Source organism: Benincasa hispida, chromosome 10 (genome assembly GCF_027475165.1).
Source record: "Benincasa hispida cultivar pf3 chromosome 10, pf3_genome.v1.1, whole genome shotgun sequence".
NCBI lineage: Eukaryota > Viridiplantae > Streptophyta > Magnoliopsida > Cucurbitales > Cucurbitaceae > Benincasa > Benincasa hispida.
Genome location: NC_143487.1, coordinates 1,480,938 through 1,552,254, shown reverse-complemented (window position 1 = coordinate 1,552,254; position 71,317 = coordinate 1,480,938). Strand labels below are relative to the sequence as shown.

General features: G+C 34.8%; 5 protein-coding genes and 1 non-coding gene across 9 annotated transcripts; 1 reads left to right on the top strand and 5 right to left on the bottom strand.

The window, feature by feature from the left end:
* Window positions 1-20,582: 20,582 nt before the first annotated feature.
* LOC120088456 (uncharacterized) lies at window positions 20,583-28,779 on the bottom strand. 4 transcript variants are annotated; one of them, XM_039045774.2, is made up of 6 exons: window positions 28,563-28,779; window positions 28,323-28,414; window positions 24,166-24,232; window positions 23,883-24,020; window positions 21,769-23,738; window positions 20,583-20,931 (listed from the first exon to the last, which is right to left on the bottom strand). In XM_039045774.2, exons 4-5 carry the CDS (start codon window positions 23,975-23,977, stop codon window positions 21,773-21,775), a joined length of 2,061 nt encoding a protein of 686 aa, XP_038901702.1. In that variant the 5' UTR covers window positions 23,978-24,020; window positions 24,166-24,232; window positions 28,323-28,414; window positions 28,563-28,779; the 3' UTR covers window positions 20,583-20,931; window positions 21,769-21,772. The 4 variants fall into 4 exon arrangements, with proteins under 4 accessions (XP_038901702.1, XP_038901698.1, XP_090162303.1 ...); XM_039045770.2 differs by having other exon boundaries at window positions 23,883-24,232; window positions 28,563-28,757; XM_090306177.1 differs by lacking the exon at window positions 28,323-28,414 and having other exon boundaries at window positions 28,563-28,695.
* Window positions 28,780-30,180: 1,401 nt separating this feature from the next.
* LOC120088336 (DDT domain-containing protein PTM-like) lies at window positions 30,181-40,526 on the top strand. Its single transcript, XM_090306176.1, has 9 exons — window positions 30,181-31,411; window positions 32,087-32,797; window positions 32,963-34,196; window positions 36,629-36,911; window positions 37,038-37,162; window positions 37,322-37,788; window positions 37,878-37,906; window positions 38,413-38,952; window positions 39,066-40,526. The coding sequence occupies exons 1-9, from the start codon at window positions 30,582-30,584 to the stop codon at window positions 39,998-40,000; spliced, it is 5,154 nt and encodes a 1,717-aa protein (XP_090162302.1). The 5' UTR covers window positions 30,181-30,581; the 3' UTR covers window positions 40,001-40,526.
* Window positions 40,527-40,647: 121 nt separating this feature from the next.
* LOC120088337 (AP-2 complex subunit alpha-1-like) lies at window positions 40,648-55,920 on the bottom strand. Its single transcript, XM_039045561.2, has 27 exons — window positions 55,427-55,920; window positions 52,826-52,957; window positions 52,066-52,191; window positions 51,276-51,338; window positions 51,101-51,198; window positions 50,796-51,003; window positions 49,388-49,459; window positions 49,212-49,304; window positions 48,770-48,871; window positions 48,594-48,691; window positions 46,455-46,536; window positions 46,221-46,309; window positions 45,738-45,843; window positions 45,577-45,642; window positions 45,220-45,326; window positions 45,027-45,131; window positions 44,814-44,934; window positions 44,505-44,687; window positions 44,132-44,362; window positions 43,681-43,761; window positions 43,231-43,395; window positions 43,049-43,135; window positions 42,833-42,958; window positions 42,317-42,397; window positions 42,116-42,187; window positions 41,385-41,464; window positions 40,648-41,308 (listed from the first exon to the last, which is right to left on the bottom strand). Exons 1-27 carry the CDS (start codon window positions 55,556-55,558, stop codon window positions 41,158-41,160), a joined length of 3,057 nt encoding a protein of 1,018 aa, XP_038901489.1. The 5' UTR covers window positions 55,559-55,920; the 3' UTR covers window positions 40,648-41,157.
* Window positions 55,921-60,051: 4,131 nt separating this feature from the next.
* LOC120087687 (protein RETICULATA-RELATED 1, chloroplastic) lies at window positions 60,052-64,135 on the bottom strand. The gene is made up of 7 exons (XM_039044547.2): window positions 63,400-64,135; window positions 62,792-62,890; window positions 62,296-62,516; window positions 61,908-61,977; window positions 61,619-61,698; window positions 60,960-61,024; window positions 60,052-60,547 (listed from the first exon to the last, which is right to left on the bottom strand). Exons 1-7 carry the CDS (start codon window positions 63,916-63,918, stop codon window positions 60,354-60,356), a joined length of 1,248 nt encoding a protein of 415 aa, XP_038900475.1. The 5' UTR covers window positions 63,919-64,135; the 3' UTR covers window positions 60,052-60,353.
* Window positions 64,136-64,144: 9 nt separating this feature from the next.
* On the bottom strand, window positions 64,145-64,226 carry TRNAS-GCU (transfer RNA serine (anticodon GCU)). Its single transcript has one exon. It is a non-coding gene; the product is annotated as a tRNA-Ser (tRNA).
* Window positions 64,227-65,596: 1,370 nt separating this feature from the next.
* LOC120089477 (UDP-D-apiose/UDP-D-xylose synthase 2) lies at window positions 65,597-68,941 on the bottom strand. Its single transcript, XM_039046962.2, has 9 exons — window positions 68,337-68,941; window positions 68,029-68,121; window positions 67,768-67,875; window positions 66,953-67,067; window positions 66,722-66,855; window positions 66,522-66,623; window positions 66,342-66,434; window positions 66,114-66,249; window positions 65,597-66,024 (listed from the first exon to the last, which is right to left on the bottom strand). The coding sequence occupies exons 1-9, from the start codon at window positions 68,607-68,609 to the stop codon at window positions 65,909-65,911; spliced, it is 1,170 nt and encodes a 389-aa protein (XP_038902890.1). The 5' UTR covers window positions 68,610-68,941; the 3' UTR covers window positions 65,597-65,908.
* Window positions 68,942-71,317: the final 2,376 nt, after the last annotated feature.

The window sequence follows — 71,317 nt, the reverse complement described above, 5'->3', positions numbered from 1 at the left end:
TATTTCTAGAGTTCACCTTGATCTTGATCAACGGCACATAACCTATCCAAAAGAGGACGCTGAAAGGCGATACGAAGGAGTACAGAATGATCTCACGGTGTGAACCAATGACAGAGACCATAGGACGTGTTGACACACACCCTTTACCCACTTACTATAAGCACTCTTTCTGTTTACTTGATATTGACTCATGCAAACACCATCCGAAGGGGGATGCTCTCAGGGCACCATGAGGCCAAGCATGAATCTCACGGTGTGAACATACAGGGAGAAACGTGAGTGGGATCATAGACATATCAGATACATCTTTTCCTCTCACTAAGTATTTTATAACCTAGGGTTTAGCTTACTTAGAAAAAACACGGCTAAAGATTTTATCTAAGTGACTTTTAGGTTTTCCCAAGAGTAACTTTTACCTTGGATAGTTAAACAACTTTTGATCATCCTCCATTAAACTCTTTAACGGAGTCTTTGACCAAATCGTCGCATGAATCATCGCATGCTTGTTGAAAATCTATCTAATTCACCTTTTCAGGTAGGTTCCCTGGTAGGGGTGTTACGTTTCTGTCAACTTAAGAACCCCAGCCTCGCCAGAACCCGTCTTAGACAAAAGGTCCCTTATAGATAGATTTAAAACAAATTTAATCTTTTATGCCAACCAATTTAATCCTATTAAACCGATTTGAAAAGATTAATCTAGATTACTAAACTCTTTAGAACCACTTGAACTTAGGTCTATCTAAATCGAATTTGAAACCCTTTTAAAAAGCTTGAGTTCACCCTAAGTCTGCATGCCACTCTTTCTTATTGATTTTAGGTCTAATTTCCTTTATAACACTTATAAACGGAAACCAAAACCACAATGCTAAGCTAACACATGCAAGACATTTATAACAATTATAAACAGCCTAAGTGTCATGCTTCATGTATTGTCCATTCATTGCTACTTCTTTTATATAACACTTATACAAAACAGCAATGAAACAAGCAAAACATATTTCCATTCACCCTTAGACTATAACACATATAATAAAAGGATGATGCATGATAATGCTCACTGCATGCAAAATATAACTCTTATATTTCATGATGCATGCACATGCTTTTAAGTAAATTCTTCATGCTCGATTATAACATTTATAATACATAATGCATAAATAATTGCACAACCTAAGGTCGTTTTTAAACTATATGTCAAACACTTTGGCATATAAGCACCATACATCACATGTATAAAAAAATAAATAAATGTTGATGAATCGGGTAAAATTGTCTTAAAAACACAAAATTAAAGCTAACTATTACAACGACAATGAGTCTCCGATTCAAACAGGCGAACCGGGTCTTGAACCGTCTGGGCGAAGCAACGCGTCTCTAACCATCATGTACAAAACTCCCCGCGATCGTCTACACGATAAAACAAACGCTATGCTCTATCGCTTACCAACACTCCCAGAGCTAAATGATCGTTTAGCAAATACTACACGATCGTGTACCTTTTACTAAGTGATGAAGCTTGAGGTACGCGATTGCTTAGCGTGCTCCGCACAACGCCCGCCTTCCGCAATCGTCTAAACGATTAGGATGCATCAAAGCACCATCACCTAAGCGATCTCTTAGCTAGCGCCTCCGTATCGTATACGCGCGATCGTGTAGGTAGTAACTAAAAGATGAGGCTTGCTAGCTACACGATCGTTTAGCGCACGCCTTTTACTAAACGATGAGCAGCACATGCTCCCACTACGATCATCTACTCCAGCTCCTATGCGATCGGGCAAATAACGCTATACGATAGAGTGAACAATTTACCCTATCGCCTAACATTAGCTAAACGATCGTTTAGTAAATACTACACGATCGTATAAAAAATTCTACACGATCGCTTTGTTAAATCCCAACGATCGTTTACCTTAAGCTACACGATACGACCAACACTTGGTCTTCTTCTTCGTTGAGAACCGAATTTTCATGCTTCAAAACTTCATCATGAATGACTCGACTAACTCAAACTCTTTGAATTACAAACTAGATTGCAAGTTAATTACGCCCATAAACACAGGGGTTCTTACAAATTAACACTTTGTAATTGAAGAAAGATTTAACTAAAGGCAATTAAACCCGAAAAATTCATCAACTCTATCCACAAATGCACTTAACAATTAAACACAATGCAGAAGCCCACCGAGACTGTAAAATGAAGTTCAAAACAAACTTGTAATTTGGAATATCAGAACAACCTGGCTCTGATACTAATTGAAGGAAATCGATCGCAAGGATTTTCATGAGCAGTGAAAAGATCATGCCAAATTACAATCATATATGAACATTGCAAATTACAGTCATAAACAGAAACAAATGGTTATGCATTCATTACAGAAATTACAGCATGAAACTACAATAATCAAGGAGAAATCTACACACATTTGTAGATTCATCTCCATGCTTCTGGATCACGAACGCTCGAACACAGCAACCTCGAACGCTCGTTCAACACGATCGCTACACTGCACGAACACCGCACACTCGAACCCAGCGATCGCCTCAGTCACGAACACCCCAACAACACGAACGACCTCCACAGAACCTCGATGGCATCGAGTTGAGTATGACACCACCAAGAAGGCTACCTTGGTATTCTCGGTGTGAGAATCTATAGGGAGGGCTTTGTGTGGAGTTGGTTTGAGGTAGAAGACGGAGGACACAACAATAGTGTAAACGATTGAGCCAGTGGGAGAAGACAGAACCTATCGTATAGGCCAATGCCTAATCGTTTAGCAAAAGCTAATTGATCGTCTAGAAAAAGCTAAGCAATTGTTTAACTCATTGCTTAGTTGCGTGTCTATCGCCTACAAACACTACACGATCGTTTACCTTGATCAAAGTTGTCGCTTAGTAAATCCCACTTACTTGACAACTTCCGTGAGATTCTTTTTCGAGAGAGAAAATCTCAAAATCTCTTTTTATCAACATTGTAAAAAACTTCCTCAAAATAGGAAAATAATTTTTCTTTTATCTCACGGTTACCATAAAACCACCAATAACCTCCCACTCAATTGGTTATTAGATAAAAAGATTTAATTATCCAATAATTAATATTATTATAAATATTAATGATAACCAACTTATCATACTGTATTTATAACCTATAGTTTTAATATTTCATCTCATGAAACATATAAACCATAGCTTTTTTCCTATTTCATGGTACTTAATGTAAATCTCATTTACATTAATCCTCCACTAGATGTATCTCATACATCATACCGATCATATCATATGTAATCAAATTAACTCTTGTCATTTGAACATTTCAAATCAACACAAAAAACCGATCCTCAACTGAATCCATTAAGCTACCAAAACCCTATGGACTTGTAGCTCGAAGCTCCAACGGTACGTGAATAACTGACTAAACTCTTTAGTCACGGGATCCACCATCCGTTAACTGCCAGATACTTCACTAAAGACCGACAACTGAACTCTCCTTACCATAGATAAATTATGTGTCAATCTTAACCAATCAGCAGTGTGACAACCTTTTACAGATCGCTTGTAAGTACAGCCTGGCCAATAACCATTATGCCTCTGTAGTTACATCTAACTCCTTAAGTACCATTGATCCCTCTAATGAACATAAGTCATAGTCCTACTATGACTGAGTCATCTCTTCCAAAGAGAAGTTGTGGCCACTATGTTCAAGTCCCGGAATCAGCCCTTAAGGGATCAATCTCTCTACTTAACCCTGTTTCGGGAAAGGAATGAATTCCATCTTGTGTATTGAGTTCCCAACTCCCAGATCAGACAGGTCCCCAAAAAGGTAGGCATGTTGAGTTGGAAATCTAGCCACTCTCACCCATACTAATCAAAGGATTGTCCTCAAAGGCAAGAGTTCCCAAAACACTCAGGATTTAGGTCGTGTCACCTATGGTCGTTTAGGCGGGGAATGGGGGAAAAATTCCCCGTGAGCTAAACAAGGACGAGGATGGAGAATGCATTCCCGTCCTCGGCTCCAGCCCGGCCCTGCCCCGTTCTCTGTCCCCGCCCCAATTAGTTTTTACATATTTATTTAGTATAGTTATCTAATGATATGTTATTATTATTATTATATAAATATTACATTTAAATTTCAAGTTTGATTATTTATTGGGAAAGATAATGAATATTTTTAAATTGAATATTTAAATTTAGATTATATATGTGAATAATTTGATTTATATTTATTTCTTTCTACTAACAAATATTAATTAGCTTTTTTAGGCCAAAATTTAAGTAATTTATCTTTAAATTCAAATTGTCATCCAAAACTAACCATAATAAACAATTTAATGATAAAGTTGATTATTTAATTAAAATCACATTAGTGATTTAAATTAATTGACTTTGTACAACAAAAAAAAGTAATGGAAAAAAATTTCCTGCAGGGAACCCGATCCCCGCGAATTCCCTGCGGGGAATCCCCGCCCCGATCCCCATGGGGAATTTCACGGGGATGAGGAATAAAATGGAAAATGGGGACGGGGATGGAGAATGGCATCCCCGGCCCTTCCCTGCCCCGCCCCGTGGACATCTTTATCAACGACGTTATATATAGAGTCTATTTATCTCGTGGTCCGGTCTTTTACAAGTATAGGACACCCCTGCTCGTACGTCTCTACATGAATTGTCAGGATCTATCATCTGTAGTAGTTTACTTGTAAACCTCTACAAAGCAGACCGTATTCGTAGTATCACCAAGATCAATGTATCCAACCTTAATCCTTATACTAAGGCATGATCCACTTGTAGATCACATATACATGCTTAAGTTCACATAAGATAGCCATGAAGCTTTGTTTATTGGATATAAGTAAATGTCATAATGAAATAACATTTATTTTATTCATCAAACAATGTGTATCATTATAAACAACGAGACTCCGGGAGAATTAGGACACCAATTCCAACACACGTAACGTTTACCTAAACGATCGCTTAGTAATATCTATCTGATCGCTTAGTAATATTTAAATGCTTGTTTAAAGTATTCGTAGAGACGTGTTCACCGTGCGTTCTGAAGGCTTTTTAAAAATTGGGGGTAATTTTGAAATTTCGCATGGGAAAAAGGTGAGTGGTAGAAAAGTTTTTAGGAAGAGGTCATTGGTAGAAATTTTTTTGGGTTTCAGGTCATTTCTTGAAATTTTTCAAAAGAAAGGACATTTAAAATTTGGGGTTCTTTTTAAATATAGAAAAATGAACCAAAATATTTATAAATGTAGCAAAATCTCACTGTTTATTTGTGATAGACTGCTATAGACTACTATTTGCATCTATCTGTGTCATGATAGACAAAAATAATAGTCTATCGTGGTCTATCGCAAATAGACTGTGATATTTTGTTATTATCTGTAAATATTTTCAGTTGTTTTGTTATTTAAGATAGTTTACCTAAAATTTATTTAATTTAATAAAAAAATAATAACAAAATATGAAATTTCATGAAATCAATAAAAACAAAAGATTGACCTTATTTTTGCTATACTTTTCAAGTTTCTCTACTTTTGGTAAATTTTTTCCAAAAGCACTCTACTACTACATTTAATCCGTATTTTAATTGTACATTGTAATATATTTGGGGCAATTTTCAAAGCCATAAAATTTAGTTCCTAGGTTTTAAAATATTATAATTTTACCTTTAAAATTTGAGTTTCATTTCAATTTAGTCATTGGGTTTCAAAATACTCACTTTTCATATTTAGTGTTAATATTTATTAATCGATTGAAAATAATTGTGATTTATTAAATTTTATTATTTTTCATCACTGTTAAAATTAAACTGAAAATTGCACTTCATTATTATTTTAAATTAATTAAAACATAAAAACTGAAAGTGATTATATAGTGAAAAAATTGAGGTTAAAGGTGTACATCTTGAAACCTGGGGATCAAATTGTAACAAAACTCAAATCTCTAAAAGTAAAATTGTAACATTGTAAAACTTAGAGACTAGAATGAAATTGAAATCAATATCAAAACTTCAAGACTAAATGTGTATTATTTTGAACCTTATGAACCAAATGGCAACCAAGCTCAAAACTTAGAGATAAAAAATGTACCTTTTTTCTATAGGGTAATTGTAATAGGTAACACTTTTAGGACTAATAATTAAGTATATAACAACAGTTTTAAAGCAAATAAATATAGCAAAATCTATCAGCGATATAATCTATCAACGATAGACTTAGAAAGTTAGATCTAAAATTTGATATATCTACTAATTCTTTTACATTGTACCGTTATATCTGTTAACACCTTGGGTCTGATTACTGTATTTGCAACTGCATACTGTATTATTAATTAGGGAGGGAGATTCTTTTGTGGGATCCTGCTACCCACTACATTTCCTTTTGGGTTACAAAGTTAGTTTGGATTTATCACATTCGTAAAGGTAATTGCTTGTGTCCTCTTCTTTGGTGATGGGCCTGGTGTGGAAGTATTTTATCATCTTTGGTGGTAACCATAACATAACTTGGTCATGGTTCCTATACATCTCTAGCCCATTCAGGTACTTTTTGAGTATGTGCAGTTGGATTTCTTTTCTTTGTTTCTCTACTTGATCAGGGGTTTCTTGTATTATTTGACTTTGTTTTTGTGTCTTGACCTCAGGGGGTTAAAGTCCTTTTTTTATTGTAATATTTGCTGATAGTAATTCTACAAGTTATTGTCTCTTAGAACTAGGATATCTAGAAGCATTAGTGATAAAAGTATGCAGGATAGAAGAAAATTAGGTAAAAGCACTTTCCATGCATTTATTAAACCTAAAAGAAAGTTTAAGAAAAAAAATGATATCATTAATGCGTTGCAATGCTGGAATACAAGAAAAGATAAGGAAAAGAAGGGCCATGTGTTGAAACCAAAAAGTGGCAACGATGAAGGAAGTACACATGGTAGAAGAAACTACTGAGGATGGAAAGATAGAAGTAAGAAGATCAATCGCAAGGCCACCCCCAAAATTTACAATTATGCTTGCCTTCAAGCATATCTTTCAATTATCTTTCATACAAAATTTCCACTTTTTATTCGTTAGTCAACCTCTCAGGATACTTCGTGTAAGCCCTCAAACTCTTCCATTCAAGAAGTGTTGAAAATAAAAATAAAAAATAAAAAATTCCTACGTGTAGAGATCATGTGGTTGAGATTAGGGACAAAGTGTTGTATACAAATAGTGAAGGAAAAGTTGGGAGCATAATAGGTTGAAGTTTTGACTAAGTATGTAAACTATGCTACGAACTCATAGCATAGTAAAGAATGAAGAAATTTGACAAGTGTTCAAACCATACAAGGCATGAGTTAACCTAGATAAGTGAAGAATTGGCTAAGTGTTAGTAAAGGGATTCAACTCATAGCATAGTTAAGTAGAAGAAGTCATAATATAGTTAAAGTCATAGCATAGTTGAGTAGGAGAAATCATAGCATAGTTGGGTAAAGTACTCATAGCATAGTTAAGAAAGTTCAACTCATAGCATACACTCGTAGGATAGTTAAGGAAGTTCAACTCATAGCATAAACTCGTAGCATAGTTAAGGAGGTTTAACTCATAGCATAGTTGAGAAAAACCCCTGGGCACCTTGTGGACGCATGGAGAGTGACTTCGATGCATAGAAGACATCTTGGAAGCTATGCTATGAAAATGGCGAACTATTATATGAGAATAAGGAACTATGCTATGAGTATTAGGAGTAGGGGCCTAATTTTGGATAAGTCATCTTAAGTTGAACACATTATAGGAGGTGAAGGAGACCTTGGCCGCATACTAGGGTGAAAATGGACTTACTTGGCCGCATACTAGGAAAATTTGGACGCATAGAAGAATTATCTTGGGATGTCTAGGGTTAAGTGAATAATAGGTAAATGATTGGTTAAGTATTGAGAAACCATTCGTTGAACTATGCACAACCAAGTAAGAAACTAAGGTTGGACGCATAGTCCTCAGAAGGTGGACGCATGGGGCAGTCTAGGGTAAGAATTTGGCTAAGTGTTGGGCAATAAATGACACAACTGTTGGAGTTAATGTACTAAATCAAATGTATCTTTTAGTTTGTAAAGACAAATTATATATCTAATAAAATAGAGGTATTTTATTAATGTTTAGACTGCATTAAATCAATCCAATAAACTAAGATCCAAGGTTATTTTATGAAACTTAAACATGTATGTGGAGACATATAGGTGGATCACGTTTAAGTGATAACCTAAAGAGACTGTAGTAGGTTGAGTACTTTATCCTGGTGACACTACAAATACGACCTACTTTGTAGATGTTACAATTGTTGTAAAGTACTATAAATGATCTGATCCCGATCGTTCATGTGGAGACATACGAGGCAGGGTATTCTACACAAAGAGTTTGTATAAGACTGGACCGTGAAATGAATAGTCTCTCTATATAACACCGTTGCTAAAAGAGACTTATATTTCACTAAGATGACAATAGGTGACTTCACCTTAATCTTGAGTGAGTTGTGAACTATTGCCTATGAGAGCAATCCTTTGATTTGTATGGGTGTGGGTGGCCTTGTTAGTTGATTCAACAAGCCTACTATTTTGGGGACTCGTTCGAGTAGGGAGCTGGGAACACAACTACACAAGATGAACTTCACTTCTTTTCCGACCTGAGGGAAAATAGATAAATTGCTCTTTTAATAGCTGATTTTGGGTCTTGAACATTGAGGTCTCAACCTCTTACTGGCTTGAGAGGTGTTAGTTTGTAGTTGAACTATAACTGTTTGTTCATTAGAGGGATCAGTGGTATTTAAGAAGTTAAATGTAACTATAAGGGTAAAATGGTATTATGACCCAGCTATAGTATGAGGAATTTGTGAAGGGTCGACTCGTTGTTGATTGGTTATATCCGTGGACACAAATAAATCTACAATGCTAGTGCAGCTATCGGTCTTTAGTGGAATGACCGATAGTTAATAAAAATTGATTAATTAATCTTATATCATTGGAGCTTCTAATCTGTAGGTTCATAAGGTCCCCTTATTAGCTCACTAAAGCATATATAAGAAGAATGATTTGAATTATTCAAATCAATTGCATAGTAATGAGATTAATATAATATAGTCAATTATAGATTTGATCTATAACTAAGAGAGAAAAATATTTGAATAACATTCAAACATTAAAGAGATGTATACATATAGATATGTGATAATTATATGTTGATTAATTCTATATTAAATATGATTTAACATAGTCGTTTAATTGACTAATTAATGGTTAATTAATTAATTAATTAATTAATTTTCAGAAGTAGAGAGCAATAAAATGTGATGTTTTATTTATTAATTAATTATATATATTAAATTGGATTTAATATATATGGTTATTTAATTTTTGGACTAACTAATTAAAGAAAGCTTATTTAATTAAATTAGAACTAGAGTAGAAATAGGAAAGATTAGGAGAAGGGGGTCACCTCCTCATGGTCTTCATGACCCATGTTTGTGACACGGTTGAATTGGGAATTCTAAATCCTAGTCTCCTACTACTTCTCTCAAAATCTCTCTTCTTTTCTTTACTACTTCTTCTTCCTCTTCCAAGTCTTGGAGACCACACATCTAATTCTTGGGATCCTAGAGAATAACAAGGTTTTACTTATAGTGTTGTGCCTTGATCATTGAAGAGACATTCCGGAGAAGATGCAGAGAAGATGCTGAGGGAATCATGAAGAATTTGGGAATCTACAAAGGTAAGGTTTAGCTCTTCCCTCTTTTCTTCTCTCAAATGCATGCTAATCTTGATTATTTATCTATTATGTTATTATTTTTATACTATATTTTGTTTATGTAAAATTAAAAACAAAATTGCTAGACGATCACATGCATCCACTTGGGATTCGATCCTTCAATTGGTATTAGAGCCAAATTTGTGCAATTTTTATTTTTGGTTTGGTGGGTTGCTTTTAAAATATATGCATGAGATGTATATGATTTTAATTGTGGTTTACGAGTTGACTATTTAGGCTTTTGGCATTTAGATTTACAATTTTAATTCATAAGATCAATGTAAAATCTAGTGTTTATGGGTATTTTTTTTTTTACTATAAATCGAGTCTGTAAGTCTGTGTCTTTATTGGTAAAAAGTTGCTGTGAAAAGAACCAAGGAAAACGAAGGTAAAACAAGAAAAAACAAAGAGAAATAATGCAATGCGGTTTGGTTTTTCAGGGATAGCTCTTACAAATTTATTGATGACTGGAGTTCTAACTGTTGGATCATACTGAAATTTGGTCAGTATGTTTAGGACACTTAGGTCTCATTTTGAACAGTTGGATCGTCATTTTGAGCCTTGGTTTATCCATCGTTGCTGCTGAACAGAAGCAAATTTTTTGTCTTTTTCCGTTTTCTTTTAGGATTTTCTAAAATCTAGGGTTTTTTATTTTATTTTATTTTCTAGGAATGCTAATAACTGGTCAACTTTTCTATTTTTTCAATTTAATTATGTATGAGATGTATGATTTAAATTATTTTTGAATGGTGCATAAAGTATGTCATTTAAATTCAAAATCTCACCTTTGGATAAACATGTTCATGCATCATGTCAAAATGTAAGTGTTATATTTTTTGGATGCATGATGAAATTAGCACGCTTATGCATCTTATAGTGTTATATTATTTTAGATGTATGGTACATTAAGCATGTTCATGCATCATACTAGGTTATAATTGTTATAATGTATGATGACATGATGGATATGTGTGCTTAATAATTGTTAGATATAAGTGTTATATTTTTCAATTAAAATAAATTTTGCATTGAGCATGACATTACTTAGATAAATATAAATGTTATATTTAATCAATGTCTTTGAATGCAATTATAGATTTTATTTTTTATTATTTTATAATTTTTATAAGTATAATAAAATTAGAATTAAAATCTATAATAAAGAGTTATATCCAAACATAAGTCCAATTTAGTTTTAAATGGTTTAAAATTAATTCACCAAGACTTATGTTAAACACATTTCTAATAAGATTAGAAATGGGTTAATCTTTTAATTTGTTTTAATATGATTAAAATGAATTTCAATAAGAGATTAAATTTATAAAATAATTGCTCATAAGAGAACTTTGTCTACGGAAAGTTCTGTGTAGGCTAAGATATTTAAGCTGACGAAAACGGAACACCCCTACCTGGGAACTGACATGAAAGGTGAATTGGACAAATATTTTATAAGCATGCAATAAATGATTGACTTCATTAAAAAGTTTAACAAATGAAGTCATATATTGTTGAAATATTCAGTATAAGCATTATATTGAGCAAATTAACAAATATTTAGTTAAAATTAATTAGTCGGTTTTTACTAAGTTAATAAAGGTCGGTTTTTACTAAGTTAATAAACCCATTTTTGTAAAATACTCAATGGGAGGAAAAAGATATATATGTTATGTCAATTTTTTCACTCACATTCTCTTTAAAAGTTCACATCTTGAGACTCATACTTGGTTTCAAGGCGCCCTAGAAGCATCCCTCTTTGAATGGTGTTTGCATTGGTCAATATCAAGGTAAATGGAGGGAGTGTTTATAGTAAGTGGGGGAAGGATATGTGTCAACATGTCCTACGACCTCCTTCATTGGTTTACATCGTGAGACCTTCTTACACGGTCTTGAAGTGTCCTGGGAGCATTCCCCTTTGGATGGTTTTTTCATTAGGTCAAACAGAGGCAAACTTCATAAATGGTTTCTAGATAGGATCGCTTTAGTTTTTACCCTAATCGGTTTTTCCCTTCAATTGGTTCATTGGGACGGAACTCTAAGGTCTAAAATAAAAGGTCACACTTACAATAAATGTTAAGCAAGTTAATGATTTCTTGACCAAATCAATGGTGACTAATCATTATAGGAATAAGAGTTATTATGGTGTAATGATTGGTTGAAAGTGTCTCAATTCAGGGAAGGGTTGATGGACCACCCTTTGGTGGCTTTTGTCCTAAATCACCGCAGCATCATTGCATAATGGAATAATGTTGGGTTCATTATTAGTTTTTGCTAAACTAATTGGATTAAAATGAATGTTTGCATAAATTTCTAAAATAAGTAATTTGTTTTCTATCAACAAAATTGACTAGCGCTTCAATGAACCTTCTTAATGTTGACATATTGACCGAATTCAATTACACACCTTGGAAAGAATCGATTAAAACCACATTCATGGTTAACGACCTTAACTTCGCCTTGACTGAGGAATGTCCTCTTGTTCCAACACTTAATGCAACACAAAATATTTCTAATGCATACAAAAGGTGGACGAAGGCCAATCTTGAGGCTCGAGTTGACAATTTGGCGAGCATACCTAATGCCTTGGCCAAAAGATTTAAGAGCATGGTCACTGCACTTCATATTATGAAATTAATGCAAGAGTTGTTTGAGCGAGTGTTCTTACAATTCAAGTAGGATGGAATTGATATAGACGAAACTAGTAATGTCAGCTCCCTATTTGAACTCCGGTCTGTATTGAATGTCAAGGGACAAATACAGGAGGCAAAAGTTGCTAACTCTAGCGAAGTTTATCAAAGAGGCTTGACCTTGGAGGAAAAACTTGGAGGTCATAATAAGGGTGTTCAAGTTGATCTCACTGCTCTCCTAAATAGAAAGAGATCCAATGACAGTAAATATGATTTACTTGTCCTGGAGCCGTGCTTAGTAGAGAATAATGATTCTGACTGGATAGTTGATTTAGGGGCTACTAATCATGTATGTTCTTCGTATCAGGGATTTAATTCCCCGAGACATTTGGAGATAACTCTTCGAGTTGGTACTGTGAGGCCATTTTAGTTGTTGTCGTAGGCAGGCTTAAGTTACTTCTGGACAAGAAATGATATATGCTATTAGATGACATATATGTAGTTTCTTAATATGAAAAGGAACTTAATCTTTGTTTTTTGTTTGATTGGACAAAATTATTCTCTCTCTTTCTCTAGAAGTAAAGTGTTTATTTTAAAAAACGAAATTGAGATAAGATTTGCTTCAAAAGAAAGTAAATTATATGTACTAAGATCGTTAGTTACAAAGGTTGTCCTAAATATTGAAATGTTCAGAACGACAACAACTGCTAAGAGACCAAGGATTTCTCCTAGAGAAAATGCCCACCTTTAGAATCTAAGGTTAGGTCACATTAATCTCAGTAAGATCGAGAGATTGGTGAAAAATAGACTTCTAAATAGTTTAAAAGAAAATTCTTTACCTATATGTGAGTCATGCCTTAAAGGCAAGATAAGATAACGATCTTTTACTGGAAAAAGTTATAGAGCCAAAGAGGCCTTGGAACTTATACATTTAGATCTCTATGGTCCGATGAATGTAAATGTAAGATGGGGGTATGAATATTTTATCTCTTTTATAGATGATTATTTAAGATAGGGTATCTATACCTAATGGAACACAAGTCTGAAACACTTAAAAAGTTCAACAAATATAAAACTAAAGTTAAAAAATTGTTAAGTAAAAATATAAAAATACTACGATTTGATCATGGTGAAGAGTACATAGACTTAAAATTCCATAACTATATGATAGAACATGGAATAATGTCCCAACTCTCAGTCCCTGATATACTTCAGCAAAATGGTGTATCGGAAAGGAGAAATAGAATCTTGTTGGATATGGTTCGATCTATGATGAGTTGTTCAACTTCTTAACTTGATATGGGGATTTTCAATGGAGACTGTTGTTTATATTTTGAACAACATTCCATCAAAGAGTGTTTCTAAAACACCTTTGAAGTTGTGGAGAGGCCATAAACATAGTTTACGCCACTTCAGAATTTGGGGATGTCCAACCAATGTGCTTATGACAAATCCCAAACAGTTGAAACCTCGTTCGAAAGTATGCCTATTTATAGGCTACCCCAAAGAAACAAAAAGTGGGTACTTCTTTAATCCAAATGAAATAAAGTGTTTGTATCGACAAACGCTACATTCTTGAAAGAAGACCACATGAGGGACCAGAAATCACGAAGCAAAATAATTTTAACAAATTTTTTTGAAAATACTACTAAAATTTCAACAAGAGTTGTTGAAGAGGCTAGTACATCAACAAAAGTTGTTGATGTCGGTTCTTCTAGTTAAACTAATCAATATCAAGAATTGAGATTGCCTCGACGTAATGGGAGGGTTATGAACCCACTTGTTTTGCTTCGTGAGTTTAACAAAAGCCCAAAACATCAATAATGATGATGTTGAGGATCTATTGTCTTACAAGAAGGCAACGGAAGATGTTGACAAAGATGAATGGATTAAGGCCATGAATCTAAAAATGGAGTCTATGTACTCCAATTCTTTTTAGGAACTTGTAGATCAACCTGATAGGGTAAAACCTATAGGTTGCAAGTGGACCTACAAGAGGAAAAAAGGTATAGATGGAAATGTGCAAATCTTATAGGCTAGATTAATAGCAAAGGGCTACACCCAGATTGAGGAGGTGGACTATGAAAAACCTTCTCTCCTATTGCTATGATAAAATCTATCCGGACTCTCGTGTTTATTGTCACATATTATGACTATGAGATATGGCAAATAGACGTCAAGACTGCCTTTTTTAATGGTAATCTTGAATAGATAATCTCAACCAGAAGGATTCATAGTACAAAGTCAAAAGAAAAAAATTTGCAAGCTCAATCGATCCATTTATGGATTAAAACATGCATCTAGATATTGGAACAGAGGTTTAACGTTGAGGTCAAAACCTATGGCTTTAATAAAAAATTTGATGAACCTTATGTTTATAAGAAGATCATTAACTATTCAGTAGCTTACTTAGTGTTGTATGTGGATGATATTCTACTCATTGAGAATGATATTGGTTTTCTGATCAAAATTAAGGAATGGTTAGCTGTTCAATTCCAAATGAAATATTTGGGTGAAACTCAGTAAGTTCTAGGGATCTAAATTATAAGGGATCATAAGAACAAAACGCTAGTCTTATCTCAGGCATCGCATATTAACAAAATTCTTGTCAAGTATTCAATGTAGAATTTCAAGAAAGGTTTATTACCTTTTAGGCATGGAATTGTTCTTTCTAAGGAACAGTGTCCTAAGACACCTCAAGAGGTTGAAAAGATAAGACGGATTCCTTATGCATCTGCGGCAGGTAGCCTTTTGTATGTTATGTTGTGTACTAGGCTCGATATATGCCATGCAGTAAAAGTGGTCAGTACATATCAGTCCAATCCAGGATTTGATCATTGGATAGCGGTCAAGGCCATTTTCAAGTATCTTAGAAGAACGAGAAACTGTATGCTTGTGTGTGGTGTTGAGGAATTGATCCTTATAGGAAACACTGACTCTGATTGAGTATGTTTTCGTTTCTGCTTGTGTAAGGTTCTTCAAAGATATGTCTTGAAACCCATTAATTTCTACTTGAGCATGTTTTCGTTTCTGCCAAAATTAATCAATTAGAGTGTTTATCGATCCTCGTCGCTTCCGTTGCGTACTGGTACCATCCAACAAATATTTTATTGTGCCAAGAGCTTGTTGGAGGGTATCAGCTTAATAGGGGCCAACCTCGTTGTGTGCTGAAGATGGACCTTTAGAAGGCCTATGACTTTGTTAATTGGGACTTTTTGTTTGGTGTTCTTTTGGCCATTGGTACACCTTTGAAGTTTGTGAATTGGATTCGTGCTTGTGTTACATCCCTCTTTTTCTCTGTGATGATTAATGGATCTCTTAAAGAGTACTTTCTTGGTAGGAAAGGGTTATGGACATCTTATCTCGTATGCTGAATAACCCTTCGCCCTCCTTTGTGTTTCATCATAGGTATGAAAAGGTGAGGTTGACTTACTTGTCGTTTGCTGATGACCTCATGATTTTTTGAACGACTAATCATGGTTCGTTGAGTTTAATGCATCATGTGTTGAGTCAGTTTGCGGTGTTATGTGGGTTTATGGCTAATGTGGGTAAGAGCTCTATTTTTGTTACTGGTGTTTCTTGTGATGTGACTAGAGAGTTGGTTAGGAATATGGGTTTGTTCTTGGGTCTTGCCTTTTTGTTGTCTTGGGTTTCCTTTGCTGTCGGGTAGGTTGAAGGTTATGGATTGTGCCCATTGATTCAGAAGATTACTGCTCGAGTTAGAAGTTGGGCTACGAGATTTCTTTCCTTTGCGGGTCGTTTGCAGTTGGTTTGATCAGTGTTGCAGAGTTTCTAGGTATATTGGTCTAGTGTGTTTGTGTTGCCTGGTTCTGTTGCCCATGAGGTTGATCGTATTTTACGGGCTTACTTGTGGAGAGGGCGAATTGATGGTAGGGGGTGTGCGTGTTGCTTGGGATGAGATTTATTTGTCAAAAGCTAAAGGGGGTTTGGGTATCCATCATACTTCTTCCTGTAATGTGGCAACTATTTTGAAATTATTATGGTTATTGCTGGTGCGGTCTGGTTCCTTGTGGGTTACATGGATGGGGAGTATGTGCTTCGGGGTCATTCGTTATAGGCGATTCGTACTGAGATGGAGCGGTCCTAGTGTTTAAGGCGATTTTACGCTGTTGTGATAGACTTAAGCCATTTTTCAGGGTGCAGATTGGTAAAGGAAGGAGATGTTTTATTTGGTGGGACCTGTAGAGGCCATTGTCGAGATGTGTGGGGACCGTGTGATTAATGATGTTGCCAGCTGTCGTGAGGCTAGACTATCAAATTTTTATCTGTTGATGGTTGTTGGCTTTAGCCTTCGGTTTCTTGGGAACTTCTTGAATTGTGGGGTTTGTATCAGGACGTGGAGCCGAGGGTGAGTGGGGAGGATTGTTGAGTTTGGGTACCAAGTGGTAATGGTCAGTTTTGTTGGGAATGTCCTAAAACTCGCAGTTCATAAATTTTGTGTTAAACATTCTATTTATCAATAAAATATTATTGAGTATTTTATTAAATAAAATTGTTGATATTGCATTCTATTATGAAAATCCAGTAAACAAATTCATGGCTATAGTATGAATACTTTAACTTTATGTGGTGACATAATTAGGATCAAGTTATAGTATATAACCTAAATGGCCTATAAGTATATGGATGAGATTGGGTATCTCATCTTGATAACACTATTGGATGCGGCCCATTTTGTATGCTGATACAATAATGTGATCCACAGATCATTCATGTAGAGACATGTGAGTGGGGGCATCCCACGCAATGAGTTTACATAAAACTGGACCTCGAAATAGTCATTTTTCTTTATAATGATCGTTTACTGTTAAAACTGACTATTTCAAACTAAAATGACCTAGGGTAACTCAATCTTAATCCTGAGCTAACTATGAACTTCTGTTTATTCGGGATTATCTTTTGATTTGCATAGGTGAGAGATTCATAAGTGGTATTATGAATCAGTTGTTCAATAAAGGGTCAGTGGGAGCTTAAAGAGCAAGATGTATTTATAGGGGTAAAACAGTAATTTTGACCCAACTGTAAATACGAACAACCTGTAAGGATCGACTTACCGATTATGACTAAAATGGATAGAAATACATCTACAGTGATGAGAGTGCAACTATCGAGCTTGAATGGTATGTCTTGATAGTTGACGAATAGTAATTAATTCAGTTTAAAGAGTTTAACCAATTAATTATAAATCGTTGGAGCTCATGATCTGTAGGTCCATTAAGCCTTTCTACTAGCTCGTAAATTGGATTTATAAATTGAGTATTATTGGATGAAATTTGAAATTAGGGTTATGAATTTGAAACGTTCAAATTCAATTTAGGGTTTCAATTAATTGTATACGATACAGATGAAACGTTTAATTTTATCGAAATTAAACGAAATTGGAGAATCAATTAATATTTAAATTAATTTAAATATTAATTATATGAAATTCAATCATACTAGTGGAATTGATGTTTTTATTAATCTAATATTAAGATATTAAATTAATAATTTAATTAAAAAGTTTAATTAATATTAAAATTAGTTTTATTTAAAATTAATTAATTTGAAATAATTTTGTAAAACTAAATATTTAAATAAAATATTTTATTTAAATATAAAATCGTATTTTAATCGAATTGATTAAAATATGATTAAAATGGGTTTAGTGGATTCCAATTTTGGAAAAATCTACTATGGTGATTAAGTATTTAATCACCAAATTCTCTTGTGAACTGGCTTCCATGCACACCAAAAATCCGCTATGGTGATTAAGTATTTGGTGATTAAGTATTTAATCACCAAATTCCACTTGAGTTTCATTAAATTGATGAAGCTGAAGCTAGCTTCCATGCACACTGCATCTCCATGCATGATCTGAGCTTATAAATTGAAGCTTAATATTGAGAATGAAGGGGCCATGCAGTGTTTTTACACCAAATGTCTACTGCAGTGAAAACCCACTTCCTTCTCTAAAGTTCATCCAAATTTAGCTCAGTTTGAGTGTTTCCACCACACAATCCTCATTTGAGATTAGTAGAAAAGATCTTGGTGGTGGTCTACTTGAAGATTCAAGCTCAAATTTCTGGATTTCTTGCTGAATTCGTGGAGTTTTCTTCAAAGGTAATGTGTAACTCAAATCCTCTTGTGAACTTGTTATGAGTAGCATGTTTTAAACTCAAATTAAGCATAGTTAGAGTGCTTATTGATTTTGAATTCTTCCGTTGCATGTTATCTAACTCCTTCAAGTTCACTATTGCTGGTGCTTGGGAGAGTTTGCGTCTGAGACGTCCTAGAGTGTCCTGGGCTCATCTAGTTTGGTCTAAAGGTAATATTTCAAGGCATTTCTTCTGTGCTTGGCTGGCGGTGAAGGATAAATTAGGTACTTAGGATTGGTTGAGAAGGTGGGATTAAATGGTGGGTGCTGCTTATCTGCTTTGTGTCGATGGGGTGGAGTCCCGAAATCATTTGTTTTTCGATTGTGTGTTTGGGAGTGAGGTTTTAGAGGGTGCGTTGTGTCTGTTGGGTTCGTCTCATCGGGTTGTTGGGTAGGATGTGGAGTTTAGCTGGGTGTGTCGGATGGGGTCAGGTAAGCGTGTTCGGAGTAAGTTACTTCGAGCCTTCTGGTGTGCGTCAATTTATTAAATTTGGCAAGAGAGGAATCGTCGATTGTATGGCGGGCATTTGAGATTGGCATCTTCTTTGTTACAGCTTATTGTCTCTATGGTCCATGTGCGTGCTGTCTCTAGGTGGATTGATCTTCATGGTCTTTTCTAGCTTGTTTGTTGTTTGTTGTCTTTTGCTTCCTCCTGGTTACTATGGTACTTGGATTGTCTCTGGATTGAGGTTTTTTCTTATTATGTTTACTTTTTGCTTATGGTTGGTTTGTCCGTGTCTCTATTTATGGGCTGTGCGTTGTTTATGTAGGTGTTTTGTTTGCTATGGTGTCTTGATTTCGAACTGTGGGATCCCTCTTGTTGTTGTATAATAATATTATCTATTCAAAAAAAAATACTATTACATTTAAAAAAAAACAGTAAGAAGAACTGAAAAATTAAATTGAGTAAGACTTTTGTATAAAACAATCGCCTACTAAATTATTCATGTGAAAAATAGGAAAATTTAGATAACTGTGATATTATACTTATTCATGTGCGTTATATGCGTAAAAGGCCCTTTTTTTAATGTCCAAATATAAACATCTCAAGGTTTATAATTATGGTACTTGAATTTTTTTAAAAATATATATATAACAAAATTTAAGCATATTTTTTAACATCTTAACTGTTGGTGAGTGTATAATACCTTAATCAATTGAAAATTATGCTTAGATGCATCAATGTAGTTTCTTAATTAAATTGTTCATTCTTGGTAAATTTGTGATTGGATTAATTTAAACATGCTTGTGACTTGCTGAGATTGTCTTTACGCAACGCATATCTCTTTTAATAGTTTTTTTTTTTTTTTTTTTCAGAACGAAAAACTAAAATAAAAACTATGGCTACGTTAAAATTTTGGGGAAAAAAGAATTTCCTAAACTTTGGAAACTACATCAACTAAAACTATAGCTAATTTAGACCGCCTATTATTTACATTTTGATTTCATTTAAAATCAACTAAATAAAATGATTTCTCTCAAATCCCTGAAAAATTATCACGTAACTTCTTAATGAAAACTCTCATTAATTTTATTTTTTTTTTTAAAAAAAAAACAATACTATCCATCAAATTGCAACATTTCCCTCTAAACGCGAAAACAAATCTTAACAAGTTCATAATTCCATAACTTGAAATCTTTAAATTAAGATGAAATATATATATATATGTATATATATTTCCCCAGCCTGACTTGTTTATACCATCTCTGCGGGAAAATTGGACAACTCTGCCAATATTCAATACATCAGTCTAGGAAGCCATTATAACAACAATATCTACAAATATGAGCTAGTTTGAATGAGTTTCGAGAGTATTAACTTTCTGAGTGAACAATTTCCTCTAAAATATGCCTAAGATGAATTTAACTCAACTAGTACTTGTATTATCAGGTTCAAAGTTAGATATTCGATTTCTCCATCCTACATATTGTTTAAAAAAAAAATCTACTCCCTCGTTCTGGTTGGAGAGGAAGACAGAGATACACATACTGGAGAGATCAGATGATGAGAAAATGTATACTGGAGATCAGATGATGACAACAAATTGCAACATATTTGATTAGCCAAAAAGAAAGAAAGAAAAATAATAAATGCAACATATTTGCTTCATGTCTACACTTCACATTCAGTAAGGCCAGTTAAACAACCTGCTATTTTCATTAGTTTCCTAAAATTATTGTTATTGCTGTAGCATAAGTTAGCAACACAGCTAAAAGGGAAAAATCAACTGTGAGAGAGAGAGAAAGAGACTACCATTTACGACATCTGGTGACTGGTTCCACTAATCAGTCAACGGAAGCAAATAAGAAGAGGTAAAAGTATATGGTTCAGCATAGTCCTTTATACAATGGAGCTCTTGGATGGCCCTTCGTCTTTCACAATCCTATTAGAGAAGAATAACAAAAAGAGCCTTGTATTCAGTTAGTCAACTAAACAGGTTGACGAAAGCTCAACTTACAAATAAATAATGCAATTGTGTCAAGATTAACGATTGGTTAAATTATAAATTTGGTCCTTAGAGGGGTTATTTATGAAGATTTTATCAAACTATAAAGACTAAATTCTAACTTTTAAAACCAAAAGGAATAGGGACTATTTTTTAAGATTTTATCAAACCGTAGAGATTAAATTCTAATTATAAACCATAAAACTAACTTATAACTTTCTCAAAACCATAGGGACCAAATTTGCAATTCAACCTCATTGGTTGACGACATAACGGAGGAAAAACTCCGAACCAATTTAACCATACATGATAGCTCTCCAATTGAAGACTAAAAATGAAAGTTGTCAATCAATAATGCAGATTACAAGAAGTTGACCCCATAGAATTGAATGAAATGAAGAATCTAAATGTCATGACTTGGAACAAGAAAAAGTGAAAATTATCAAATTTTCAAAGTCCACAATGATATGGATGCACCAGTACGAAATTACAAGAAACCAGAATGCAGAAACCAATTCTACCAAGAAAAGGAATCGTGGTTACATTATTAGTAAGTTGCACAAATCATGCCCATTGTGTATTATTATTATTATTATTATTTATTATTACTACTACTACTTTTATATTCATGAATGTTTGGTTCAGCTTATTTGCACTTCGACTAATCATACATTATTTATTAACTGATGCATTCATGCCCGAATCCAAATACGATCATGAAAATTATTTTATATATAAAGACTTTTAAAGTATATACAAGAAAGTTGTTCTTACAAAATCAAACACTCTGCAGTAATTGTTTGCAGGTTGACTTGTTGTGCCCGAGCCCCTTGCATCTGCTGCATTGGAGTTGACGTTTCATCACCTCTGGGGATCCATATCGCTTTGATGTAGGTCGACCAGGTGGACGACGTGTAGGAGGAGGAGTTACAGTAACTGAGGCCTGTAGAGAACCTTTATGTATAGGTAAGTCAACTTGGGGAACAGGATGCACCGACTCTGAATATGTGAGTCTGTAGCTTTCAGTTGTGAAATATCGGGAGCAAAAATCATAAGGGCTTCGGCCAAGACAGCCAAGGACTGCAATTGCATGACTACATGGCAATCCAGTAAGTTGCCATCCTTTACACGTACAATCCCAGTGATCAATATCAACAACTTCAATTGAGTCACCTCGAACTTCAAATGTGCTACCCGCCGATATTAGCACTTGAAGGTTGTGAACCTTATGGCCTTCCTTTTCCAACTTTTCCTCCATGGATGGGGTAAGCCTTGTCAGCCATTGGTCAGAACCTGCCCGCCGTGTATAGATCAATTCCATTATCTTAACCCTAATCACATCAACCATCTGCGTGATGGGCAATTCATGTGCTTCTGATACCCAGCTGTAGAACATCTCTCCAAAGTTTGATGTCATGTGGTTATACCTAGCACCCTCAAAGAATGCATTTGCCCAATTCTGAGGTTCACTTTGTAGGATCCAATTGTAAGCCTCCAGTGATATGCTTTTAATGCTTTCGACGCACCTCTGAAAATTTTCCGGTTTAGGTGCATAAGCAGCAGCATAGAAGTCCTCAACTATGAGCCGCTTCACCTCATGAGAAAATTGTCCTTTCAAGTCTCTAATAAGTTGTTCTGTCAAGTATCTAAGGCAATAACCATGAAACGAGCCCTTGAATATACTAGCAATTGAAACAGTTAAACCCTTCTGTCTATCTGCCACAAACGTTATAGGACAAGACGTTGACAACGCTGATTTTAATTGTAAAAGAAACCAGCCCCAATTATCATCACTTTCTGTATCTACTACGGAAAAAGCAACAGGAAAAAAACCATCATCTCCATCTGCAGCTGTAGCAGCCAATAATGTTCCTTGATATTTTGACTTTAAAGCAATGCTATCAAGGAAAATAAGAGGACGGCAACCCTGTTGGAAACCACTTAAAGAAGCACGGAACGAGACAAAGAGACGGTGAAAACTCGAGTCTTCTTTAGTGTCGCAGGTGGCAAGACTACGAGGATTTGTCTCCATTATTTTTTCACACAAAAAAGGTAACTGATTATATGCTTCTTTATATGAACCCTGAAGCTGCTCCTTTGCTATTTCTTTCCCACGCCAGGCCTGAAAGTAGTTTAATTGTATTCCATATTCCTGTTTGATGTCATGGACGATATCTTTTGGTTTGTAATTTGGGAAAACTTTTAACTTCTCCTTAACAATACTTGCCACCCAACTCCTTGTAGCCTGGTGGCCTGTAGTCGTAACTGCTCCTTCACATGTATGAGTTGGATTCATCTTCTTAATACATATTAATTGAGTGGTTGACAATCTCGATGCATGAATTCTCCAAGGGCAACCTTCAGCCTTGCATTTAACAGTCACCCGATGACTATCATTTTTCTTGTACCTGAATGCAAATTGATGTGCAATGGCATATTTACGAAGTGATTCCCGAAACTCATGAACACTGCTAAACCTTTGACCCACCCCAGTAATGGTATTCTGCCACTGCTGTACACCTTTGCCATTCTTATCATCACTTGAACCAAGAAGAGGAAGAATTGGTGTGATGTCACCTGCTATATCAATGTGGGTAACTAAAGGGTTTGTGTCATCCACAACATCGAGTGCACCATCAAGTGGGATATCGGACTCAATATTATCATCCCCTACACCATGGACAACAGTTAGCGGGGTACCATCAACTGGTACCACTGTTTCTGACAAGGTCGTTCTGCTTGACCTAGGAAATACAGAATGACAACACTTTCATGCTTAGCACAAACTCCAGCAGCTGAAACAGTCTCAACTCTTTAATTATCAGACAAGGGAAACAAACAAAAAACGAATATTAAAAATAAAAAAGCTCAGACATCATGTAAACTACCTACTGGCAGGCAAATTTGAGATGTTGGGAGCCATAACTTCTTCCATGATTACGAAAATATCAACAGTGGTAGAATCTCCATGAAACTTTAACATACGCTTTAGATCCTTGTCATTGGAGAGTGTAATGAGAGTCTTCCTGTTGCCAGGGAGAAAGTATTTAATTGATACAGTGTCCACATCACAATTAAACATTTCTGCTATTTCCACCTTGAACTCATTAAACTTCATTTTATCATCCACGTCAATAGCATGAGCATCTCCTCCATGGTAAGAAAGCATACCATCTCTACCAGTCTCAAATTCACCGCCTGATTGACAAATAGCTATAATTTTCTTCTCGGCCATGACCTACAATGCCATTACATAAACTTCAATTTGAGGACAGATTTTTTCAATAGTGGAGGAAAAATAAAAAGTTAATCATGTCAATAGACTACATTCTAAATAAAATTCAAACTTGTCTTGCGTGCCTATTCAAGGTTAATCATCAAAGTTGGAATTTTCTAAAACAGAACGAAGTATCAAACATCAAGTATACTACCTTATGCATAATCTAAAATGCCGTATTCTGACTTGTGGAGAAGTTCATTGCTTCTAACTTTTGAAAGTATATTGGGATCCCTTCAAGTTCACCAATTAAGTTTTTGGTCTAAATGACTTATATAGCATTAGCACAGAAGGCAAACACAAATCACAACAGCATCATTTTTATTCTCTGTTATTTCATATTAACTGTCTACTTACTGAATAGCACTTTTTTATGAGAAACTTTCAATCATATTGATAATATGAAATTATAAAAGGGTAAACGTGCCATAAGAGATTACATGATGCTATTCCTTTGTGCTATAAGGGAAGTAAGTTTGTAATCACAAAAAAAGAGGGTAAATTTACATCAAGAAAGAGAAGTGTACAAAAGATGATCAATGAACTGTGTGAATTCTGTTTCTCTATCTTAAAAATTACGATGATTATGTTCATTCCAAATAAGCTAAAAAAAGCCTTTGATGAAGAAGTCCCACATAATCACCTTCTCTTTCTTGAAAGGATGACCAATAAGAAACATATTCAATAGGGTAAGCGGGTCATTTGGGAAAACCACTTGGTATTTGAAAGAAGTTAAAATTATCTTCCAAAATGATTAAGCAAATTCACAAAAAAAAATGCTATCCTTGATGCTAATATTTGGAGGGGTCCTATCCCTAAGAAGATTCGGTTCTTTCTGTGGGAGGTTAGCCATAGTAGCATTGACACAACCGATAATCTCATCAAAAAGGCTCCATGGGTGGTGTCTGCTCCATTCATTTTGAAATTATATGCAAGTTTAAAAGTGAGAGTATCATAGTAGAGCTCAAATTACGTGGACTATTTTAACAACATAAGGGAGTTTCAAGGGATCCCCGCTCTCCATAATGCTCGACAAGAGCTACAATTCAGCCAATGCAAAAGGATGCACTTCTCTCTCTCCCACTCTTTATTTCTCTTTTTTTAAAAAATAAAAACAACACCTATCATTGAGACAAAAATGAAAAAAAGGGGTCCCACAGAATAACCACATGCACGCCCACCCAATTGCATAATCACATTCCTCACCTACTGTATCCCTCGGGCCCCCTAACTTCCTTTTCTCTTATGCACATACACTTTGGTGACTTGGGGTCCATCATATTGAGAACATTTTGATATGATAAAACCTAATCTAGCAAAGGATCAAGTTACAAACCCAGCGCCCAAGAGGTTTGTAGGTTTGAATTTTGGTCATCTATCTATTATATAAAATATTCTTCTACGAGTTTCTTGATACCTAATACGGTAAAATATCATATAAATTTATCAATGTTGAATTCGATGAGTGAAAGCAATGAAAAATGAAAATTTACAAGGGACAAAATTTCAATATATGATGTTATTATTTTACCTACATATTATAGAGAAAAGTCACACCCGTGGGGTCCTCCACTAGGGACCAAAATAAAATATAAAATTTATGAGAGATCATGTATTAGAAGGCATAAATACCGGAAGGTTGTGACAACTTTAAAAACCTTGTTTTATGTGCAAGGATCAACTAAAGACCACTAATATTCAACAAAAACAGGATTAAGGAAATTCTGTCCTAAAAAGGATCAACTAAAGACCACTAATAAAATCTATCCTTCATTATATTTTTAGCATATCCATTCTATTGGATAACAATTGGATACTCTACTTGAGAAAGAAAAGATTGGTCGGAACTAGCAATCCTGTGAAAATGGAAATGGTTTCATATTAAAGCTAATATGCAACGAAAGAAAAATGAGATGATGGGAACCTTCAATGAGACAAGCACTTGGCAATAAGGATGACATTGGAATTGAAAATACTTTCATCTCACGTTCAATCTACTTTCAAATCCTCTAACCTTTTTGCAAATGACATTGAGAAAGTAATAGGGCATATGATTCGAGACTGAGGAAATGAATGGAAAGTTAGTCTCCATTTTTTGTCAAAATGAGAACAAAATGGCCATTAATTATATGTCCCAACTAGGTTGCATGGACCTAATATTCCCAGATCTCTTTCTTTTTTTTTTAGTTAAACAACACTTGGAAGTCGAGGAATGTCTTAACCATTTATGCTATGGTCAGATTAGCAACTCCCTACTCTCTTCCATCAAAAGCATTGGGGAAAATTTTTGTCTCGATATTTTGAATGGGAAAAAAGTGTTGGAAACTGGAACCATATGATTATAGCCCTAATCCACAAGATTAATAATCCAAATATAGCAACTGATCACAAGCCAATCATTCTTTGTAACGTGTCTTACAAAATTGTCACTAAGGTCTTGGCAAATTGATTGAAACACAGACTATTATATCAAATGCTTACATTCCAGGAAGAGCAATAACAAACAATGTTATTATAGCTCATGAGTGCATGAAACCAAAAGAAAGGGAGACAGGGAGTGATGGCACCAATACATGACCAAAGCATGCAAGAAAATGTGATGGAGATGCAAGAATGAGACGAATGGGATTTGTTGATTGTTGGATAGATTAATGGATTGCATCATATTAGTCAAAGTCTCAATCCTTATTAATGGAAAACCAAAGGGATGTATATATCCGAACAAAGGAATCCGAAAAGGTGGCTCACTGTCACCCTATCTTTTCCTGTTGTGTTTTGAGGATTTGTCATTGCTGCTACAAGCAGTTACAAACATGAGAATCATTAGCAAAATTTCTATATCTAGTCTGGCCTCTCAGTCTCACATTCTTTTTTTGTATGTAACACGCGCACATAGATGATAACCTTATTTTCTTTAAGGGCCTCAACACCTGAAAGTTTTGTCATTTGCTCAATCCTTAATGATTATGAAAGAGCATGTGAACCTTACAAAGTATGCATTATTCATGTTGTCATGTTGCCAAATGTTAATGATGATTTAGAGGTTTGTCTCCAAAGGTTGTTGGGGCAAAGCTAGTGACTAACCTTGGAAAGTATTTGGCAGTGACAAACCTTGGGAGAAGACCTTTAATATGTAAAGGAAAAGATCTGGAAATCTATCTAAGGGTGGAAGGGGGCACTCTTCTCTGTAAGTGGAAAAGAAATCCTTCCAAAATATGTTGCTCAATAAATCCCTACTCCCACAATGAATTGTTTCGAGCTCCCAAATAAATGTTGTTCTAATTTAATGAAGGCCTTTGCGAGACTTTGGAGCCTAAGGGACTCCTGGGAACAATCCCAAAAAATGCATTGGACAAAGCGGAAAAGGCTCATTGTACCCAAGGAAAGAGGAGGTTCAAAATTCAGGGATATAAAAGGATTCAACAAAACCTTACTTGGGAAAACTAGTGTGGAGGACAATGACCAAGTAACACCTCTTGGCATCTAACCTACTTCCAAACAAGATATTACAACAATGGGTTCAGGGAACGACATCAAGGTGTAAAAGGAAATTTGGATGCTGGGGATCTTGGCATTCAGACCTATCACCCCTCTAACTAAGATCCAGGACTTACTTGTCTCCAGTCTAATAAATCCAAATGGTTAATGGGACAACCAAACTCCAAAAATATCTATATATACAATAAAAAACCACGTTTTTATTGAAAACAATGAAAGAACACAAGACCATACCAAAAAAAAGAGGCTCCAACAAAGGAAGTCTGACACTAATTCAATCGGACAACCAAAAGATGGAGAACATATTCCTAACTGATACGTGGAGATTATCAGAAAGATCCCTCTCAGTAAGGCTAATTATCTGACCTGGCACTACTCTTCTAATGGAAATTATAATGTAAAGACTGGCTGCAAGCTCCATGTGACATTAACATACAGTGCAGAATCCTCATAAAATTCAATTACTACACTAAGCAATGCCAGAATCTTTGGACACTTGACATCCACATTAAAATCAAACTGCATATTTATAAAAATTTCCAAAACTATTTACCGGTTATGAAGGTACTTCAGAACTGAGGCAGTGTGGAAGGCAACGGGTTAACCAGCTAAATTGAATAATCAATACCAAGAATTCAATGATATCTGAGAACAAATGGAACGAAAATCTTTAACAAAAAGGAGATGGAGCTAAGCATGACAACCTTGGGCCCAATGGAACAATCGAAATAAGCAAATCAATGGACAAAGCTTATAGGACCCGACAATTAAAAGTGATTGAATCTTTGCTTACATTCAGGAGATCGAAAGTTTGAATGCCGGACGATTGTTGGTCATTGAGGATACTTACCGCTCTAACCCCGGATGAACTCGAATCCGTTCCAAAAGTTTTCTAGGTTTTTTTCTTTTTCCTTTTTTTTTTCTTTGAGAAAAAAAGAAAAAAATAATTAGAGAGAACAAATTATAGGTTAAAGACAAAATATGTGCTGCAATTTTGGATAATAATACGTATTTATATATCAAGCAAATGATTCGAGTTTTAATGCTCGAGTCAATATATTATTGTTATTATTTATTATTTGAGAAGGCAACACCAAAACAAAAGTTAATGAATGAAAAAAAAGTTAGAGAAATAAATCTATTAAAAAGAAGTAAACCAAAATATTTACCTATTAGTTCGTGATATTTGGTTATATTTAAAAATATTTTCAATAATTTTATGATTTAAAATAATTTTTTCTTAAAAATCAATGTATATAATTTTTTTAAATAATAAAAAGGTTAAGAAAAGAAATCTAATTGAGTGAAAAATCTAAACCTTCTTTTGGTAACGTTTTTGTTTTTTAAAATTAAACTCATGAATATTAGTTCTATCTTCAAATTTCTTCCTTGGTATCTACTTTTCTATCAATAGTTTAAAAAATCGAACCAAATTTTTTAAAAAAATAGCTTTTAAAAATTTATATTTATTTTTAAAATCAAATTATTATACTTGATAAATATGCAAATCATTAGAAGAATTTGAGAGAAAATATGTTTAATTTTCAAAAATAAAAAATAATACAGTTATCAAACAAGATCTAAGTTAAGAAAAGTATATTAATAAATTTAGTAAATTTTATGACCTTTTTTTTTATCTAAACTTTCTGCTCTGTTTTGTTGTTCAATACAACAAGTTGGATGAAGGTATTCAATCTTTTGATCTCCCAAGTTGTTTGATTTTATCTTTTGATTTTGCTGGAATTTCGCTAAATAAAAAGTAAAAAAAAAAATAATGTTTTCCATAAAACAATGTTTATGGCAAGAAATATATATTCACCAGTTTGGAAAGAAAAATAATGTTTTCCAAAAAAATTCAATCCACGTAATGCACATAAAATCAAAGAATGAAGAAATGTTTTGTTCTTTAGAATAAAAGAAATAAATGTGTTAAATAATATTATTTTTATGAAATCAATAGTTGAAAGTAAAAATGAGCGTATATTGTGAAGTTTATGGTAAAAATTAATATTTATTTTAGAAAAAATGAATCAGGCTATTATCTCTTTCTATTAAAAAAAAAAATCAAAATTTCAATGTATCTCACATATTATCCTTTTTTATATATATATAAATTTGTATTATTCTATTAAATTTTAAATTGTTTTCAAATATAGGATAATAAGTTAACGTATTAATAAATATAATAAAATATCTTTGTTATTTAAATAAGTACATTTAAAACAAAAGTTATTAAATAAAAACCTCTTGATTTTATGTTATTCTTATTGAGTTCAAAATCTCTCGAGTTCAAAATTAAAATGATTTTTTCTCTAATTTAAAATTTCAAAATTCCGAGTGAGGGATCGCGAGTCATGACTCGTTCAGACGAGCGAACTCGTTGAAAGTTAAGCTGGTTAGATGTGTAAATTATATCTTTTGGGTGGTCTCCTTACCTCCCCCTCTCTCTTCTCTTGAGAGGTCCCAGAGCCATTATCAATGGCGGTTATGAAACCCTAGCGACATTGCTCTTCGTGCTTTTTCGTTTTCTCTCAAGCCACCAGTTTATCTAATGTCGCATTTCTTCTTTTCGGAAACGTAAAGACTGAAAAATCTGATCCTCGAACCTCGGAACTTTTCGAATCTGCACAAGGCACTTATTGTTCGTTCGTTGAATCTGATTCTGTTCGATGTTTTGCAGGATTTTCTTCATTCATAGGATTGAATGCCTCTCCAATGCAATATTCCAGTTAGAGTCAGTTTGAAACCCTAGATTTTGCTTTTAACAGTGTCTGGATTTAGGTTTCAGCTTTTTCTTTTTGTCGATACTTCAATGGAACCTCCGGTAGTTAGATCGAGAGGTCGACCGAGGAAAAGGAGAAATAATGACCTTCAAGATGGTAATGATGATGCGAAATCGGCTCTTGAATCGTGCAAGCGGACCCTTGTGTCGCGCCCCGTGGCCTTGGTGGGACGATATCTGCTGAAAGAGTTCAATGGCAGTGGAAAGTTTCTTGGAAAAGTAGTGTATTACGAGGAAGGACTATATAGAGTAGTTTACGAAGACGGTGATAGTGAGGATTTAGAGAGTGGGGAAATTCGGGGGTTGCTAATTGGCGATCTTTATTTTGACGATGGTTTGAGTAGGAGAAAGAAGCGTTTGGATGAATTAGCAGCTAGGTTTAATGCGAAGAGTACAAATGTGACGAGAAAGATCGTGACGGACACCACTGAAAAATTGGATCCAGTTGCATCGGTACCGAGCAAGTTAAGCAGTGAGCATATGATTGAAAATGATGCTGAAGAAGTTGAACCAGACGTTAATTCTTCTAGTGATTCGCTTGAGTCTGTTAGGGACCGGGATTTTGAATTTGGAGATGAAAGTCTGCTTATCCCAGCACCAGAGTTTCCACCATCTTCTGGAACCTTTGGGATCCAAGAGCAGCACGTTTCACATCTTTTATCTGTTTATGGTTTCCTGCGATCATTTAGTGTCCGCTTATTCTTGTTTCCATTCAGTTTGGATGACTTTGTGGGATCACTTAATTGTGGTGTAGCGAATACATTGTTGGACTCCATTCATGTTGCTCTGATGCGTGCCTTACGCCGGCATCTTGAAGCTCTTTCTTCAGATGGCTTAGAAATCGCATCAAAATGCTTGAGGTAGTTTCTAATTTCTGGTTCGCTTGGTTTTTTTTTTTTTTCTTTTCTATCCAGAGGAGATTAATGCATAACATTTTGATTTATCATAATGTCTTTTACCTGCTGATATCGGAGATGCTAACTTGAAACTCCTCTCTAATTTATGATAAACGAAGTTATATCTTCGCAGTCTTCATGTTACAATAACCTACGAAGCTATCACATGTTCTGAATGTAGTTGGGAGTCGCATTATTTTCCTGTCTAGTGTTTTCCTTACCAATTGATCTCCACCAACTGTTATTGTTGCCTTATTTTTTGGGGTGTTGGTGCTATAGATCCAGCAATTGTCATAACCCTCCAACAGAAGTATTTAGGATATGAATATCTAGTTTTGAACATATATATTGTCTAAACAATGTTCTGCAAGCAACATTAGTTGAAGTGCATATAGGCCAGCCTAGGACACCTAAGATTATTATGTATTTAGTAGATGTGTAAAAGCAACACATTGTGCACTAAGAAAACTTTATATCGAACTCAACTTAGGTTCTTTAAATGATGGGTTTCGGGAAGTGTCAGATCTATTTTTTAAATATGTTATGCATGACATTTTCTTAAGCTTATTGCAAAAAGTGGAATGATTTATAATTATCTTGATGATATATTATAATTCATTTTACTATGTTGTTCTGCAGGCACTTCAATTGGAACTTGCTAGATTCACTCACATGGCCTGTTTATTTGGTCCAATACTTAACTGTTATGGGACTTGCAAAAGGTCTGGAATGGAGTGGATTTTACAAGCATGTTCTAGGTAACGAGTATTACTCCATTCCTGCTGGTCGAAAGCTTATGGTTCTGCAAATTCTTTGTGATGAAGTATTAGAATCTGGAGAGCTTAGAGCAGAAATTGATGCACGTGAAATATCTGAAGTTGGACTGGAGTATGATGCTGGAGCTACATGTCTGTCTGAAAATGGGCCTAGAAGGGTTCATCCCAGGTACCCCAAAACTTCAGCTTGCAAGGATGGGGAAGCTATGGAGATTATTGTAGAGAATAATGGGTCGAAGTCTTATATAGACCAAAATTTTTTGGGTTTAAAAGGCGGTACTAATGGTGACTTGGATGTGACTGCTGTTGATGCAAACAGAAATAGCGACGAGTGTCGGCTCTGTGGGATGGATGGGAGTTTGCTTTGTTGTGATGGGTGTCCGTCAGCATACCATTTGAGATGTATAGGCATGGTGAAGGTACTTATACCTCAAGGGCCATGGTATTGTCCTGAATGCACTATAAATAAGAGAGAGCCAACAATAACAAAAGGATCATCACTCAGAGGAGCAGAAGTTTTTGGCATTGATCCATATGAGCACATTTTCTTGGGTAGTTGCAACCACTTGGTGGTGTATGTTACAACATTTTTATTTAGGCTTCTTTTAAGCTATATGCATCTGACCCTCTAGTTTGTCTGGCATTTTCATGCTTTGCTTTACTTGTGTTTTAATTTCGATTTCATGCTATTTAATTTTTTTGTTGGATCTTTCCTGACCTTTTGTATCGATAATTGCAGGCTCAAGACTTCCATAAACTCTGAACCATGTCTCAAATATTATAATCGAAATGACATTCTAAAAGTACTTCATCTTCTTTGTTCTTCCTCCCAATATATTGCTTTATATCATGGCATCTGTAAGGCCATTATGCAATATTGGGACATCCCAGAAAATCTCCTAGTTCTTCCTGAAGCAGGTGGTACGGATGTAGTTCCTGCCAATTTGAGGGAAGACACCAACTTCTATGCTCAATCAAATCCAGGTGGTGAGGAAGAACGTAAGGAGCTTGATGTGGTTGGGGATGGAAAAGGCTTGCCTACGTGCAATAGTGAAGAAGACAATAACTTGGTTCGGGGTACCTTGCACGTTGAAACTTCACAGGATCCACTTTCTCATCCGACTAGTCGTGGAACAACTCCACCTGAGTGTGTAGGAAAAAATGTGCTATGTAATGGATTTAACCTGGACTCTCTTACTTCTAATATTAGCAGGCCAGAGAATTCAACTGACTTAGCTTGCCCTAATATGGTTGATATTTCCAGCACAACAGACCTTTCAAGTACTTCAGGAAACAAAACTTTTAGTCATACTGGGAATGGTAATGCCTCTATTTCATTGAATCTGTCTCGTCAAAGCCAAAATGGTAGTCTTTTGGGTCATGGAAAAGTGAAGGGTGATATCAAGTCAGCTATTAGTTGTGCTTACATGGGCTCCCAATATAAGCCTCAGGCATATGTGAATCACTATGCCCATGGAGAATTTGCTGCATCAGCTGCTCATAAACTAGATGTTCTGTCATCCGAAGAAACTCGGGTTATGGGAACAAATGCATCTGATAATAAGAGAAGTAGTTCTGCTTCTTCGTATGCTTTATTGCAAGCAAAGGCGTTTTCACAAACAGCCTCACGCTTCTTCTGGCCAACATTTGACAAGAAGCTCATGGAAGTACCAAGAGAGAGGTGTGGTTGGTGTCTTTCATGTAGAGCCTCTGTCTTAAGCAAGAAAGGATGTTTGTTGAATCATGCTGCATTGACTGCTACCAGAAGTGCTATGAAAATCCTCTCTAGCCTCCGGCCTGGGAAGAATGGAGAAGGAAATCTACCTTGCATAGCAGTGTACATTCTGTATATGGAGGAGAGTTTAAGAGGTCTTGTTGGAGGTCCATTCTTGAATGCAAGCCACAGAAAAAAATGGCGTCATCAATTAGAATCAGCTTCAAGTTGCAGTTTGATCAAATTTCTCTTGCTTGAAGTAAGTTGTGATGTTTTCTACCCTATTCTATCAATAGTTTAATGATTTCATCTTTTACTCTTTTAGTTGGAGTGATTCCCCACAATATATGTGCACCTAGGTGGAAGAGAATCAACATGCTTTTTAATTGGAGAGAGAGAGATTGGTGTGCTTCTTTGCCTTACGTTGTATATTTTATTGTGAAACAACTTGCTTGTTTGTTTGGAGGGGAGGGAGGTGGGTTGGTGCATTAAGTGGGAAATTTTTTAAGAAACTAGATAATATTTTGCTCGAATAAGATGTTGCTTTGGGGGTTGGGGAGGTCTCAACACTGACCTCTTCTCTTTTCTTTCGTTCTTTCTTTCTTTCTTTCTTTCTTTCTTTCTTTCTTTCTTTCTTTCACAGTTGGTCATTTGCTAGGCATAAGTTGTGTCTGTTAGTCTGCAGAAATTATTGGATTTTTGAGGATCTTATTCTCCTTCTGCCCTCATGATCAAGGCCTGTTTTTGTAGCAAGTGTTTGTGCGCTATTTTGTTGGGCTTTGAAGTGAGGGAAACAACAAAATCTTCATAGAGCGTGAGAATTCTTCTTGTGATATTTGGTCCCTTGGTAGATTCTCTATTTCTCTTTGGGATTTGGTTTCTAGTTTTTTTTTTCTTTTTTTATAGTTATTGGCTTTGTCTTATTGTTCTTGATTGGAGTCCATTTTAGCAGTTTGGCACCTTTTTGTGGGTTTTCTGCCCCTGCATTTTTTTATTTCTCTCAATAAAATTTTTGCTTTCCCATTAAGAAAAAAGATCTGGATCTTGGTTTACACCCGTGCTGATTAATCATCTTGCCAAGGAAGTTCCAGCCATTTTCAGCAAACTCAAGCAGCAAGTAAATTATATCTACCTCACTTTTACGCACATGACACATATTAGGGAAAAGACACAGGCTAGGAAATCTGCTTTGAACCATCTTCATACTGTTAATACTGTTAAGGCCCATGGTCCACAGAAAGAATTTAACTCTCTTTGGAATAGCACTCTGGCTGCCATGAAATTCTTTTCGAGTGCCTCAAATTTTATGATCTGTTTGCAACATGATACAGCGGTCATATAGGTTCGTCCCCTGAATCAATGTAGGTATTCCAGACCAAAGACACGTTGAAGATGTATTATAATGATTTTCCTTTTTGGTATGCTAAGATCAGCTGAATAAATCATGACATTTCATCTTTCAGAGGGTCGAAGTGTAAGCTTGCTATACTCATACTACTGCATTCTAAAATAATATGATAATCATTTCATTTGATGAGACATGAGAAACCCAATCTTGACTAGTGGCAAGAGATGGTGATCTTATAGTTCATCAATTGTTTTTTTTGTCAGTTGGAATTAAAAGGAAATGCGTTTAGGTCATTTAGATTGTTAGTTAACTGGGACTCTTTGTAACTATAGATGATATGGCTGTAGGCAAATAGAGTTGTTAGTGAGTTAACATTCGATGGCTTGGGCTCTTTGCCCATCTTTTGTAATTTTCAATGGCTCAGACTTGTTGGGAATTTTTTGTAAATTTCATACATCAATGTATTTTGTTTCCTATAAAAATAGATATATTTGATGTGAGGATTTAGGGAGGTATGCTTTTGTCAGTTGTGAAGTAGACAACAGGGTGGGGCAACTCTCTTATCTTTTCCATTCATGTTTCTCAATGGAAGTTAGGTTACTTGTCCAAAAAACAGCTTGATATTGCCCCTTTTGTGAATAAATAAAAACGAATTGTATCATGATCCTTTTTATGGGTCATGGAACTTTAGTATCATATTCACATGAGTGCCATACAGCATACACTTATTTTTGTTTTCAACATCTTGTCATTATTTTCTGCTGGATAAGCTATTACACTTTATTTTGGTTTGTAAAGATAGTAGATTAGCTTCCCTTGGATGTCCCAACAGCTCTAAGAAAGACTCCTTTGCTTGGCTTGCATAAAACTTGATCCTCTTAGTCCAGCCTCTGAACATCAGTGTTCGTCCATATATTTTTATCAGTGGACTTTTTTGTTTTTGATCTATTACTCCGAGTTCCTGGTTTTACTTTGAGATATAGTTGTATTGTATTATGTGCAACTGTCGGAGGATGTCCCTACACAGGTATAAGTTGATTTTCATCCTGCATTTTTTTTTCTTTTTTGGGTGAAGGGTGTTATGAGTCTGAGATGCAACATATTTCACTTTTCCTCATAAATATCAGTCTGCTTGTTGATTAGGTGCCACTCATGGATGTTACAAAAATCTGAATTATATTATTCATTTTCCTTATTGATGAACAAAAAATAATTTGCAGCTTGAAGAGAACATTCGCTGTATTGCTCTTTCTGGTAACTGATTAGGTGCCACTCATGGATGTTACAAAAATCTGAATTATATTATTCATTTTCCTTATTGATGAACAAAAAATAATTTGCAGCTTGAAGAGAACATTCGCTGTATTGCTCTTTCTGGTAACTGGTTTAAGCTGGTAGATGAATGGTTTTTAGAAACTTCAATGATTCAAAATGCTCCGAGTGCTGTTGGTACAACAGTTCACAAACGTGGACCTGGGAGGAGAGGTAGGAAACAGTCTGTATCTGAAGTTCCTTCTCATGATCGGACCGATGCCAATTTTGTATGGTTTCGAGGAGGGCTATCCAAACTTGTATTCCAGAGAGCAGCATTGCCTCAATTTATTGTTGCTAAAGCAGCCCGTCAAGGTAATGAGTGAACAACTTCAATTTTCGTCAATGTGTATGAGGCTTGTAGATTCCTTTGCTTGGTCAATTCTAAGAGAAAAAAACAGGAGGCCGGTAATTTGACACTAAAAAATTTCTATCCATTAGGTGGCTCAAGGAAGATTTCTGGTATACACTACACTGATGGTTCAGAGATTCCTAGAAGGAGCAGACAGCTTGTCTGGAGAGCTGCTGTTGAAGCGAGTAAGAATGCATCACAACTTGCCCTTCAGGTTGGTTTGTTGCCCATATTCTTATGGCTTGTTTTTCAGTTTCATATCATAGTTGGATTGCATGGATAATTTGAAATTTTGTTTTCCTAAATGCTAAATCTTCTCCATATCGAGAAAAGCTTATAACAACTAACTCTTGGGGATTTGAATTTGTATTAGTTGAGGAACCTAGACTTCCATTTGAGATGGAATGATCTGGTCCGGCCAGAACAAACCCTTCAGGATATGAAAGGTCAAGAGACTGAAGCTTCTGTTTTCCGAAATGCTAGTATTAGTGATAAGAAAGTTATGGAAAATAAAATTACATATGGAGTTGCCTTTGGGAGTCAAAAGCATCTTCCTTCTCGTGTTATGAAGAATGTCATTGAAATAGAACAGAAGCAAGATGGAAGAGTTGCGTATTGGTTTTCGGAAAACTGCATCCCTTTATATCTGGTCAAAGAGTACGAGGAAGGTTCTTTTCAAGTTAATTTGTCATCATCCAAGGTATACCAAAATATTCTGTACCAATCACGAAGAAGATGGGTGAAATCCTACCAAAGAGAGATATTTTTCTATCTCACATGTAGAAGAGACAATATGGGCTTGTTGGCTTGTTCATCGTGTCAAATGGAGGTCCTTATTAGGTAATTATCTATGCCTCTACTGAGTTGGTAATATAACTTGTACTGACTTGGTCTATAGTTGATAAAAAAAATTTCCTTGTACTCTGCAGGAATGCAGTGAAGTGCAGCTCTTGCCGAGGTATTATATACTCCCCTGGATGATTTTTTTCTAAAGTTCTAACTGAAATCTATTAGGTCGTTGTCAATGCAGAAAAGCCACCAAAATCTGTATTGGAATGTTCATTTTAAGTTATGAATTAGTGGGCTTCTGATAGAATCCAAATATATTCAAAGATAAACAATAACAGAATTAGAGGATAAACCCAGTGTTCGAGGTTCTTGGACCCTTCTATCTTGAGATTTCTCTCAAACCCTAAATCAATCAAAGTATTTATGACTAAACTTTCTTAACAAACTCCTTTAACTAATTGTTAATATGCCCTTAAAACTCTTAAGTGTTTTCTAATAACATTCCTATCAGCTTTATTAAGGTTAGCTTCAAAGTGGGTTTATTTGGTTCCAGTATTTCCCGAAATTTGTCATTTAAGTTTATTTAGAACTTTTTCCAATAGTTTTAGCTTTTAGCTTGAAAGGCTCCATAGAAGTAAATCTAGAGCTAATATGCTTGTTATTACCTTTGATCAGGCTATTGTCATGTAAATTGTACTGTGAGATCAACAATTTCTGCTACCGAGGACGCTGTATGCTCAATCATATGCAATCAGTGTTGCCATCTCAAAGCTCTTAATCACAGTGGAAACAGTACTGAATCACCAACCAGTCCATTACCTTTGCAAGGTAAAGGACAACGGAGTTCGAGTTCGTCAACTGTACGCAAGAGTGTGAGGCCTAAAGGCTCCAATCAGCCACCAGTTACTCCTGAAAACAAGCTGGACACTCAATCTGAGAAGAAACAAGCTACTTCTGTAATCAAGCTGGAAACTCGATCTGAGAAGAAACAAGCTACGCGTGATTCTGGTGCGGCTCCAAAGAGTCAGCGGAGGAATTGTTCATGGGGCATTATATGGAAGAAGAAGAGTGGTGAAGACACGAGTGCCAATTTCAGGCATAATTATCTTCTTTTGAAGGGCGGCCGGGAATTACATCATATGAAACCCGTATGCCATTTATGCAGTAAGCCATATAGTTCAGATTTAATGTACATCTGCTGTGAGGCTTGCAAAAGTAAGTTTTCTTTTTATGACTGGTGCCTCGCCCTTTTTTTTCATTTATTTATCTTGTTCTCTTTTTTTTTTTTTTGGCCTCTCTAAATATAAACACCTCATATCCATGTGTAGATTGGTACCATGCAGAAGCTGTTGCATTAGAGGAATCAAAAATCTTTGATGTGATGGGCTTCAAGTGTTGTAGGTGTCGTAGGATTAAATCACCTGAATGTCCTTACATGGATCCTAAACCCGAGAAACAAGACGGGGGCAAGAAAACTCGTGCAAAGTCATCAAAGCAGGAAAATTCAGGGGTGGAATGTAATGATTTGATAACCATTTCTGATCCTAAGAAGCATGGGACAAGTAGTCCTATGTTACCCAAGGAAGAAGATCCTTTCATTTTCTCTCTTTCAAGAGTTGAGCTAATTACAGAACCCAGTCCTGGATTAGATGACGAGTGGAACGCAGCCACAGCAGCTGGACAAGCAGCACCTCAGAAGCTACCTGTTAGAAGGCAGACAAAACCGGAAGATGACATGGATGGTTTTTCGGATAGTTCTCTACCCCATTCTTTACCATCCTTCTCCATCCCACATGAAACAAATGCACTCTTGAAGCCAGTAGAGGGATCTTCACCATTCTCAGAATGGGACAATTCTGCTCATGGTCTGGACGAGGTCGCACCCTTCGACTTTGCCAGCCTTAATTTTGAGGACATGGATTTTGGACCTCAGACCTACTTCTCGTTTACAGAATTACTAGCACCTGATGATGATGTGGAGTTTGGTGGGATGGATCCATCAGGAGATGCCTCGGGAGATATCGATAATTCCTTTTCAATCGTAGATAACAATATCTTCAATCACGGTTCCAATGAGCGACAGGAAACTGCAGTGTCTATACCTACTGTTGTGAACTGTCAAATCTGTACAAATTCAGACCCCATCCCCGATCTCCTTTGCCAAGTTTGTGGACTACAAATACACAATCATTGCTCGCCCTGGGACGATGCATTGACCAAGGAAGAGAACTGGTCTTGTGGCCGGTGCCGAGAGTGGCAGTAACTAGTTTCAGGTATCTTCGGAGGTTTTTGTGTTTTGTTGCTTTGGGTTTCGGGTTCCCATTGGGCAAGAAGGAAGCCGCCAATCGATCAAACTATGTAACAATGAAGAAGCATGCCTTGTAAATCCACGTAAATACTTAGGACTTGTTCTTGTTGAGCTGGACTGTTGAAGGATTCTCCAGTACGCTGGCCGCCATGCCCGAGGCTTTGTGGAAGTTCAGCGTTCAGAGAGACTACGGTGACAGAGCTTGACATTGAGCTTTAGAATTCTCTACTAGAAAATGGCTAGTTCTCTCTCTGTCTTCATTTTTCAAATTTCCGAAATCTTTAGTCATCTAACCAATTTTCTTCCCCGACTTGATTTTTTGGGAATACCTTAATCAAATCAGCTTATTTATGTAAGTGAAGATAAGCACGGTTTTATGTGCTTATCTGATTAAATTGCCTGTACAAATTTTGTGATGGCTGACGACCATCACTTCCAAATTCAAGGCTTGCTAATATCAAAAGTTTACATTCTTAATTTCCATCGCATCGCATCTTTTTACCATTCATTCTATGTGATCAATTTCATGTCGCACAATAGTTTAATATAAATATTACTGTGCTTAAATTAATTTAATTTATGGTTCATCTTGGAGGGTTAACTGAATCAAAAAATCGTGAAATTGAATGTATTATAACACAAGATTCGAAATTACAAACGTTTAATGGATGAATATTTTCTGACTGGTGGACAAAAATTTTGAACGTGTTTGAGTTTGAAACTGTGGGATGGATACAATTTGAGTCCTAAACGCAATATCTTACACATCAAATAATACACTACAGAAATCACCCCATGAAGAACCGGGAAGAAACAGTAGTAGAACAAATCTCTCACCAACTCTCCCGAACCCTAACCCTCAAAAAAACAAAAAAAAAAAAACACAAAAAAAAAGAAAAAAAAAATCTCACCTTTACTTTTGGCGCAAATAAAAAAATCTCAAGAACTCCGACCAACCCCAGTGATTTAACTTAAATATGCAATGCCGATCACGCCGCAAGCCCTGGTGTCCCTCATTTGCCTTAGTATCCCCGGAATCGGGGGTAGGCCGGCTGTATAATCATGTTTACAAATGTATACTGAATGAATATCTTCTGATGAATCGCTTTCTCCTAGAGCAAACCTGCTAGCATTGCCCCAGGATCTGTCAATGCTGGTGTAGCAACTGTGGGTTGACCTACTGATAGTGCTGCTGCTGATGGCGGAGTTGTCAACTGAGGCACAGGTATGCTTATCAATTGTTCCTTTATAAACTCCTTCAACCTGTATATAGAAAATTAGAATGTGACAATCGCATAAATTAAGAGCTAACTGAGCAACAGCAGGCTAAAGTACGTACTCGAAAGTTACTGTTGGATCCCCTGAAGCAACTGTCATTCGTAATTGGGTTCTGTCTGCTGGATCAGTTTCAATTCTAACCTGAATATCAATAAGGCAGATCAGGAGAATTTGGCTTAGGTGATAAATTTTTGGTTAAAAATCAATTTTTGTCGATAACTTCATTTATTCCCTAAACTATGATTTGAACAATTTAGTTATTATTTTAAATTTGTAATAATTTTAGTCCATGAACATACGCATGACAATTTAGACGTTGAACTCACATATCAACTTAGAACTTTTCAATTTTTAACAATTTAGTCCCTATTGGAAAAAATCTCATCAAATTAAATTGTCAATTCTAATTATGCAACAACTTAATTTTTTTAATTTCTTAATAAACTTGTCCCCTAGTTTATCAATCTATATGGGTAAGAAATTCATTGAATCTTAATAGTATATTTCACGATAGGGACTAAATCTTGTATATTGTATACTACAAAGACTAAATTGATACTTAAAAGTATAGGTACTAAATTGTTACAAATTTAGAAGTACATGAACTTAATTGTTACAAACTTAAAATTTAAGTATAAAAATAAAAAGTGATATGAGGGGGCCTAATTTCTCGAAGGGCAAAATAATAGGAGGAACTGCCGAAAGAGAGACCAGATATGAAAAGGTGTGCGTGCTTGGATGAGAAACTTAACCCATGAAAATAGTAAAAAACTAAGGGAGAGTATTCCTTACTAGGCAGAGCATAGCTTGCGTACTTTCCGAGTAGAATGTTGTGCTCGCAACAAGATTATTTGGGTTTGGATCCTAGACAACAGATGGAAAAGAAAAGGTAAATTTTGTACAAACTAAAAGGATGAATCATTTCATTAAAAAAAAATAATAATAAATAAATAGATAAAAGGGAGGGAGAGAGAGAAATTTGTGACTACTTACAAGTCCTGGACAAACCATCAACCTTAGACTGTTGAATAAATTCGCCATCTCTAAAAGCAGAAGGGGTTTTACACCTCTAACCTGCAAAGTAAATGGCAATAAGAGACGAAACTATTAGTTATATGGCTTAGTAGTCACCATAAGACAACGCTCGGACCAAATTTGTGCAACAACTGTTTCAATTGGATAATGCTTTACGGATCCACTTTACGACTTTAAATTATTGTTTTTCTTTTCATACACCCAAAAACCTTTTCTGGGACGTGTGATAGAAAGAAAAACGAAAATTTTGACGGAAGAAGAGAGGGAGGTGGAGGCTCCAAGGTAACAATTGCTTTTTTTCTTTTCTTCTTGGGAACTCACTCAAAAATTCTATAACAATAACTGCAGGAAACTTTCAACTTCCTGTGTCAACTAGAGAAGCATTTTCCATTTCAATTCTAGATAAAATCTTCATGGTGTTTTACTCTTCGATGATATTTTGTCAGCACTGAAGAAAAAAGTATAAAAGCTCACCACTTCTTGGAGCTTCAATGGGGGCCCTGAGAGGGACCTCCACTGAGGGAAAAACTCCTCCGCAGATACAGATATAGGCTGGAGAAATTTATTAAAGACAGCTGGAAGGCGAAGCTTCACATTTACCTACAAAGAACAATATATACATGAGTTATTCTGGGCTATTGCAGCCATTGAGAAGGGGAATTCAGAATACTTCAAACAAGGAAAATTTACCAAGTCATTCCCGAACTTGTAAGAGAAATCAAGGACGGCCACATCTCTGCTTGGATGTAAGTTAATGACTTCAAGTGGGCATTGTACCTATACAATCAAAGAGAAAAACTGATGATAGGTGAAAAAAGGTAATGGCCTTTAAACAACCACGACAATATATAAACTCAACTGCTTGTTTTTACCTGTGCACGAGGAGGAATAGTATCAGGTACTAATGACAACTCCATCTTTAAATTCGAAGGAGGCAATATGATAGCCTTAACAAAGGCAAGGGGAGAAATATTCTTGTTTCCGAGAAAAAGAACAAGTCGTCCCATGTGGGCTCGCCACTCTGCTTTAATGCCAATCTGTCACAAGTTTAATGAGAACAATTACAAGGGTTGTAAGTGTAACTTGCATGTCTCGAGCACTAAAATAAGTGAATAAAGCTGAGAGAAACCAAAAACATGTATTTGATAGTTTGTTCTCCAAAACAACTTAATTACTTTAAGAATTGCAATGAAGTCACAAGTGGATGTTAAGGTTGTTTTACAACCAGCCACGAATTAAGATAAAAGAGGGGAACTTAAAAAAATAATTTTTAAAAATATGAAGTACAAAAAAGATGTGAGGAGAATACAGGGGAAAGATACCTGAATATAGGGGTCTTCGTACAGCACACCACTATCTTTCATGCACAAGGCATGGAACCTTTCAGCTATATTTCCTATCGGCTGAAAAAATAAAAGATAGAAATATCAATAATCACAACATCGAGCAATCCACAGCATAGCAGCTGACATGCAATCAACCCAGTAAAATATCTTAAACGACTGCAAGTATCATAGGACCATCGATGGTATTGCCTCAAGCAGTAAGCATAAAAAAATTCTAGCAATAAGAACCCAACAATAGATAATGATAGCAGATACAACTGCAGTGTAAAGAAATAAGAATAAATATATTCTTGCTTCCTCTCAGAATACCATTGAAAAGTTCTTTTTTTGTGTGTGTGTGTGTGAGTGTGTGTGAGTGTGGTGTGGTGTTGGGGGGGGGGGGGGGGGGGACGACCTGGAGTTTGAACCATTAGAAGGAAAACAGTACCTGAACCGAATTTGTCTGTTCTCCAACTGGAACAATAGCTCCACCCTCAACTGCATTTGGAACACCATCCATATTGGTCATTACACTTTGGGGAACCTGAGCAACAACACTCGGAGGACCTTCAATAGCTAGAGGACCCAAGAGATCTCCGAGGAGATCAGGTTCGGGGGGGCTAGAATCTACTTTGCTTAGAGTACCATTGGTCTGGGACAGTTCACGGTCAGTTGAATCCTGTCATTAGGTTTGCAAATGAAGTGAATTCCAAATCTAGACAGTATCAAGAAGCAGACTCCCGTTAACAGGTTCAAGTGTTAAAAAAAAATGCGATAATGATGTTCTGAAAGTTTAATGAAGAAAAGACAGAGAAACAAACCGGATAACTGCTTGTGTTTGGCACCTTCACCAGAGTAAGCTGGCTGGACGATGGTGTGCCATTGACAGGACGTTGATCAGTTAAGACCAAAGCATTTGATGATTGTTGTTGAGCTCGCAACTTGATGGCACTTTGTTCTGCAGTGTCAGCTTCAGTGTCCTCAGCCTTCTTGATCAAAGCAGACTGAAGTATGGAAAAAATTAGAGATAATATCAACAACCTTTTGCTGAAAAAAGATTGCCGAGTACTCATTATAATCCTTCACAGAAAACTGCATTTAATCAGACACTTCAAAGGAAGAATATGCACCTGTCTCTCAGGGAACTTTGGCATTTCGGCTAATATGTCCATTAGAGCTGCACCTTTCTTGCTCAGGGCTAAATATTCAACAGCACGTTGTTGTATCTCAACATCGATACAACTCTCGTATCTAAGGAAAACAAGTTTCTATTAGAGAATTTAAATTAACTGCAAATGCAAATAAACAAAAGAGTTTCAGTTTAAAGAGTGCAGAAGTCTCACTTGTTGAATATTCCCCAAATTTGATTTTGCAGTTCCAGATCCGGGGGTTGAGTGTGCATTAAGATCTTAGCATATGTCGACAGAAGAATAGGAATGCTAGATGTCCTGCAGAGAAAGTAGATTTTTTCAAAAAAACAGAAAGCAATTGTTTGGTAAAGGGAGATAACTTTAAGTAGAGTCTAGGAGCACTTACGAAACAGTTGGCAGCTTTTCATGTATTATTTTAAATAATTCCTTTGCACTATAACCTGGTCTTCGGGCCAAAAGATGACCAAATTCTCCAAGAATATATGCACTGACCTGTATGAAAAACGAATCACATCTAAGTTGAAGTCTATGATTATACATCCAAATTAATCATTAATGACATAGGAAAGAGAAACTATTAGTTGCAGTTTAGATGCAAATAAGTTACACAGAGAGCCAAAAATTAACACCAAAAAACATTTGATGATCAACATATAGTGATATAGGATATCACCATAAATTAAGCTCGAGAATGAAAACAATAATTGGAATAAAAAAAAACTTAAAAAAGGGATATACACACCTTTACCATTGTCTCATGTATAGCAGGTTTATCAAGATATTCTCTCGCTTTTATTGCTGCATAAGACTGATTAAATGCATAAAATCACAATCAATAAAACAAAACCCAATCACTGTATCATGGAAACGAAGTGTAAAATGGAATGGAGCAAATTAGGTTACCTGCAGATCTTCATTGTTTGTAACAAACTGCACAACACGGAACCATATGTCATCACTGACAAAATCTCCAGCCTTGTCGATCAATTGTAGAATCACATCCACATACCTGAATCACAAATCAGCAAGATGCTAAAGAAAAAGTAATTGAGTAATGGAAAAGATCAAACAAAAAGGGAATGAAAACCTCGCATTCACAATAACTATCTATTATCTTTTTCAGGGGAAAAAACAGTAATTGTCTAATATTATTGTAAGCATCTTTTTCTTTCTAAAACCAAGAAGAGTGCAAAATCTAAAAGGTTGAGAAAATAAAGAATTCTACTCCATGTTCATCAAGTTTCTTAAATAACAAATGAAAACAGTCATGACATTAAACTAGGGAAGGTCATCATTTCCGGCCCTTTCATTATAGTAGTGCTCAGTGTTACTATGTATTGGTTTCTTTCCACATTGCTTACCAACCAAAAGCAGGTATATACTTACCAAGACAAATCAGGAGCAAACTTCTCTGCAAGAATTGCAGCTTTAAGAGACAATTCCTCACGCATCGCAAATTCTGCTGTGCTGAGGTACTGACAAGGAAGGTAAGTGAGTACTGAGTAGCAAGGCTATTTTCCAATAAAAGATGGAAATGATTTCAGTAACCCAAAAGGATGTAAAATGAGACTACCTATCAAGATCATACAGAATCTTAGAGAGATGCAGCATGACCAATACCTGCAATAATTCTTCAACTATGTCCTTCGCATTTGAAACATCACACATACCATAAAGCAAATCGAGAGCACGCCTTCGGATGCTGAAAATATAAATTTGCAAAATAAAGCATTGCCCTATATGTTACTACCATTTGAAAATCAAAATACCCATAAACATCTCTTCTAGCAGAGTCATATTTAAATGGCATATGGATAAGACATTAAGATCCATAAACAATTAGACATAGACATTGAAATCAGACAGATGGACACAATACAATTTTTTGAGAGAGAAACGACTTCATTGATGGATAAGATATAAGATCTAGTGCGAATACTTAACCTTCATTTTATGTCTCTGAACAAAATAGAATATAAATCTTTTATTTATTTCTTAGTTATTTAAAAAAAACATATTTACAAACCTTGGTATATTTATTTTTGGGATATATGTAGGAACATGGGAGTTCATTCATGTTTGAAAAATGGATTTCTAGTGAACTTCATTGTAATGCCTTTTTCTTTTCTTTTTTTTTTCGTTTTCTTTTCTTTTCTCTTCTTTTGTTTTTCCTTTTTGGGGAAGGTAATAACTTTTGTTGATGAACTCAACAAGAACGCATGTCTTTATCATCACATTATTATTGTTTCCTTATCATTAAACAGACAAGCATTCCTACAAACCATAAGCTTTTTATAATCTTTTCAAAGCCTAGCCTAACCTACCCTTTTCCCACAATTGATGCAGTCTCTCAACTGACAACATGACTTAATTTCCCTTACTTGTGCACCTTTCATCCAAAAGTTCTCATTTTCCTTTCAATGTTCAGTACTGCTCATCGACTAGATAAAACCCCAGTTGTCAATGTAAGACAACCACCCTTGGACAAACAAACAAACAAAAAAAGAGTTTTCCCATGTCTCTCTTTAATTGGTTTCCAAAAATCTCTTTTTGGGATCATCATCTAGAAGCATTAGAGTAACTCAGCGTGTCCAACCTCATCGACTCTGTTCATTTCTATACTAATGCCATAAACCAGGGATTTCTCCAAGTTAAACCAGAGACTTGACATGAGCACAAATGTTTTTGAAACTTTAGATCATTTCCTATTATTCATTGGTCATTTTCACTCAATAAAAAAGGGTCATTTGCAAATTAAATGTGAGTTAAGTACACTTCATCCCATCCCATTCTGAAGTGTTCCCACAGGCCTCTCTGAATTTCATGAATGGTCAAACTCAGTGTCACCAATAACCACACATAAAAAGAACTAAAGAATCCTCATCCCAGGAATTCCATTTGCAATCCATTTACATTTTTCCCCAATGATAATTTGGAAAATCAGAATTATTGTTTCAAGTTGATTTGTAAGCACACACGCATGCACATGTGTGTTTGTTTGTTTGTTTGTTTTTAGGTGATGCCAAAGATTTTCATTTACTGAGCCAAGGACCTAGGAGCCCTTACCTCCCAGCACCATCCCAAGTCCTCAACCAATCACTAATTTAATCATCCATTTTAAAGATGAATTATGGAACATCTAAACCCCCCACTAACTCTTTGGAACATTATTTAGGGATTCATTAAGCTCATTGATCATTTTATATAAATATATAAATAGGAAACATATTTTGATTGAATTAAGCCTTTGGTCACTGGAAAGAAAATATTGAAATTTCTTGCCTGCATGGTAAGTAATCGATCTATTACATACAGATTCTAAACTTTCAGTAGGAACACAATGCAGCATCATAGCAGGATTTGATAATTAATAATAAGAAATCAAAACCATCCCAAATTTTATCATTTGAAATTACTTAGGTATAATTGTATAAAAACATAACTTTATTTTTCTTTTCTTTCTTTTCTGGCATGGTGCAGGTTGATCAGGGTCCAACCAGGCTATTGACCACTAAATGTTATGTTATTCTTCTATTTATACGGCAACATATTCCAAATTTCCAGTTTACATGTTTCAACCTTCCAATTTTTTATACTAGAACTAGTTACTAGTGGAAACGAGCCTTGAAATAAACATAATTACAAAATAACTCGTCCTAGATTATCCAGTGAAATATTATATAAACAAATAGAATCGAATATTACAATAAAGTTGGATACTCCAAACAAGGTGTTAAATCTTTACAGGTTATTACTTACCTAATATCAGGATCCTTTAATGATGTTATGATCTGAGCCTGGTGTCTTTTAATAATATCTTGAACATCTGTCACCATCAACATCCGAGTCATATTCTCCTGCACAAGAACATAATATCAAAATCATTCCATCCTGGGTCTGGTTTTCATCACTCAATTATCAAATGCATAACTTACCAAGCCAAGATATCGAATATTTGGCTCACGGACAGCAATAAACTTTCCAAGAAGGGCAACACACTGAGACATCATCTCTTTTTCAGCATCAAGATGCATTACCTATGACAGAACGGATTGAAAGCAATAGACAACAAGCAAGTTAACATGAGAACCTTCTTTGAAGAAAATTTTTATTTTATTGGTCATTAGAACTATACTTCTTGAAAGAAGGGAAAGAAAAAACTGAAATTCAAAAAGATCACTATGACGTAGAGAACAGGGAGGATGACCAATGCACAGCCTCCCATTCAACTATAAATAGCCAGAAAAATTAGCATGCATCCACACAAACTAAAGCTTGTATTAACATGCATAAATAGCAAATATGAAACAAAATGCTAATTTATGCATCTGATATTCATCCATTAAAATGACATTGGAAAAAAGATTGCCCACATACAAGAGCAAGGGCTTCAAACAGAACAGCATGTGATGCATTGTTTTTATTGACATTCTTCACAACATCTGTTCCCATTAAAATCCTTTGCAAGACCTGGAAGCAGACCCCATTAATTAGATGAAGGAACTTGTTAATGAATCACAAAATTAGAGACATTATCTTAGAAGCAAACCAACCTCGAACAGTGACCTTCGGGTATTTGGATCTTCAATTGTTGGAAAGTACTGAAGAGCCCTCATGGTTTTCACCTAGACAAAGTGGGGGGAAAACTCACATAAGTTGAATCAAATTGCTCTGGAGAATTTCCTAAATTGAAAAAAAAAATTAAAAGAAAAATCCTACAGAATGAACATTCATAATACAAATTAAAATTAAAATTGATGAACTCCCCACTCCCAAGATATCACAATGATAGCACTGGTTTGCTAAATTTCCATTAGGCATCGTTATTTGACCGAGGAGTGGTATAAATATCAAAACTAATCAACAATTCAGCAAACAAAATCTGATCATTGGCCAATATCTTCTGTTTCAGGATCTTCTAAAGCACCAAGGAAGTCCATTTTGGTCCTCAAATGTTTAGTAAGGGCCCATATTAAATGATACGGTGGCTAAAATAAGGAATTCTACGATTCCCGATCGGATTATTGGGCTGTAAAGACACCTTAAGGATAATGAAATTGATGAATGGGCTCACTTTCACATCCACTATTCTCCATTACTTTGTCCACTGCCACAGATTCTTGGAGTTGGGCTATCGATTCATCCCACAAATATATATTAGATCTATGATGGGGTCCAAAATAGTGGGAAAAGACATCAGCATTTATTCACAGTAATTTGGAAGTGTTTATATCCATGAAAAATTAAAGCTTTTTCTATGTGAATTTGGTCATGAGGTGTCAATAAAGCAGACCAATTCAAAGGAGAATCCCCTATTTCCTTCTCTCTCCTCCTTGATGTGCAATGGGCAAGACTAGCTCAGAATCTTAATGCCATTTGTTCTGGTGTGTTTGGCTGTTGTTCTTTTGCATAGCAATATTGGAACTTGGTTTAGGAGTTCTTCGGTTGGAACATGATTACTCCAGGGAACATTTTTTACTTCTTATCTTTGGTTTTTGTAAGACGTCCATTCAAGGGAGAGACAAGAAGACATTGTGGCCTGCCTGGTCTATCTGGTATAAAAGAAATGGGAGGATCTTCAATGGCAAATGACAAACAATCATCATTTGATGACTTCATGGATTTTGCTTTATTTAGTGCTGTTTATTGGCATAAATGTTCACACCCTTTTACATATTATAATCTTTATTCTTTAATTTATAATTGGGCATCCTTTTTGTAGTTCACAATTGATGGTAATTTCATCCATCAATAAAATTCTCAACTCATTTCAATTATAGTGTGTGTATTTTCTTGATATTGCCAGGACAGGGTATTTTCCATAGCAAGAAATAAACACCGGTTTACAGCATCTAAGGTACATTTTGCTCAAATATATAAACATCAAAATATATATAAATATATATATATATATATATAGCCTCCATCACATCAGAAATTCAGTAGCAGAACACTACAAACCTGAAGCCAGGGAGATGGGATACCATAATATGTGTATTCTTGTGGAATATCCTGGTTCCTAGCAAGGCGCTCCAGAATTCTAACACATTTTGGAAGACAACTCCAGTAGGAGTCGTGATTGTTTGATACAAGAGCAACAAGAAGGCTCATGGAAGATGTTAAAACACCAAGATCACGCTCATCTAAAAGTTGTGCCATCCGATCCGCCCTAAATAATTTTTAAACGATGACTGATTAGAGAGGGAACAAATGGAAACCGACAAGGGAAAACATAATAGTACAAGGAAATTAAAACTGAAGCATACCAGCCATCTATATTGACAACATCGGGATTTTTTCTATACAAACGCAGTAGACATAATGCTGCTTTTTTCCTCACAAGTGGTCTGCAGCTGCTTGAAATCTAGAAAAGGAAAATTCCTTTCATCTCGTTTTAGATCTAGCATCAGTTAAAAACTAAAATTTTCTCTAATCACTTACAAGCAACTTTTGAACATCTGGTGCTAACGACTCGGCAAACTCTCGCCCCCCAATATTTCCAACCTAAAGAGATGAATAAATAAAAATGAACATCAAAGTCAGTAGTCATTAAATGGTTATCTCGCACAAAATGTCCAAAAGGAAGTTCTAATAAAATAAATACAGACTGACTTGGCATTACAAATATTGAGAAGGCTAATGATGATGTTAGAACCCACGAAAAATACTGTAATTAATCAAAATCTCAAGTCTTACATTTCCCTGGTAAAATGAATGGAAGCTAATGGATGCGAGAACCAGTAGTTAAGTCTACGCACATCTCCTTCAGAATACCACTATCATTAGGGAGAGGGGAAAAAAACCTCAGATAATAAATAACCTCAACACAATCCCCCATCAGGTAGCATTAGCAAGGAGGGTCACTCACTAGTCACCAGATATTCAACTCGTTGAATGGAAAACCAAATGGCAGCTAGAACAATACTTTCTTTAAGCTTTAAAGTGATCAAGTCATAAATTTTTAAGCAGCTAAAGCATGTAATAACAAGAATAATTTACGAAAAAAAAACAAAAAACAAAACAAAACAAGACAAGACAAAAACAAAGAACAGAGAAGTGATAAGAATGTTTTAAGAAAAGAATAACGAAGATGATAATAAAATTAATGCAGAGAAGATGATCTTTGGTTATACACTAAAAGGAGTCTACATAAGGCAAAAACAGATAAATTCCATAGGTAAAAGAAAAATAACTTGGAATTAAATTAATGAAAGATTTCCCATGGTCATACCATAGTCAGCGCAAGGCATTGAAACGTTTCATTGCGACCAATAATGTCGTTGCGCACAGTATTTATCGCTAACCTCAAGAAATCATGGTTCTCATTAAGCAAACACGATGTGACAATATAGCCAACCTGCAATTATTTAATCACACTTCAATCAATTTAAAAGTTTAAAAAAAAAAAATCAATATATATATTTAAAAAAATAATAATAATAATAAAGGATTGTTTCCAAATATAGTAAAATGAACCCAAATATCTACAAATATAGCAAAATGTCATTGTCTATCAGTGATAGATTCTGATAGACTACTATCATCTATCACCAATAGACTCTTTAACATTTTGCTATATTTGAAAATATTTTCGGTAGTTTTGTCATTTTAAAACAATTTCCCATCCTTTATGCAAACTATTCTGTACATAGGATTCCTTTTTTAAAGAAATCTCTTGGCCTCTAAGTCTAGACATTTAAAACCTCAAAATTGAGAATGGCACTATAACAAAATAACTATTCATTCAGAAACTTGAGAGTTGTCTATACATAGCAGGTGACCAGAGGTTTGGAACCAAGGATCTTTTTTGTTAAAAATAAGACACTTTTTCAATCAAAGAAAAACACGGGATATGTTTCTAGTGATGAGACCAATGCTGCATATTAAGATTCCAGCTGTATGTATCCAAAGTTTAGTCAATAGTGGAGAGTAAGGATAAAAGAAACTAAGAACACAAGTTACAAGCATGCATGAAAGGGTTAGAAACTTGCCTGCTTTTCAGGATACTTTGGTGCAGATATAAGAGATACAGCTTCCATATGACCAAAATCCACATCATAACCAAGCATATAAATGTAAAGCATTTTCCAGACGTACTTTTTCTTTTCATATGGCGTTAGACCCTGGTAGATGCCATTATTGACAAACAATGGTGCCATTAGTTATATAAGTCAATATTTGTGAAAAGCATTCAACCAGTAATCAAAACTAAACCCAATAAATGGAAACACAATGGAACTGTGAACTTTTTGCTATCGCTCAAGCTGTTGGCGCTTTGCTGAAACAATCAGAATAATCTATATAGTACCATATCCGTCCCTTTGGGGACATCCAATAAATTGGAATGATATGTAGTACTTATATCCTGGACACAAGCACAAACTTAAGTGAGACAAGCCATGCTTGCTCTGATGCTACCTTTACTCAAAGCAAGGTGCTTGACCCTCCAGGCCATACTAACACACTGTGCATTGGTTGTTAAGGCTTCATAAACCTTCATCAACCGTATCATATGGCTATGTTGCAATTACATGGAGATATCATACACGAATAGGTTCCTTCTCATCTTTTGATCACTTTATGAATTTAATTTTGTCTACTGCCACACACACAAAAGAGTGCAAATATCTAGAAGTGGATAGAAGTACGCAGTAATCTCCCCCCAAGGTTTCATGTTTAAAGGGGCCCAAAAGGGTGATCCACCAATTAGTCATCTCATGCATCATACAACGACTTGGAAAGAGATAAGAGTTAGGATTCTTTAACAATATTTTATAAACCTTACAAACCCAAACCCAAAGGGATACATGGAATCTAACAAGTGACCACACCTCCTCTTTAGGTCTTTCAACCCTTAAGTCCTTTTGTTCCTCTGAACCCAAAGGCCCCACAAATTGCAATAACACAGCGAGTCACAGAAAATGCCCCTTATCACGAACGGACGGGTGAAGCATGAGTTCTTCAATCAAAAAACTATATCCTCACGGTTGAGCTAAATGAAAAATGGAATTGAAAGAACAATCTCTAAACAGAGGAAGCATAGTCACAACTCCCAAAAACGTGGTAGCAATTCTCAACCTCCTGCCTGCAAAGAATACAACATTGCGATGCTAACAAACCCATCAACTTCCACAAAACACAATGCAAGATATTAACTCTTCCATGAAACAAAGAATTTAACCTTCTTAGAAATCTTGACCTTCAATAGTGAGGAAAATATGGAGAAACTAGGCGGAGGAGGGTTCACCAAGCAACGGAAGAATGAACTACAAGAAAACCCATTGGCAAGACTGGGACCCCAAAAGCAATAATCCCCTCTACTAAGGCTAAGCAAAAACTCTCCAATAAAAGTTGAGACCACAATATTTGATGTTTGCCGGTTAAACAAAGGACGACATAAACCAAGAGAAAGAGAGGATGAAGATGGAGGGATGGCCACCAAATGGTTCCTTTGATAAGTACGGAAGCATTTTTTTTTAGTTCAAATACATGCGAGATGGGGTATTCGAATCTTTCATTTCTTAGTCCATAGTACATGTTTTATGCTAGTTGGACTACGCTCATGTTGCCTAGAAAGTAAGGAAGTATAACCAAGGAAAACAAACAGCATAGAGCCTATCTCCCCACCACATATCTCTCATAAATAGGTATCCATCTTATTCCCCACTGAATACTAAACACAAAAATGAGAAAGAGGAAAGTCTGCCTGAAATATAAAGACACAGATTCTTGGTGTGCCTTTCAAAACCCCACCGAAGATGCACTCAAAAGTCCAATGCTGCATTTGCACAACTTTCACACATAGATTTCCCAAGATGTTCCAATAGCACTTGCTGGATCATACCCAATTATCATCATGTGAATCCAAGTAGCATTGCATGTACAACAAACCTTCCAATTTAGATAGTTAAACAACAAGCAATGAGTCAAGAAGGACCATCTCGCAAAGCTAAGTACTGTCAAGCCACGGCTCACCCCGAAGCCACTTGAATAAAATCAGTCACTTCCAATGTAAACAATATCACTTGCCAAGTGCAGACCTCACACAGAGACTGCTGGCACGGAGTCCTTGCTTGATTCTTAATTTTTTAAAGTAAAGGTCGAGGACTCGTCATTTAAGACTTCTTCAGTAGTTTAAGACAGATTGTATAATTTACATAACCTAACACTTTCCTTTCTGGAAAGGCAATGTATTCATAGAAAGTGTATTAAGTCACTACTTGCAACCAAACTATTATGTCATCTGCAAACAATCGTAGTTCACTCAGGTCAGAATGTTATTAAAACAATTTCCTAAAATACCACGGAGCATGCTAGGTGAACCAGCACGCGGAAAAAATTATTTGAAAAAAAAAAATCAAAGGAGAATCCATTGGGACAGTTTTCCTTCCAGCTCATAATCACATCATATATTCGGTATCTACATTTTCTGTTGAAACAATTTAGAACGCAATACCAAGCCAGCAATTAGGTAATGGCATGATTTCCACAGTTCTTACGAACAAAACTGCAAGCACCAGCAAAACAGGGAATAGAAGGCGAGAATTACAATCACATATCAAGTTATTAAGCAAGTAAAGGCCAACCCTAACCTTCTCGTTCTTAAACCTAGTGCGGACATTTCCAAGCTCCTTGTCGACTCGGAGCCTCTCCTGCTCTTTATTCTGGCAATTACGAATGTCGCTGATGAAAACGGCGAGGCCTCTCATACCGGACAACGCCATCTCCGCTCAGATCCAGCCGGAAAGACACAATCTATTCAGTTCCCTATCCTAGATCCCCGCGCTCCACCAGCGGATCTGACGGCAGCAAGCAGCAGAGCTACTCGAAATAAGACGAACTCCAATTCAAACTCCGAATAATACAAGCGAGAAACAATTCAAATATCCACGGTTTGATCCAGAACGAACAGCGAAAAATGTAAGAGATGAAAAGGAAGATCGAGAAATTGATGGAGTGAAGAAAATTGGCAAAGCGGTCGACGGGAAAGTGGCAGGCAGCAGAGACGACTTTTATTTTACCTCCATCGAAGTCTGAAATTTCAACCAGAAATGATCCCTCATCAAATTGTTTGTTTTATTTATTTAATTTTTTTAATTAATTTCCTCCATTTTTAACATTTTTGAATTCGCACTCGCTGGAGTTTGGTTTAACCCATATTTACAGTTTAAACTAAAAAAAAATAAACTGTTTTTCTCTTTGTAGCATTTTCCTTTTTTTTTCATTTCAAAATTAAAATATTTGGTGGATTCAAAATTACACTTATTTTGCATTATTCACCCAAAGGTTCAATCACAAATTATTACTTCGTAACAAGCTTTTAAAAAATATATAAACGAAATTTGATATATTTTTTTATTATAATTAGAGGGAATACATGTGATAGATGTTACGTCTAAACATTACCAATTTGGATTAATTTGAGACAAAAGTATTTTAAAAAATATATTTTTTATTTAAATATTTTTATAAAAACAGATTAAAATACACTTGAAAAATTATTTTGAATTACTTTAATTTTTTCTAAAATTACTTATTTTTTAAATTAAATTGTTAGAAATGTAATTCAAACCCACTATTAATTTTATTATACATGTACTTCCTCATATTTCATTGCTTATATTAAATTTTGTCTTTCTATTTTTAAATTTAAATGTTGTTTCAATGCAAATGTCATATCTTTTAACTTTTTGTGTTGATGTGTAAACAAAGCTACAATGTTCACATCTAAATTGTAAAATATTTACAGTTCTAACCTTTGAACTAAATTGTGTTTTTGTGTGAAATTACAATTTTGATACTTAACTTTTAACGAAAAATTAACAGGTCAAGCAAGAGAAATGTATTGTGCAAATATGCTTTATAGAAAAAAGTCTGATACAACAACAAACTAACAGTAGTGAATAAATTTCAGATTTATCGAAAATATATAAAGTTAATTATTTAAAAGTAAATGAACTAAAATTGAATAAGTCCTTGAGATAAATACTAAAATGATATTTTAACCTATGTTTAGAATATTAACTCTAACGATTACAAATATGTTTACAAAAGGTATTCTCAGTATACTTCAATTGATTTAGACGTCTGCCATCGACTAAAAGGCCAATATTCAGATCCTCCAACCTTAAATGTCGTGTTAGAAAATAATGTATAAGTACAATTGCTGGATGTATAATATAAATTATTGTTTTTAATATTCCTTATACTCTTTTGAGATTTATAAGGTTTTGAATATTTTAAAATATGTTGTCCATGAGAAAGAAAATCTCATTTTAGTCCATCAATCTTTAATTTAAAATTTTAAAAATATTTGTTATAATCTTTCCACGTGTATTTGACTAAGGAGTTGAGAAGTAGGAGTAAGGAAGTAGGTTAGGAAGCACAGATACTTCTAATTGTAAGAGAATCTGTATCAAATACGGATACATTCAGATACGTGGTAGATACGTATCTATTTTTTTTCCAGATACGTGGATCATTTTTTAAAAAAAATAAATAAATAAGCCCAACCACTTAAAAACCCAACCCTCAACCCATTTTATTTTAGTGCATGAGTGATTTTAAAACCATAAAAAACCACTTTTTTCATTTTTAAAATCACCCCGAAAACACACTTTTAATTACTCAAAATTAATATAGTTTTCAAATTTATACTTTTAAATGTAATTTTCATATCATGAAAATTAGTTTTGAATAATTAAACATGTTTCACAGTGATTTTGAAAATGACAAAAGTGATTTCAACCATTTTAAAATCACCTCCAAACATAAAAGTCCACTTAAATTGAGCAATCCAAAACAAAATAAATTAAAAATGATAAAAACATAAAAATTAAAAATTAAAAAAAAAAATTAAAAACCCAAAACGTAATTAAATCTTCATTATTTTCTTCTCTCTTACTATTTAAATCATGATTCACACGCCCTTCATTCCTCAATCTTCATCTTCTATTTCTTTCCTACCATCTACTCTAGAGGCTCGACATTCACTCGACGTTACTGGATTTTTTTTTCAAATTTTCACTCTCTTCTTGAATCTATTTCAATCTAACTTAAAATAAGTATTCTAGCAATTAATTAGACTATATATATAACGCATTTTTTTAAAAATTAACGTAGTATCGTGTCGCATCCGATTTATGAACTTCATTCATTGTTTGACCCAAAGAGTTTATGGGTCCCACCACTAAAAACACTAATTTTATATCTTATCAAGTGGGTCCTAATAATTCAAAAATTCCTAGACTTAACTCATTACTCTTCACTATTCCACCCTTTACCCCAACATCCCCTCAAAGTTCTTAGTCAAAATACTACTACAATTCATTTTGTAATTATCAACTATTATTATTGTTTTTTTTTTTTCTTTTTCAAATCATGTTTACTTAGAATTATGAATCATTGTTTTTTTTATAACGTTTACTTAGAAGGTTGAATATATCACATTTACTATTATTATTTCTATTTAGGATAAATAGTCATGGTAACCATAAATGTGACGATAACAATAACGTAATTTCTCGATGCAATCATATTAATCACCCTCCACTTCTCGATGAGATTGTATTTTTTTATTATAAAGTTGAATGTGGGCCTAGATATCCATATGGACACAAAACAAAGTAAACAACATGATAAAATGAGATCCACTTTTCAGATTACCATTGATTTAGTACATTTCACCTCATATGAACGAAGTCTAAATATAAAAACCAACTCAATACTAGAGAGAAATGGTAGAAGCAAATAGATATTAACCATTTTGGTTTCTCATCTTTGATATTCCTTGTGTTTTTCAGCTTATTTAAAAGGAACTATATCATAACATTTGGCAATTTAAAATTAATCAAATGTAACTACTAACACCAAGTCTAACAAACCCTTCAACATTTAGAGATATAAATGAGGTTTTTCCCCAGAATCACATCGCTAGCATCTCCATCACGAGCGATGGGCGAGAGAGGAGAATCGAATACAGGAGCGTGTTCCAGGCCTGACCGGAAAAGGAAGAAGACCGCCGTCCATACACCGGCATTAATGGCCGGCGGGATACCGGTTTCTTTGGCGCTCTCAATGAGAAGGCGAGTGAAATATAGAGTTATGGCTGGATTTCCTTTTTTTTTCTCCACACTGTTGCAGGTCAAAACTAATGATTGCAATAGAGGCCACATGCCGCAGAATGGAGCCGAGTTATGTTTTATGAGGATGGGATCAGAATGTGATTTAAATACTATTTTGATTCCTATAATTTTTAGAGTTTCTTTTTGTACTTGTACTTTGAAAATATTCATTGTAGTCCTTATAATTTTAATTTTGATTTATTTTGATCTCTTCTTTTAAAATATTTATTTTGATGTTTGTACTTTCTTCTTTGATTGATTTTAATTTTTTAATTTTTTTAAAAATACAAAGACCAAAATAACCAAAAATTATTTTGAAAGTATAGGAAACTATGATAAACTAAAGTTGAATGTATAGAGACCAAAATAAATATTTTGAAAATACGATAACCAAAATGAATCAAAACCAAAAGTACAAGAACAAAGTAGTATTTAAATTCTCATTGCTCAACCCATTCAACCTTCTGCCAATTTTTTTTTGGCTGTCTTCCAATTTCAAGGTTAGAGAAATTTAGAGATGGGATTTGGTAGAAAAGGCAGAGTAAGAAATGAAGACTACATAACTTAGGATTAGCCTCCAATAATCATCCCTATCTTCCAATGATAGGACTCAAAAACAAAGCAAAAAACATAGCTTAGTACATTAATAAGATTAAAAAGAAGAAGAAAAAAGATATATTTAACACCTTGATCCTATTTGAAAGGGAGATCCTCCCTCCATTCCGAACGGATTAGAAGCAAATTATAGCCTCATAGTCTCGTGAGAATTTTATTGTGCATAATCTAAAAGATAACAAGAAATTAAAAGGTTAAATATTACTTTTCGTCCTTAAATAAGGATTTAGTTCCTAAACTTTAGGAGGTAACAACTTAATTGGACTAAAGTTTCAAGTTGAATTAAATTCCTTCCATATCTTCGTAGTTTATAACATGTTTGGAACTTATCTAAATATGTAATAAATCTAATTAAACCTGAACTATATTCATTAGGATTATATAGTTTAAATTTCAAAAACTAAATTGTAACACACTAAAATGGAAGAAGTTTAATTAAGGAGTAAAGTGAAGGGAAAAGAAAAAAAAAATCAAGTGAATTTGCCAGCTCCACCATTAGTGGGCCGTGTTGCAAAATTTCCATGCATTCAATCAAATGATCCGATAAATAAAGCCATGATCCTACCAATTCCTAAGTACTAGTGAAGGATACTCATAGGAAAATTGGCATCCTATCTAAGCCTGCCCCACCCAACTCTGAGAGGGAAAGAGATTTGAGTTCCTAAACCTAAAACTTATATAAGATCAAGATACAACACTGCGCTTATAGGGAGCCAAATTTGGGGGCTTTTTTCTTTTCTTTAAGATTAAGGCTAATTAATGCAGCATGTTAAATAAAAATTTATTGAACCCCACTCCATCTTGCCCAATCCACAAACTGCATACCACCATAAATGTTGTTGGCAAACCTCACACCAACTGTGAAAGCCATTGCCACCGGTGGAATTTTCTTTCCCAAAGGTGATGCTTCGACGACCTGCTCAAGTGCGTTCACAATTTGATAACGAGTGTTGGAAGATACGGCAAGGAAAACACCTGAATGAGGGAAAAGAGAGGACTTAGAGCGACACGTTAATATACATAAAAGTAGCCTTCAAGTTGTAGTTGATGTGAAGATCGAACCAAACAGGTTAACGAAGAGATTGATAAAAACGATAAGTATTGTGCTTTTGGTTCTTTCCAGAAAGAATTTGATGTTCTTTCCAGGTTGAAACTTGACCAAACTTCTGGTAAACCAAAATAAAATGGATGGGCAAGTAAAATCCTAAGAAATAAGTGACTTGTAAACCAACCTAAGTATTATGGATCATAATTTAACCAAAGAAAGAAGTATTGATATGATGTACTATGCTAAATTGCTCCACATTAATTCAGAAAAACAAGATCATTTGTCTCATTAACAAACAAATTAGTAAAGTAAAATAGAGACGATTCAAGGAATACATACCCCAGAGAGCAGCACTCTGAATAAGAGGAGGCACAGGAACATCCTCATCTGATTTCTTTATACACCTGAATTATTAAATACAGTTCCAAAGATGAGGATCTACATAGAGATTTAATGGACGTCTTATATATATAGCATCAGCGTATAGATGAATGGATTTAAACCTTTTACAAGTATCATAATTCATAATCAATTATTTTATTAAACAAGATTGAGGGACAAATAAAGAATTAGAATATATAATATAATACTTAGTACATGTTCTTTTTTATTAGTGTTACTGTATACACAAAAAACTGCAATACCAAAAAGCAACAGCTGAGCTAAATTAATTAATTAATTAAAAAGAAAAAAGAAAGAAAGAAAGAAGAAGCCATAAAACCAATATCAATTCAAAGTTAAATAAAAACAATATCAATTAAAGGGTAACAGTTAAATCAGAGAAATTACAATATCAATGACTCGAAGCAATAAAAACACACATCAGTCAAAGAACAATTCGAAGTTCATGAGTTTATCAACGCAATCAGGTCCTTCTTAGAGGTAAACAGTTACATTGCCAATAAAAAGATTATGGTAACATAATAATATTAGAAAACAAAACAACATCCGACATCTTAAAAAACAAGACACATAAGGAATACTTTAAACAGGCTTACCGTTTTGCGTTCATGATCAAATTAGCAATCCCCTGGCCAATGAGACCACAGCCAAATCCCACTGAGCCATACAAGACACCCTGGACCAGAATGCACCAATGAAAACAAGTTAAATAAAACCCCAAAAAAATTATATATATATATATATATATATACACAGCAGCAGCAGCAGCAGCAACAAGACAAACAAAGGCATGTCTTGAGCACTTAGTTCCAAAACAACAAAGAAACAATGATGGGAAAGTAAATTGTAGTTTAAGCATTGCTCACAGAAAGCTGCAATCAGTACCTTGTAGAAATATGATGCAATTCGCTGCCTCACTGTGAATTTACACCCCGGCCTTTCAGCTTCAAAAACACTGCAGAAGCAAATAATAATAATAAGTAATTAGTCATAGATGACAAAATGGAGCGTGGAAATTCTAAATCCAAGGAAAATTGGAACGGTCAGAAAATTGAGGCCAAATCTTGGGAATCTGATCTTCCATCCAATGTTTTGAAAATATCATCTCATACTTGAGAGAAAAAATAGATATTAAACAAAGTCGTGGCACAAGAGACTTTGTGAAGGATCCAGCAGCAAGAAGTAAATAAAATACAAAAGAAGGCAACACAGGGAACTGCAAGTCTTATAAGGGTGTTGAATTTCATTCGGAAAGGTGTCATGTGATATTAACCTGCTAGGAAGAGCAGAATAAGCATGTTGCATCTGTCCCAATAATCCTCTTGATACAGGCCGCTGTCCTATACGAGCGTATGGTGCTAACATACCAACCAAAGCAATGTCGACCACAATACCAACCAATAGATCAGCAGCAAACAACTCGAATTCTGGCCAGAAATTATCTCCCCTTTTCTGAACTTCGGCGAATGTAGCACAGCATGAATCGATGACTACCTGCATCCGCAAAGCTTGTTAAATCCATTAATCAGGAATTGTAATTTACAGTTAATCATCAAATCAACTGAATTGATCGAAGAGAACCACCAAGGAATCAGTTAGAGCATAAAACCAAGGGACTTAAATCCTGGATTTAAATGTCAATGATGTGATTTCTCATAGTAAAAGGTACTGTCAATGATGTGCAAAACTATGGCGAGAAATGTGGATCATTTGATTATATTAAATTTGGATCATTGGGTTATATTAAATTTGAATAACACCAAACAAACCTCTGTTCCAACTTTAAAAAGAAAAGATGGATCTGCTAGCATTCGGTCACGAAACATGGAGCATGAATTCATCAAGAAGCCTAACAACCAACCTGACCCCTGTAAACACAAAAGGAGAATTTACCTTATTATCATATTACATATTAGAACTTTCAAAATTTTCAAATTATGGGGGAAAAAAGCCATCTTGATGCTCAAACGAAGAAGGAAACATACATCATTAATTTCCAAAGAACGAAGGGGCGAATGACTCTTAACATATATATAAATGGTGAAAAAAACAAGAAGAAAAAGTTAAAAGGAGAATCATGATAACAGGGAAGTGAAAGAAAGGTTTGTTCAATCATATTGGGAATATTTCACATATTGGACAAAGCTTCATTTCCTAATGTTTGTTTTAAGGTCAAGGAAACAAAGAGCTAAATGCTGCGACGATTTCCTCATGATGCTGCCAACTAAAAACAGCAAGCGTTGTGAAGCACAAGAGCCAAGGAACATTGTTCTTTCAACATTTCCTCAGCAATTAATCACAAATCCAAAATAATTTCAAGTGCTAAGCATTATATGTTCAATTAATTAACTTTCAAAAACTTAGAAATGAAATATACCTGCAAGTCCAAGTAACGATGAAGAAAAACTTCCCGAATCCCGGTTGCCTTAGCAGCCTCGAGCATATCCGAAGGAAGTCTCACTCCTCGAGCGTCAGCTTCCTTGATCACGTCGTCTAATTTCAAAAGCGGCCCAAACTCCCTCTCATCCTCGCCATCACCATTTCCATCTCCCCCACCGCCACCGCCACCGCCGCCGCTACCAAACGGGTTCCCACCTCCTCCAACGCCACCATCCGCATCAATTCGAGATACAGAATTAACATCATCAAAAACCTTAGAGTCCTCCGGTGCGACGATGGTCTCAGCCGCCGCCTCGGACGAAATACAATTAAGTCGAATCCGGCAGTTCACATTCGAGGAATGATGAAGAGCAACAAGCTTGAAGGATCCCCTGGGTTCAGAACAAGGCCATCTAAAGCATCCCGAAGCTCTAACTTCGAGATTTGAAAAGAAAGCATCTGGGTTGGAAGGAACTGTGGAATGGAAGAGATTGAAGGTGGGAGAGGTAACAGACATAGTAGTGGCAGCTCGCTTTGCAACAATAGCAGGCCGTAGAAGAAAATGGTTGACGAGTTGGAGAAATGCGGAAGAAAAACGATCAAATACCTAAAATGTGATAAGCGTTTCGTTGAAAAAGATGCAAGAACAGCGAGGGAAGAAATTGGCCGAAATGAAACAGAGAAAAGAAGAATGAAAATGAAAAATGCCTAACTTTTTGGAAGAGAAAAAGTATAAAAAGGTTCGTCGCCTGAGAGATTCGAACTCTCGCGGGGCAACCCCATGTACTTAGCAGGCACACGCCTTAACCACTCGGCCAAAGCGACTTCAGTTGAAACAACGCTACTTTTAAATGATCATAATGGAACTAAACGAAAATTCACTTTAATATGAAGAAGCGTATTAGTGTTCGGTAACTATAAATAAACAATAAATTATCATATTTTAAATATAATAAACAAAATTGACTTAATATTATTTTTTATATAATTTTTAATTATTAAATAATTGTTTAAAATAGATATATAAAATAAACTTTAATTTTAATTATAAATTTAGAAAATGAATTTTATTAAATATTATATCTGCTTTTAAGATAATCTAAAAATTGGTAAATAACAGATTTTGAAAACGCGTGACATGACCGTATGATTTTAAAGTGATTTATGAAGGAATTTACGACAAAAGAGTTTTTTTTTAAAAAAATAGTATGTGGTGCGGAGGATTAACTTCTAACACCAAGGTTAATATTATAATACTATGTTAATTGACCTTCTGACTCCAAAGTCTTAATATAACATAAAATTGATATTTTTTTTAGTTATGGGACCCATGAACTCTATAGAATTCATAATGTTAATATGATATAAAATTGATGTTTTACCCCGTGGGACCCATGAATTCTTGGTTCAAATAGAGGTAACTCCACTCTCTCAACTTCTTGGGTCACACCCATTCCCTAAAATTTAACATATGAAAGGATCAAGTTTCCAATTTTACCAAAGAAATATCGACAAGATGATGACGTTGAAAGATATTTGTGAAAATATTATAAAAACAAATTTTAGAATAATATTATTTAAGTTAATAAATATAAAACGTTGTCGTGCTTTGAATATTTAGTAGAATAGGATGCGGCCTGCGGGTATTCGAACAAAAGCTTTTCAATTTGGACTTTTTTACTAGCAACTTCAAAAACACAATTTCTCTTTGGCTTTCAAGCACTTCATTTCATGCGGGTTCGTTTTTTGTCAGGTTTTCATATGGAACCACCAAACCCCATAACTTTAGACTCCTAACATACACAAACTTCAATTTTAAAAGTGCTTTAAAAAGCTACATCATCATCCTGTTATCTTTACTTTATGACTCCAGAAATGGAAAACGAGGCCCGAACATAGGTGACTGATATGGGAAACATTTTGAAAGAAGATGATAATAATAATAAACAAAGTTCAGACTATTCTTTTGAAATTTAACCTTATTTTTATGCATTATATATAAAACATATTCAACGTTTTACTTCATTCTTCCTTTTCCATTTGCTTACCCAACACAAAAGTTCATCTGGAATTTTGGAAAAGTTCGATTCTTAAATCTTTATTCTGGATTTTAATTTTATGTAGTTAGTAAACATTCTAGTAGTAACAGGATGCCTTACTATTAAAATTTGAGTCAACTAAATTAGATTAAGGCATGGACAGAAAAGCAGTGGATTACTTGTATTCTCCCTTAACTTGTAAGTCCAAGCTTGAAATTCAATCATTTTACATATAACAGAGTCTTCCCCAACAGGGCTACACATATCACCTATCCAACTAACACATTTCAAAATCAAGAAGAAAAAAAAAATGTTACTAATGTGGGACTCATCCATCAACATATAGTTATAATCTCAGAAAAGAATTGGAGAAAAGCTTGGACACAGCCACATATTACAAATAAAACTCCTGTAAAGAGCCTGAGAAGAAGAAAAAATATGACCAAAAAGAGAAGAGTATCACATTCTCTAGCTGGATGCAGCTGGTTTTGCTGTCGCCTGCTTGATCGCCTCGGCGTATGTTCGATGTTGATAGGTCAGAGTTGATTCCAGCAGATCCCAGAGTGATGTCTTCGGGTTCCAACCTGAACGCAGTTGTGCAGTTCGATTGAAATCGCTAATCACTAATCATAATCGAAGGAAAATACGAAAGGAAATGAGACAAGCACCATACCAAGTTGCTTGTTGATGATGGTCATATCAGGAATTCTCTTGTCACTGTCATCATAACCCACACCATAGAATTCTTCAGAGCTTATATCGACCGTCGGTGTCTCGAGCGAAGGTTCCCCGCTTACCTTTGCATAAACCTACCGGACTCCAAGCAAACAACTTAAGTTACTTAATCTAACAAAAGCAAAAGAACAATAAAAATTTAAACCAAACACGATTCGCCCCCCACCTCGGTCATCATTTCAGCGAGCTGCTTCACTGTCACTTCATTGTTGGGGTTGCCCACATTGAAGATTTGACCATTGGCCCTCGCTGGGTTTTCCTGAACGAAACAATACACAATTCAGATATGTATACTGCATGCAAACTTTGGGTTCAAGATCAATGAAAAACAAGAGGAATGTCATACAATCATCAAAAGAACTGCTTCGATTGCATCTTTGATGTATATAAAAGTTCTTTGGGATTGGCCACCATCCACGAGCTTCAGTGGCTCATGGCGTAGGAGATTCTGCAAAACCAGAAAATCAAAACAGTCATTCTTCAAAGCAAGAGTCACAAAAAGAACTAGAAGCCAAAGCAGGAAACTAACAAAACATCCGAACATACATTGCTAAAGCAAGCTAGAACCCTTGGAACACCCTCACTTGGGCCATCAATGCCAGGAATGAAGTCCATCCTTGGTCCGATCCAGTTAAAGGGTCTTACAATTGTGAAATCCAGCCCATTTTCCGCACCCTCAGCTGTGAAACACAAGAAGAAAGAACAAAGGCTAAGAACAACTGCAATTTCCACGTACTTATTCCCATAAAGTCAGAGTAAACAAGTAAGAAAACGAACCATAAATCAGCCTCTCGATCAATTGCTTAGCACATGCATAAGACCATCTTTGCTTCTCGATGGGACCAAAGATGCAAGGAGAAGCATCCTCACTCAAAACATAATATGCTGGATCCTATCGTAAACAAATGACAAACAATACAGTATTCAGCTTATTATTATTATCCATAAGGCTATTGTATGAGGATTAGATGAGAATTAACATCAAGATAAATAGCTGTCATCTTTCAAATTCTATGCACATGATAAAAGATGGCGTACAAAACATAAATAGTATAAAATTTTGAACATGTGGTTAGCCCGATGTTATAGAAAGGTTGTTCATGAACTCTGTTACAATTAGTTCGAACCTAGCAAAAGAATAAAATGCTTGATGCCACAAAACATTAACCCCATATTTCAAATCAGAAAATTAATTCAAATTAGCAAATAGTTTCATTGCAAAATCAATAAGTACAATATTGTTATAACCTACATTTCAGCCAAACAGAAGAGCCAAAAATGGTGGATCAAAGCATACAAACATCGTCAAGCAAACCACGACAATCATTTATGAAGGGGCATTATTGGTTCAATTTCAAGATCTGACAGTTTTCTTACTACGAGATAAAGAAAAGCAAGATGCAGTTTCTATTTTCATTTCACGTTCAAGTTTTTAAAATCTTTCATGGGCATTCAATGACAGTTGCCTAACGACTCTGCAAGATCCAGGACATTGCATTTTCATTGAACAAGTAAGGCAAATTATTATAGATCGAATGGATTCAAGGGATTCATAATAAGAGAGAAGAAGAAAGCAGAAAGAGATGGCTTACCTGACGAAGAGGGCTATCTTTTGGAAGAAAGCTTCCAATTGTCTTACCATACACTTCGCAAGTTGAAAAGTGAATCAGACGCTTGTTGTTCCCAGAACAGTATTTCACCTACGAAAAGAAAGCACATCAAATCAAACACGCCAAATCACCAATTCTTAACGATAACAAAATCTTTTGAATTGAGAAGTAACACACACATACTCAAATCAAAACATTAAGAAACAAGAATCAGAAAGAAATAGAAATGAATCGCATACACACCACAGGAATTGCGTCGATGAAATTGCTGTAGATGGTATCAAGAGGACGCGTATTGTAGTCGGCAGGAGTACAGATCGCAGCAAGATTTATCGTCTACATCATGCAAGCAGAATTCCAATCACGAAACACGAAGTTAAAACTAAAAGAAATGACAAAGACGTACAATAACAAGAATGAGCATGGCTCAGAACCCACAATGACCCAAAGAAGGACAAATTCTTCAAACAACCCAGAACAAAAATTCGACAATTCTTTCAAGAACCCAGAAGAATGAGCAACAAAAAAAGAAGGAATCACAGAAGTCGAACCAGATCTGCCATTCGAATGAGGCTTTCGAGCCGGGAATCATTCTTGATATTGAGACGGTGGAACTGAATACGATCGGCCCAAGGGAGCGAATCGGGCTCAAGAAGGTGCTTAATCTTGTCACTATAAACATCAAGAGCAAGCACTTTGTGAGGGGTTTCAGCCATAAGCTTCTCACAGAGGTGAGAGCCAATGAACCCACCAGCGCCAATCATGCAAATGGTGATTGGCTTAATGGGGTTGCCATCTAGATCTACCCTGTTTCCGGACGCCATTGTTGCTTTGCTACTCTGCAAATCAAAAGTGAAAATCCCGCGTTGAGCTTGTGAGAATCTTGCGGGAAAGAGGAAACAAGCTTGAAGAAATGGGAAAATGGGAAAATCGGTTGTGAGGAAGAATTGAGAGGCTGAGCGTATTTATTGAGATTGAAGGAGTGGGAACCAGAGAGCGAGAGAAAAGGCGGACGGAAGGCGAGTGTGTGAAAATGCCACCGTTCCACCGGGGAGTATGAAATTTTGGGTACTCGCTACGTGAGAGTGGACACGTGTTTTCTAGGTCTGTCAACAAGAGGGGAAAAGAATAGAAAAAGAAAATTGGGAATTAAATCACTTTTTTTTTAAAAAAAAAAAATGCCATTAATAGTGGTGAGGTGAGGCCAGGCAAATGCATGTCCCTAATCAATGAAAAGTCTAGCAGTCTAATTTTAGTCCTAAAATTTGAAGAATTAGCAATGTTAAATTGTTAATGTCCATTCATCACAAGACTAAAGGTTGCTTACTACTAATTGTCCAAACCTAAATTTATTTCCTCTTGAGATAATTGGGTTAAAACTTAAAAATAAAATATTTAAATTTTATATATATATTGAAAATACATCTTAGTTATATATTTATGATATTTTCCTTATCCAATCAATACGATATTTTAACTACATTTTCAACCATAATTTTATATGTGATTTAAATTTTGTTGAATTTAAAATATTTAAATGTCGATACTTTCATATATATTCTCACATCTTCGATTATGAATTTAAAAAGAAATTTATAGCACTTGTAGTTTTGAAACATACATCGAATCTTTTTACGTTAATAAAATTTTAATAGAAAGAGTGAAGTCTTTATTAGTTAAATTTTGTAGTAACTTAATCCATTAACTTTAATTAACAATTTAATGCTAATAATTTGATGTCAAATTTTTAGTAATTTTTTGAGGAAATAAATAGTCGCAGATTTTTTAAATTGTATATATTGAATTATTATTATCATTGTTGGGCAATAAAGTTTGAAAACATACCATTAAACAATAATAGGTTTTATAATAAATATTATAAAAAAGTGCCAATGTATTAGAGATGTATAGATTCTCATCAATACTGATATTTTAGACATCTAGATTCTCATTGAATGGACATCTCGATTACCATGTATTATTTTGTGGCATCGTGATATTGTAAAATATTCTAGCATCTATAGATTTTCGGACATCTCGAAAGTTTTGGATGTCTTATAAAACATGAGTTTTTCATATTACTGTGTTGAGACATCCTTATTTTACACTTGTGCCATTATTTATTTATATATATATATCAAACTTCATTTATATTATATAATTAAAGTAAAGGGTAATTATAATTAGTAGTATTTTTATGAATAATAACCAAATGTATAACATTATTTAAAAAAATTGCAAATATAGCAAGTCTATCAGCGATGGACTTCTATCGTTGATAGACTCTTACTAGTGATATGGTCTATCACTGATAGACTCCTGCCAATAATATGATCTATCATCGATAAACTATTTAAATTTAGTCATATTTGTAATTTTTGTTTACATTATGTTATATCCGCTAAATATAGTCAACCATATATATCATATGTTTTTGTTATATTGTAATTTTCTTATTATCTTTTAGTAAGATATTCAAATCCAAATTTAAATTAATATTTATTTTATAAAAAGTCTTAAATTATGATATATTATTTTGTTGAGGAAAATAACATAAATCGTATTAATTTCAAAAAAAATTCAAATGGATAAAAATAAATAAGTTATAAAAGTTCAAATTAATTATAAACTAATAAATAGTCGTAAGGTATTCTTAGAACGTTATGTAAATTTAAGATATTTCCAAATAGATAAAAACAAAATTATCAAACTATCGCAAAAAATATTCCTATAATCTATAATTTTAGGCATCTAAGATTTCTATTATCTACATTTCAAAAAAATAAATGGTCCCGAAAGAAATTATTGTTAGCAAGTTTATTACACGTACGAAATATTTATAAATAAAAAAAATGATTTTTTTAATCAGAATTTCTGAAAACACTTGAGAAAACTTTACATGATTATTTTATGTTTCTCACTGAATTTGGACTTTAAAAGAATATATATATATATATATATATATATATATATATATGAGTTTAATTGATTTCCACGGGAAGAATACTTTTTTGCCCTAAGCTTCAAAATATTATAATTATACCTTTGAGATTTAAGTTTTGTTTTAATTTAATCTATAAGTTTTAAAATTTTATCCTTTTAACATCGAATTTAAACTAAATACTCATTTATGTCTTTAGTGTTAATGTCTATTAATTAATTTAATAGAACTAAACAAAATATAATTAACTAAATTCTACCATTTCATCACTATTGAAATTAATCTTAATAGTTCACTTTATGATTATTTTAAATTAATTAATAAAAATTAACACCAAAGGCTATAAGTTGTGTTTAATGAAAAATTGAAGCTGAAAGTATAAATATTGGTACTTAAGAACCAAATTGAAACAAAACTCAAATCTTAATGATAAAATAATAACCTTTTGAAATTTAGAGACTAAATTGAAATAAAAAAACTCAAAATTTAATTACTAAGGCCTCGTTTGATAATCATTTTGTTTTTTATTTTTGTTTTTGAAAATTAAGTTTATTTCATGCACATTACTTACAACGATTAACATCTTTCGTA

What these genes read in the sequence shown, in the direction of transcription:
- LOC120089477 (XM_039046962.2), bottom strand. Translation starts at nt 68,609, where the DNA reads ATGGCGTCCGGAAACAGGGTAGATCTAGATGGCAACCCCATTAAGCCA. An exon ending in AAGATAGCCCTCTTCGTCAG is followed by an intron (nt 67,068 to 67,767) that starts GTAAGCCATCTC and finishes TGTTTACGATAG; the next exon opens with GATCCAGCATATTATGTTTT. An exon ending in AAGCAGTTCTTTTGATGATT is followed by an intron (nt 66,435 to 66,521) that starts GTATGACATTCC and finishes TGTTTCGTTCAG; the next exon opens with GAAAACCCAGCGAGGGCCAA.
- LOC120087687 (XM_039044547.2), bottom strand. Translation starts at nt 63,918, where the DNA reads ATGTCTGTTACCTCTCCCACCTTCAATCTCTTCCATTCCACAGTTCCT. An exon ending in TTGATCATGAACGCAAAACG is followed by an intron (nt 61,025 to 61,618) that starts GTAAGCCTGTTT and finishes TTAATAATTCAG; the next exon opens with GTGTATAAAGAAATCAGATG. An exon ending in TCAGAGTGCTGCTCTCTGGG is followed by an intron (nt 60,548 to 60,959) that starts GTATGTATTCCT and finishes TCCCTCATTCAG; the next exon opens with GTGTTTTCCTTGCCGTATCT.
- LOC120088337 (XM_039045561.2), bottom strand. Translation starts at nt 55,558, where the DNA reads ATGGCGTTGTCCGGTATGAGAGGCCTCGCCGTTTTCATCAGCGACATT. An exon ending in CCCGAAGGTCACTGTTCGAG is followed by an intron (nt 49,305 to 49,387) that starts GTTGGTTTGCTT and finishes GTCTGCTTCCAG; the next exon opens with GTCTTGCAAAGGATTTTAAT. An exon ending in CAAACACAAGCAGTTATCCG is followed by an intron (nt 44,363 to 44,504) that starts GTTTGTTTCTCT and finishes ACCTAATGACAG; the next exon opens with GATTCAACTGACCGTGAACT.
- LOC120088336 (XM_090306176.1), top strand. Translation starts at nt 30,582, where the DNA reads ATGGAACCTCCGGTAGTTAGATCGAGAGGTCGACCGAGGAAAAGGAGA. An exon ending in ATCGCATCAAAATGCTTGAG is followed by an intron (nt 31,412 to 32,086) that starts GTAGTTTCTAAT and finishes GTTGTTCTGCAG; the next exon opens with GCACTTCAATTGGAACTTGC. An exon ending in AGTTGCAACCACTTGGTGGT is followed by an intron (nt 32,798 to 32,962) that starts GTATGTTACAAC and finishes CGATAATTGCAG; the next exon opens with GCTCAAGACTTCCATAAACT.
- LOC120088456 (XM_039045771.2), bottom strand. Translation starts at nt 24,229, where the DNA reads ATGGCCGAGAAGAAAATTATAGCTATTTGTCAATCAGGCGGTGAATTT. An exon ending in TCAAATTTGCCTGCCAGTAG is followed by an intron (nt 23,739 to 23,882) that starts GTAGTTTACATG and finishes TGTATTTCCTAG; the next exon opens with GTCAAGCAGAACGACCTTGT.